Here is a 72089-nt window from a genome sequence, read left to right as displayed (position 1 = left end):
AAAAAATAAAATATCTTTCAAAATTCACATTGAGTTTTGACAGTGTTTTTCCGGGAAAAATCGAAAGTGCCTTTCGTAAAAGAGTTTTCTAAAATTAGTGCGAGTTTTAAGAGCCCTATAACATGTTCTTTGTAAAACGAATAGCGTTTACTTTTCTGGCTATAGTGTTACGCTGTTTGTACGCCGCGCAAGGGTTGTTGTTCTATTCTAAAAAATAGGCACCGCCTTAACGGGGTATTTCGTTCTTTTGTGACAATTGTTGCCTGCTCGCAACGCAAAAGCGTTACACTTTTACCCTGTATAAGATGGCGGTGTGGCAGTGTAACTCTGTGAAACTCTCAATTCGCTCTTGAGTTCTACATATACTCTGTTAATATGAGTGCACAGATCACATACCAGATTGCGCATTCACGAGTTCAAAATTGCTTAGTTCTGCGCAACTACGTCACAGTTGACTGTTTGAGCGAATGAAAGAAAGAGAGAAAAAACAAGAGCTAAAGAAAAATGACGTAAGAATTGCCCATAAAAAAGAGATGCGCAATGCGCAATCTTCTTGTGTGATTTGTAATATGAGTAATATGGTGAGATGAAACGTTCTTTGTATGCACTATAAATGTTGACAATTTTCTGTGGTAGGAGTAACAGTATTAAGGCTTTACCATTTACTTAGACAACAATTTATTTCAGAAAAGAAAACGCTATAAGTTTGATTGGGCTACAAAACTGATAGTTAAAAAAGTTCAGAGAACTCAAAGTAAAAAATTTCAAAAAAAAAAAAAAAAACGTGTTCTTATCAAACCGCCGCTAATTTCATTTTTAATACTCAGCTGAGCAGAGCTCACAGAGTATATTAATTTTGTTCGCATAACGGTACCCCGTAACGGCATAAGCTAATCGCTAAAGATATAGACTTCTATATATTAAAATGATCTGGCGAAAAAAGAAATTCATTTAGCCATGTCCGTCCGTCGTCTGTCCATGAACACAATGACTTGAGTAAATTTTGAGGTATCTTAATGAAATTTGGTATGTAAGTTCCTGGGCACTCATCTCAGCTCGCTATTTAAAATGAACGAAATAGTGCGATAATTCATTACCAAAGACGGATAAAGCGATGAAACTTGGCAGGTGGATTGACCTTATGGCGCAGAATAGAAAATTACTAAAATTTAAAATTTTGGACAATGGGCGTGACACCGCCCTCTTTTAAAAGAAGGTAATTTAAAAGTTTTACAAGCTGTAATTTAGCAGCTGAGTATGTAATGTTCGGCTACACGCGAACTTAGCCTTCCTTACTTGTTTTTTCATAAATCAAACATAACATTGTTAATAAACCATGAGCACTTGGGAATGTCAAACAAAGTAATTGACAATAAACAAAAATCCAGCATTATCCGTGATTTGCATCAGATGGCGCAACACTGAATAAATATAGTTGGTAAAAAGGAATAGAAGTAGCAAATTTGCCAGTCAAACAAACCACCGCTGTATAGCTAAATGGTTAGCACAGCATGCCTAAAGCGTACTGATGATGAAGGCTAGCACCCTTCGAAATGGATCTATCTGCGCAGCTATGGCAGGTTGTCTGAAAAATGTTCTACTTACTATTCCAAAAACAAAATATAATTTTTCAAATTTAGAAAAATTAAAAAATAACAATAAGTATCATTAGAAAAAAATTATTGTTCTGGCCTTGAGCTCGAATCGAACCTTGAATCATAATCAAACATAGAAAAAGTATGTTCTCTATGGAAATATAAATAAATGAAGCAGAAGGCAATTGAGAAAAAGTTGTGTCACAGTAATACGTTGTGATGGCCGGATGCGTATGTAAACAGTCCCATCATCAAAGGAGTGCGGCTAAATCCAACTCCCGAGAGAAAGGGTTTTGAAGAGATTGACATGGTAAAATCCAAATAGCGTCGCCTTGTCCGTCCTGATGTCGAGTTGTTGCGCACACTAAACTGGTAGCATTTAGGCAGATTAGTTTTGGTGATAAGCTACTTATGGCGCAAAATACCCGAAAGGTTCACCAAAGTAATGCTGAGGGGCGGTATCGTTCTAGATGATAGTTGCGCCTCACTTCAGCTAGTGACCTTCGCTTGGTAAGGCTAGCGTGCTATCACTATATCATGGCGGCCGCCCTTGATAAGAATGCAAAGTCTTTCCACATAAAATTAATAATTCCCTTATTTAGTATTTCTATTTTGTTGTCTTTTATTTACATAAATATTTAAACCTTAAAAGGTTATTTATGTCTCTCATCCTTTCACATTAAAAATGTCTCATGTACCGCTGTCATTGTAATTATTGCTTTTTTATTGCATTGCCTTGGTTAAGTTTTGTTTAACTTTTTTTGTGTTTGTTGTCAATTTTACATTGGTGTGACTGATTCAGCAAATACATTTCCGTCTCTTTGAAATTCCGGTCTAGACGTACAGGTCCTTGTGTAAGTGTAAATGTTAATTTGAACGTATTTATGTACCGCTCACAGTCACAATTTATGAGTGTCCGTATTTAATTTGAATGGAAAAAAGGCTGGTTTCCACTGAAATTGTGTGAGTCGCAAATTGAGGGCATTGAGTGTTTTGTTGTGTTTGTTAATTTGTCTGGCTGAGTAATCACATTCAAAAAATTACTGAAGTTATAATTGCGTTTGAAAGATTTGATTGCTTTTTAGTGTTCATGACAAGGACAATCATTTTGTAGCGCAATTGGGGAAATAGATAAAGATACTGTTAATTATTGGCATTGATGGACGTTGATGTCTTAGCGCACACTGATTGAAAGCATTTACACATTTAGGTTAGGTAAGGTTGAACTGGCCTATCTGCGAGGACCTCACATAGACTTAATGAGTCCATGGTGTTCCCAGAAGGTTGCTTAACAAGCAAACCGAGAATGCCTATCAATCTTTCTAGGCCGGGGTCATATTTACTCATCCGTTTGCTATATTCCACCGTCTTCTGATCTGTCAGGGTATATGCACCATATTTCACTGTTACAATCAGTCAATTCGATGATAAAGCCCACGGACTCAATGATTGTTTTAGGCGACTTTAACCTGCCACATATATCTTGGAATACCGTTGATCACAATATTGTCCCCGTATCATCCAAGATGCATAACAATGACTTTTTGGATGGAATTACTGATCTTTGCCTTAATCAGATCAACTTCTTTCCGAATAAGTATGGAAAATTCTTAGACTTAGCATTTGTTGACGACATATCTAAATTCTCTACAAATCGGTGTGAACCTCTTGTTTTGCCAGAAGACGTTTACCATCCTTCTCTTGAGATAACTTACGAAATGATAAGCAACAAAGTCGGCTGCACTAACAAAACACGTGTCTCTATCAGATGCTCTGATTTTTCCAAAACTAATTTCAACAATTTAAATAAAGAGCTTTCTGAGATAACGTGGCCTCGATATAAAGAGGATGTAGAGCAAAACGTTTTACATTTTAATAAAACCATTTATACTTTATTTGAAAACATGTGCCCAAACGCACATGCTCGTACATTGAACCAGTGCAAGCCTGGTTTGCTAAAGATTTAAAAGCTTTAAAAAATAAGAAATCACGTTTATTCAAATTATATAAGCATTTTATGCAAAGTACGCTATTTTCCGTCATAAGTATTTTGAACTTAATAAGAAGTTTTTCAGTTAGAAGAAAATTTTTCTATGCGGGGTCGCCCCCTCGGCAATGTTTGGAAAGCTTTCCGAATTTATTCCTGCCATGAAAAGCTTCTCAGTGAAAACTCATCTGCCTTGCACATGCCGTTCCGAGTCGGCATAAAACAAGTAGCTCCCCTCCCACCAATTTGTAGGAAAAACTAAAAGGAGCGCTAAGCAAATTGGAAGAGAAGCTCGGCCTAAAATCTCTTCGGAGGTTATCGCGCCTTAAATTTATTGAATTTTTCTTTTTATCTCCGGGATATATCAAGAAGGTTTTGGGGGACAATGCGGGACTATTTACAATCCGCTTTCTATGTTATTGTCTCTATATGATATTGGCATAATTTTGGGGCTCTGTCTGACAATTTTTATGCAGCACGAATCTGTGATAGGCAAAACTTCTATAACATATTCTATTTATTATGCCATTCGCTTCCTACGTAAAAATCATATCTTCATTTTTCGCACTAAATTATTGTTTAAATTAAAATTTACTCTAAGCAAAATCATACCAAATTCGCATTAAAGAGAACTTTAGCGTCTCTTCAGTATTATCCTCGTTACTGATCACACTTCAAAATACTAAATCAAGGCCAACCAAATAAACTATTTGCTATTGCTATTTCCAAGAAAAGTTTACTTACAGGAACACAGAACGAAAACAAATATACGTAAATAAACAAAAACCAGTTAGTGAACTAGTAAAAAGTTTTACTTTGATGCAAAAAAAAATGCACAAAAATATTTAAAGGATGCAAGCAGTAACTGGTTGGCTAGCATAGCTTTCTAGTTGGCCAGCAGTAGTTAGTCTTAGCATGTACAAGGAATACAATTTAGGACAATATAGAAAGCCAAGAGCTAATTGAAGGCAAAGTATGAATACAAAATTTCGAAAAAAGCAAGAAAAACAAAAAAGAAGATAGAAAAAAAAAAACGAAATTTGTGAAACTGATTTCGTTGAACTATGCAAACACATTAAAAATTGGTGTTGCTGCAAACGAGTGCAACAAAATACAAAACAAAAGTAAACAGATGGAGATGTGCAACCCTACAGTTTAAGGAACAAAGATGATTTTAGAATTAACTTGTATAAGTCTAATAAGGCAAAAAATATTTTAATGTATAAAGGCCTAAAACTATTTAATGAATTACCAAGTAATATCAAAAATGAAAGAAGAATTAATGGATTTAAAAGACTGCTAATAGATTACGTAAGAGCAGTATTTTAGCTCAGAATTCCTAATAAGCAAATTTCTATCTAATAAGTAAATTGTACCTGAAAATTTTTATATTTTTAAGTAGCAAAAAAAAGAAACTCTAACTAACTAAAGAAGTAAGGACGGGGCTGTCTGATGACCTTATACCTTTGGAATAGGTAGACATTAGCGATATTTGCGCTGAATATCAACTCTATAACAGATCGTGATTCCTCACTCAAATTAGCACTTTTCTTGTTGTCTCCGTGAGATAGTTATGACCATGAATCTCTTATTTGAACAATAGGTAGTGTGGAATACGTACTATATGTGCGACCCATCTCATCTTTTTTCAGATAACAATATGTGCCACATATGAAAGCATTTAGTAAAACTTGAAGCTTATATCTCCATAATTGAGGAAGATATGACAATAAACCCTTTTTCCGGTAAAATTGGTTGTATGGGGGGGGGGGGGGGGGGGGGGGGGGTTGTATCCGGAAAATGTCTGATCGGACACTTAAATATATCCGTTAATCAAGTTTTATCAATATATTCCTAAGTTTGGGGGATTTTTTTGTGTTCCGACAGACAAACGGACATAGCTCAATCAAACCAGATTGTCAATCTGATCAATTCGGTATACTTAATGGTGGGTCTCTCACATTCTTTAAGGACTTACAACTTTGACATTCGGGACAAACTTAGTATATCATTTCTTTTTCATAAAAGGTGTAATTAGAATTTTCAAAATCAACTCCAGGCCAAACGACATACGGCATAGAGCAAAAAGTTGGAAATTGGATATGCCAATGGAACGAAGAGTTTTACTTAAGATGGCAAAATATCGAACGCAATTTATCTCCAAACCAAATTTGTCAAATTTGGTAGCTGAAAATCGTTCCGATTTCAAGGTCCGTTTTCGAAGTGTCTTTAGAAAAATTTCCATAGTAGGTTTTTAAGATGTCGTAGAAGACAAAACTGTAGGTCCTTAAGATGTGCGGCAGTAAGAATCAGGTTCTGTTAAAATACATATTTACATTAATGCAGTAAGTTTTTACTTCACCTAGACTTACCTCTGTACTTTGACTTTGCTTTGGTATGACTTTGACGTGGCTTCGACTTACCTTTGGTTTAACTTTGACTTGACTTTTGCTTGACTTTGATTTGATTTGACTATGACTTGGAATGGACTCTGACTTGATATGGATATGACTTTGACTTGAGTATAACTTGACTATGGCTTAACTTTGGCTTGACTTTTACTTGGCATTGTCTTGAATTTGACTTAACTTTAACCTGACTTTGACTTGACTTTGACTTAGCATTGTCTTGGCTTTGACTAGACTTTGGCTTGACTTTGCCTCAATTTTAGCAGGAATTTTTTATGACTTTCACTTCACTTTGGCTTGCCTTTGGTTTGACTTTGACTTGACTTCGACTCTGGCTTGTCTTTGGTTTGACTTTGACTTGACCATTGCATGATTTTGACTTGACTTCGACTTGCTTTTGGCTCCATTTTGACTTTACTTTAACTTTGGCTTGACTTGGCTTTGTTTTTTAAGTTGATTTGACGTTGACTTAACCAAGGCTCGCCTCTGGCTTGACTTCGTCTTGAATTTGATTTGATTTTGGCTACAGTTTGGCTTAACTTTGTCTTGACTTTGAATTCACTTTGACTTTGGTTTGGCTCCGCTTTGAATTGAGTTGGCTGTGATTTGACTTGGCTTTGACTTGGGTTTCACTTTGGGTTGACTTTTATTAAGTATTAGTTTTATGTTATATTACGTCACCATTTGATGATATATAGCTTTTTCAACGAGCCATAAGGAAATATGCGCTTCGAAACAGCAGTCTTATATATTTATTCGAATGAATTCAGTTTTAACAGCACCACCAATCAACAAAGGACCTGCAGTACGCTTTTGGTTTCTAAGAGTCATCCGTTTTCCATACAAAAGAACGAGTTGATCCCTGATATTCGAAGTCCAAGCATCAAGTAATCCACAACAATCAAACATGTTTGTAGCAGTAAACAAATCAATGCTGTTTCTTTTTTGAAACCTTGTACTAGTTCATAATATTTATTGATTTTATTTTCACTTTTCTTTAGTCTTTTTCATTGCTTACACTAACGCTTTTGTTTCATAAAAAATTGTCTCGCCTCATACATCATTTCTTGTCATAGATTTTGTACAACATTGAGGCAATAAAATATTTCATGTAACTCTATTTTCATATTAAAAAAGAAGTAGTATATACTATATATATATGAAAATAAAACTTGTTTACGATCACAGTGTGCCGATATAAAAAAAAACCAACACAAAACTTTCTTTGCGTATTCATTGCAGTAAAATCATAAAATGTGCGCTTTTTCCCTTTTTTCTAACTCTTTTGCAGCCTTTTTTATTTATATTATATTGTAGCTTCAGGCAAATATCGTCATTTATGTTATATATTTCCCTCTCGATGCCAGCGCTATTCGTGTGTATCGCTAAAATTTCCTGTGTTTTGTGTTGGATGTCAAAGCGTAACAATCATAAATTATGATATCCTATTGGTGTGTGCCTGTAGGTCTGACACAGTTTGGAATTTTCAATATTTTATAAACAATTCTTCGGATATAAAATTGTCCACACAAATTTACAGCAAGCTCCTCTCAATAAGGTTCTATAATAAATAGTATACAAAAATTATGGATATCCCCCTTTATGGCCCCCCTGTATACAGGGTGTGCAAGATATTTCAAAAATATTTTAATTTAAGGCTGTCATTCAGCTTCCGGAAATTTTTTGCTGAGATCCCGGTATTTCTTCTTTTAAATGGAATTATAACGACTTCATAACTCCAACCCCAATAAACGAACGTCCGCCTAAAAGTATGTTACAAATATTGCTTTTGTGCGCAGCTACAAGGACGTATAATAAATAACCTAAGGGAAATGATTGTGTTTTCAAACGGCATATCAAATCTTCAATAAAAAAAAGTTCTCGTGGCAAAATTACGTATTGAATGCAGGAAAAAAACATGGTTTTCGAACCTTTATGTGAAAATACCAGAAAACAACAACCAAAAAAATCTGATTCAGTATTTACAATTAACGAACCAATCGTAAAGTAAGATCCACTAGAAGAATAAGTAATTTTCATACTTCCGACGTGGTTTTTTTAATTAAAGGAGATATCTATATACTTACTAGCTTAAAAAGGAAAGGCTAGAAAACGCGTCCACTCCAACCTCCTAGTCAGTTATAATAGAAATGTGGTGCTGATAAAAACTGGTTGATTCCAATAATACTGCTCGGAGCCTCATCATAGAATGGCTTAACCATTTTTTCTTCGATGTCCCTTGGGTATACTCAATAAGCAATTTGTCTTGAATCACGCTAGAGCTCAAGTTGAGAACCAACATATTTTTAAAATCACAACCGTCCATTTTTTGTTTGTTTTATTTCTCTTCTAAGGTATTATAAATTTTGCAAAGATTAAATAAATATTAGGACGATGTGTTTTGGGCTAATTTACCATATACTTAAGGCAAAAATTTCGTTCTACGAAAAGTCCCACAAATTCTACCCACAGCCATATGACTTTAAGCGTAAAATCGCTGTAAGGCAGTAGTTTTAGTATCTTCCCAATGCCCCCATTGAAGTTTGTCGTTTTTTCATCCTTTTCATACCGAATTTCGAGCTATTATCATACCGGCGCTTTTTTTAATCTTACTTTTTCATTAAGTTTATACGACAAATTCCTATGTTATATGATCCAAACACGCTTAGCCCATAACTCAAGAGTCTTCCGTCTGCTAGTAAATGAAATCGGCCCATTTTCAATATGATACCTTCACCGGCTTTTTTAGTACGTCTTGGGAAACTTTTAAATTTTTTACTTCAAGATGTGAGTCGTGCCACGCCCATCTTCCAAAACTTGACCAAATCTTCAGTTTTTGTCATACAGTCAATCCACGTCAAGTTCCATAAATTTATCGGTCTTCAATGATGAATTATCGCATTTTGTTCATTTTTCGAAATTTTCGGTATCGAAAAAGTGGGGGTGGTATACCGTTATATTTTTTATCCAGATAAGCAAGTATACAAAATTTTGTAAAAATATTTAATAAAATTGTTGGCCAAGTTATCGTGTCAGTGGATGGACGGACATGGTTCAATCAATATTTGTTCAGATCCTCATAATTATACTCAGTTGAGCAGAGTATATTAACTTTGATTGGATAACGGTTGGTTGTACAGGTATAAAGGAATCGAGATAGATATAGACTTCCATATATCAAAATCATCAGGATCGAAAAAAAATTTGATTGAGTCATGTCCGTCCGTCCGTCCGTCTGTCCGTTAACACGATAACTTGAGTAAATTTTGACGTATCTTGATGAAATTTGGTATGTAGGTTTCTGAGCACTCATCTCAGATCGCTACTTAAAATGAACAATATCGGACTATAACCACGCCCACTTTTTCGATATCGAAAATTTCGAAAAACCGAAAAGTACGATAATTCATTACCCAAGACGGATAAAGCGATGAAACTCGGTAAGTGAGTTGAACTGATGACGCTGAATAGAAAATTAGTAAAATTTAGGACAACGGGCGTGGCACCGCCCACTTTTAAAAGAAGGTAATTTATAACTTTTGCAAGCTGTAATTTGGCAGTCGTTGAAGATATCATGATGAAATTTGGCAGGAATATGTGCGCTTAATAAAAATTAGCAAAATCGGAGAACGACCACGCCCACTTTTAAAAAAAAATTTTTTAAGTAAAATTTTAACAAAAATTTTAATATCTTTACAGTATATAAGTAAATTATGTCAACATTCAACTCCAATAATGATATGGTGCAACAAAATACAAAAATAAAAGAAAATTTCAAAATGGGCGTGGCTCCGCCCTTTTTCATTTAATTTGTCTAGGATACTTTTAATGCCATAAGTCGAACAAACATTTACCAATCCTTGTGAAATTTGGTAGGGGCTTAGATTCTGGGACGATAACTTATTTCTGTGAAAAAGGGCGAAATCGGTTGAAGCCACGCCCAGTTTTTATACACAGTCGACCGTCTGTCCTTCCGCTCGGCCGTTAACACGATAACTTGAGCAAAAATCGATATATCTTTACTAAACTCAGTTCACATACTTATCTGAACTCACTTTGTATTGGTATAAAAAACGGCCGAAATCCGACTATGGGGTCATTTTTCGATATCGAAAATTACCAAAAACGAAAAAAATGCCATAATTCTATACCAAATACGAAAAAAGGGATGAAACATGGTAATTGGATTGGTTTATTGACGCAAAATATAACTTTAGAAAAAAACTTGCAAAATGGGTGTGACACCTACCATATTAAGTAGAATGAAATGAAAAAGTTCTGCACGGCGAAATAAAAACCTTTGAAATCTTGGCAGGAATACTGTTCGTAGTATTATATATATAAATAAATTAGCGGTATCCAACAGATGATGTTCTGGGTCACTCAGGTCCACATTTTGGTCGATATCTGGAAAACGCCTTCACATATACAAGTACCACCACTCCCTTTTAAAAGCCTAATTAATACCTTTAATTTGATACCCATATCGTACAAACCCATTCTAGAGTCACCCCTGGTCCACCTTTATGGCGATATATCGAAAAGGCGTCCACCTATAGAACTTAGGCCACCTCCCTTTTAAAACTATCATTAACACATTTCATTTGATACCCATATCGTACAAACAAATTCTAGAGTCAGGCCTGGTCCACCTTTATGGCGATATCTCGAAAAGGCGTCCACCTATAGAACTTAGGCCACCTCCCTTTTAAAACTATCATTAACACATTTCATTTGATACCCATATCGTACAAACAAATTCTAGAGTCAGGCCTGGTCCACCTTTATGGCGATATCTCTAAATGGCGTCCATCTATAGAACTATGGACCACTTCCTCTTAAAATACTCTTTAATGCCTTCCATTTGATACACATGTCATACAAACACATTCCAGGGTTACCCTAGGTTCTTTTTACAACATGGTGATTTTCCCTTACTTTGTCTCCACAGCTCTCAACTGAGTATGTAATGTTCGGTTACACCCGAACTTAGCCTTCCTTACTTGTTATATTGGAAATTGAGGGAGAAATGGCCAAAAATCTTTATATCTGAACGATCGGTTGTATGGGATATATACTATATATAGCTCCGCTCAAAGCGATTTTTTTAGAAAATCTTCTTTGGTATATTAGAATATATATCACCGAGTTTCACGTTTATACTTTCTAAATTGCGGCAGGAATGACCAAAATCGTCTTATCTGAACGATCGGTTGTATGGGAGATATATGTTATAGTGGTCCGATCCTACCGGATCCGACAAATGTCTAACATAATACAAAAATACATCCTTGTGCCAAATTTCATTGAGATATCTCAAAATTTGAGGGACTAGTTTCCGTTCAAACAGACCGACGGACGGACAGACGGACATGGCTATATCAACTCAGTTCGTCGCCCTGATCAATTCGGTATACTTAATGGTGAGTCTATCTTCTATATTTCTCAACGTTACAAATATCGGACCAAAGTTAATATACCATTTCATGTTGACGAAAGGTATAATAATTTTATTAAAAGTGGTCATTCATACAGAAATTGAAATAAATCGGCAAAATCTTAAAAGCTTTCTTACAACTGAGTTTTTCACACAAAACTTAAATGGCTTGCTGTTACTGTCATCTGAGTTAAAGGCGGATGTGGCTGTAACGCTGAGATGAGACAACCCATTTTTGATTAAGAAATACAGCAAATATTCTAAAGATTTACCATTTCAAGGCGTGCACCTGGAGTGTAGGTGTCTTTTCCAGGGTAGGCTTCACTATCTTGGCTCATATCGCCCGTCGATGTAATGTGTTCAATAAAGTCAACCAGAACTACCAACGCCTTTTGCAAAAACTACCAAGTAATACCGTACAATACTCTCGTCGAGAATGGGCGTTTTCACATTGACCGACACCGATACCGACACTTGCACATTATAAACGACACGATACGATTTAACAACACTGCACATAAAATAACAAACAATGTAACAAATAAGAATAGCTTATCGACGACGACACGAGTGGAATGCTTTTTTCATGCCGACATGTCGTTGCCGACAACGGCATAAAGCTGTCGTGTCGGTAAGTGTGAAAGGCCCATATAATTATATGAATTTATGTTCCCACTGTTGTTGTCGGTGTCGTGTCGGTGACGTGACGGCTAGTGTGAAAACGACCAATATTGTATAATCATATACAGCAGAAATAAAATCGCTTATAGAAAAAAAAAATATGTGCCCAGCTTATAGTTTTAAACAACTGCTTAGAAATAAGTAAGAATATCTTATGCACTCTTACACGTGCACATGAGCTTCTGTAGCCGCTGTTAATTTAATTCCCCCAAGAGCTGACAAATGCAATCAAACGCATTAATGTGTTCTGCAGTAGCTTCAAGGCTAGCCGCTGCATAGAAAAAACCTGCTAGTCACTAGGCAATCAGTGAAGCCTGACTACTGAACGTCGTGTGGCATGTCATAAAAGCGATTTGCGGTCCACTACTACATGCGCGACATGCTTCAGTTGAGCTAAGCTGTTTAGATGTTTGTTTTTGTTGCGAAATGCTGGACGCGTGCTCGACAGTTGTCCCACTTCGTTTGCATTAACTGACCGATTTTCTACGAATACGAAGCACATGTTTACTTATATTTATGTATGTAGATATGGATACGAAAATCCTTCCCAGTAGATAAATGAGAGAACAAAAAAAAAAAACTGTACGCACTGTATGAGAGTATGCAGAATGGAAGCGTACGTGTACCTTATAGCGTAATGTTGGCACAATGTTGAAACCAAAGCAAGGCTAATAAAGGAAAGGAAAAAGAAAAGACGGGAGAGGAAAGGAACAGAAGTCGAAACTGTAGCAAAAAATTGAAGTGTTAACGGTTTTTTATCGATGAGTTGTCCATTTTTTGTAAGTGTGTTATCGGCAAGGTGTAGACGAGTTATCGAATTTTTATAAACCTGTTATCGGTTTGTTGTCGAAAAGTTATCGATTTACTTTAGAAAAGAAGCTTTCGATTATTTATACAATTGTTAACAAAAGGTCATGGACAAGATATCGATATGTTATCGGAAAATATAGAGGTTTTGTCGAAAAAGTATCGATTTATTATCGAAAAGTTATCGATTATTTATCGATAAAATTTTAAAGAATAATAGATTCGCTATCGAAAAGTAGTCGATTTGAGTCCCACGACTCATCTGTTTGTTACGCAATATATATCGTTATAACTTCACTATAAAATCGATGACAAATCTGTAACTCGGCTATAACAAGCCGATAAGAAACCAATAGGATATAATCAGTGAAGACGAGCCTATAAGAAATAAATAAAAACGGACGATAATAATTCACTGTAGATTATAAGCCGACAGTAAAATAATAGCTTGTCGATATCCGTTGTTACAAATGCGAAGCTGACGAAGCTCTTCCCAAAAATTTTCTTCGCATTATTTAGTTGATGAAATAAGTTCTCCGACAAAAATGTAATTATTTTTTTTTTTGTGAATGTTTGTGTCGAACTTTAGCCGTATACGCAACCAATAAACAAAAAACAAACAAAAATTCACTTGCTTGCCCTCCAGTATATAGAGGAACAAAATAACCGGGTTTAAGTTTTGATGCCCAATGAGATATGGTCCGTATAAAATGAGTAACGCCTTGAAAGACCACCATTTCTTCGTCCACCACCTTGTCACATATTTCCTGAAGAAGTTCTGAAAGTTTTGAGTTGATGCAACATGCTGCTACATTTTTTTAAACATTCACACCTCTCTGATATGAAAATTTAAGAAAGATTTTTGGTGGTGAGCCAAAGTACCAGGCTTTCTAGCTTTTCAACGCCAACTTTTCTACTTCCACCACCTTTTCACATTTTTCCAGAAGAAATCGTAAAGTAGCCAAATGTTGATGTAACATTTTGCTAAATATGTCTTAAAATTTTTCCTACTCAGACAAAAAAGTTGTGAAGGAATTACAGGTGTCGAGCCAAATTTCAAGCTTTCACGCCTTCGGAATATCACTATTTTTCTTTCTACAATTTTTCACATTTTTTTGAAAAGCATGAAGTTTTGTAGAAGCAACACTTTTTTTAAATAATTTCAATTTTCAAAAAAATTGTTATAGGGGAATTACTAGTGGAGGGCCAAACATCAAGCTTTTTACTTTTTGAAATGGCAACATTTTTTTATCCAACATTTTTTAGAATTTTTGAGCAAGAAATCATAAAGTTTCTAACTGTTGATGCAACATGTTGCTAAAGATTTCTTTACATGTACCCAGAATCCTCGATATGGTAGGCGGAGTACGCTACCAACCTCTTCAAGAACAAATATGAAAAATTCAGTTATATTGGATTATGAGGATTCACATTGAAGGTATCCCCACTTCTTGAAAAATCCCGTGGGTTTGTTGTACTGCAGCATATTGTTATTAAATAGATTCATCACGTGGTCCTATTTTGCGGTTCTAAGGTAATGGATAATGGAGACATGTTTGAAAGGGTTCGCAACAAGCAACACAATAGTTAACATCAGCTTTGCGAGGCAAATCCTGTCAAAAAATATGCATGTCTCATACAAATATTAGCGTGGAACAAAGGGAGGGGGGGGGGGGGGAGGCGGTAGAGGGTTCAATGTGGTCACCTTAAATCGTTCCCGAGTTGGTCGGACTAGTACCTTAATAGTGCGGACCGTATCGGATATATATCCGGCAAAGGACCATCAACAGTGACAGTACTCTACAAAACATTCTGCGAGTATCTTTATCGCTACAAGAACAACACCATCGATGCAAGTTATGACCTCGCTTTCCAAGAATAGTCGTCTTCACCTAACACCTTGCTAACTAACTTCCATAGAAGGGACACAAGAAGCATTCTTAGTAGAGCGCTTCGTAGATGTGTTTAGAAGCTTTTTTGTGATACCAAGAAAAGGAATTTTTTTCGGGGTTTAGATGAAAATGCTCATGTGTATGTGCACATTATGAGGACTATGTGCACACACAAGTTTTTTTCTAGTTTTCCTACGGCCATTCTCAGTTGTCCTTGCTAGATGAAAGCGCATTCCATAACTAAATTTACTTCAGTTTTTTGTTTTATTTTTCATACATAACTTTTTCGATGCATGACAGCTCACTCAATATGTGGCTAGCGAGATGAAGTATATATGTACATAATTATATACAGCTACTAGACACTTTATTATAACCACTTACAATTTTTTAAATCATTGACTTTAAGCGTTAAGTATAGCAAAACTTTTAAACATCATATGAATATAAAGGTTTCTGAATTGAATACTGTATAAATATGAGTAAGTCAGAACCAGTTAAAATACCGAGCCCTAAGATCAGGCTTAGAGATACCAACCTGACTTATTCATGAAGTTATTACTTATCTTTCCTTACAAACACTAGCGCATATATATTTCAAATCTTTTATATACTTAACCATATATTTCCATAAAAAGTTTGAATGTCTTATTTCGAAACGAATATTTTGTAAGTTTCTCATAACTTAGTTTTGACTTTTTTCATTTGATAAAGTAACTTGCTTTAACAAAAGCGTTTGGACTAGCATTTATTTTTAATTTTATTGAAATTACTCATGTTCGACGCTCCCAAATCAAAACACCAGCGACAAATTGTATTCTCAACTTTATTCTAAAGCTCTACCATTCTTAATGAAATTTTCTTCCAGCACTGTATGCAACATCATTGTGATAACTGTTGCCAATTGATAGCACCAAAAGCATCACTGTTAACATAAAAGCAAACAAGGGAGGTCAAGTCTTCCTCCACCTGCCTTTCCCAACTCAGTCGAGGCCTCCCCTTTACTCTACTTTCAAATTGCGATATTAACTGAAATAGTTTCTTGGCCCAAGGATCTTCATCCACTCGTGTAACATGACCAAGCCAGCGAAGCCTTTGGGCATTTATTCCCTACGCAATCCTCATATATATATAAACCTCATGCAACTCTGCTCAATATCTCCTTCGATACTCGCTGTCGGCATCATGGACAAGATATTAGATCTTCAGGAGAACTTTTCCTTCGCTCACTTGCAGTGTCCATTACATCCTCTCCCGACACCATCCCTGATTCCGAACCATTCACCATAACCGGTATGATCTCCGTTTGATTTGTAATCATTTGTTCCGCTGTTAATGCCGGTACCCAGATATACGAAGTCCTTCACAGGCCCCGAATTTATACCCGTCAACAGAGACATAACTGCCTAGGTATGAATGCGTTGATTGTTTCTTGGAAGACAGAAAATACTTTGTCTTTGTATCATTTACCGCATGACCCACAACGGTGCGTTTTTAGGCATATTATATCTACTAGGTCGCAATTGTAATTCCTGCAGGAATCTACCAATTTGCATCACATTGCCGCGCCCGTACTCAGCGTAGCCCTGTAGGTAGCGTTCCTTTTTTTGCAAGCCAGCGCGACATTTCTTATATTACCACTTATTTTTTGGGGTCACTGAAAACCTATTGTATTAGTGCGGTATGTAATTAGAGTGAAGGGCTGTGCCGTAGACTTCATACCTTTCATGAATGGGGCTGAAAAATAATTTTATCCCATTCGTAATATCTTAATAATTGGCTGTATAAGATAAGAAATATACAAATAGTGAACAGATGGACATACCTAAGCGATTTTTAAGATAAATATAAAATAAAACAAGTAAAGGTGTCTAAGTTCAGGTGTAACCGATTATTATATACTCAGCGTGAGCTTCAGTTATACATTTCACTTCAGGTAAATTACTTTCCTACATAACATGTGGCAACGCCCGTTTAAAAAAATGTCTCCCCATTTCCTCTTACAATAAAACTTGATAAGTGAAATATCATTGATTCAAAACTATTTTTTGCTATGTTATAGGTTATTATTCTAGTCTAGGACCCTTTTGAACTTCTTTTATATCTAAGTTGCCGTGATCTTTAACCGATCCCGTCGATTTTTACCAGAAATATTTCTGCTATTTCCTAGAAATATTTCCTGCTATAGGGAGAATTTGTGTACCCTATTTTATTACGATCCGTTAATCTTTTTTCGAGTTATGGCTCCCGGAACATAGAAAATTGCTTAGTCATAAAAGGGGCGGTGCCATGCCCATTTTTTTAAATTTGTAGATTTTTCTATTTACTGTTATATATCCACTTGGGAAATGAAATATCATTGATATAAAGCTCTTTTTTGCAAAGATATAGCGTATTTTATTCGTCCACGACCCTTCTAAAAATCTTTTAAAAAAAAGTGGGCGTGGTCCTTAAATGATTTCGTTAATTTTTCTTCAAAGCATTCCTTAAAGTAAAGGCAACCTCTCTGAAGCGGCCACCGTGGTGTGATGGTTGGTAGCGTGCTCCGCCTACCACACCTAATGCCCTGGGTTCACACCCCGTGCAAAGGAACATCAAAATTTTAGACATAAGGTTTTTCAATTAGAAGAAAATTTGTCTAAGCGGGGTCGCCTCTCGGCAGTGTTTAGCAAACACTCCGAGTGTATTTCTGCCATGAAAAGCTCTCAGTGAAAACTTAAGTAGGTCCCGTCCCGCCAATTTGTAGGAAAAATTAAAAAAAAGGAGCACGACGTAAATTGGAAGAGAACCTCGGCCTAAAATCTCTTCGGAGGTTATCGCGCCTTACATTTACTTATTTCTAACCTCTCTGCCGAATTTTTTTACGATAGGTTTAACGATTTTTGATTTATGATTAATAATATTTGAAAATTGGGCGGTGCCACGCCCATTTTAAAAATATTTTCCACATTTTTATCAACAGTCTCAGTATCAGTCCACATGTCAAATTCCAACGTTATAGGTGTATTATTACTAAATTATCAGGTTTTTTGTGTTTTCCAAAATTGTATATATATAAAAATTGGGCGTGGTTATCTTCCGATTTCGCTCATTTTCAATACCAATCCATTATGGGTCCAGATAAGATAGTGTACCAAATTTGGTGAATGTATCTCAATATTTACTCAAGTCATCGTGCTAAAGGACGGACGGACATGGCTCAATCAAATTTTTTTTTTCGATACTGATGATTTTGATATATGGAAGTCTATATCTATCTCGATTCCTTTACACCTGTACAACCAACCGTTATCCAATCAAAGTTAATATACTCTGTGTGCAAAGCATGCTGAGTATAAAAATAGGTAGGTACTCTGTGTGAGGATACAAAGTTTCACGTTTTTTGTGGTTTGTATGTAAAAACTGTGACCACGAATCACTTATTTTAACAATATATGACGTAAGCGTAAATATTTGATGAAATTTGAAGCTTTTAGCCGAAAAAAGGGGGCGCAAAAATGACAGTTTATATGGGGTATATAAAATATATACCACCGATCTCTCTGAGTTTTTCAGACAACAATACGTGCAATATACGAAAGCATATGGTGAAATTTGAAGCTTCAATCTGACAAATTGAGGAAGATATGCCCACAAACCTCTTTTCTGTAAAATCGGTTATATGGGGGAGGTATGCTACTGTGGTCAGATCTGGCCGGTTACCACAAACGTTTAATCGGACACCTAAATATATCCGCTCACCAAATTTTATCAAGATATTTCAAAAATTAAGGGACTAGTTTGCATACAAACAGACAGATGGACAGAAGGACTTCGCTAAATCCACTCACCTCTTCATCCTAATCATTTCGGTATACTTATTTGTGGGGCTACATATCTATTTTCTTTTAAGTACTTATAATTTTGAGAATCGAAGTTAATATATAATTTTCATGAAAGATATAAAAATGGACACATTAAAGTATATACAAATTAAAACAACCTTACTGCAAAAAACGCTCTCTTTTACCGCACATGAAATGAATACATACATACAAATATTATGTTGATACTTCCACAAAACAATTTGTAAATAAGTTAATGAATATGTCATGCTTCAAAAACAAGCAAATATATTTTTGGGAATGGCCCTTAACAGAAGGGGAAGACAGTTACATGACGGCACAATCACTAATTTTTTTATTTTGTCACATTAAGAAAGACGTGCTTCGAAGTTATTACACGTAAGGAAGAACTTTACTGCAATGAACTCGGTTAGAATAAGTTAAAGAAATTATTTTATGTTTCAAAATTTAAAAAAATATTTGAAGCACAAAATGAATTCCACACATGGCGTTAATGTTCTTGGAAGGCTTGAAAAGCAGGCATATCGAAATAATGCAAATTTATAGATACATATGTATATCAACAAATGTGCTGCGATGTTTATGTTATATGTTGTTATGTTTTAAGTCCATGCGTAATTGGTTTGGTTATTCTACACGCAATCCTTTTTTGTAGCTTGTTCACAAACGTAACGAAGCATTCAATAAAATTTAAGCATCTCATGTTAAGAAGAGATATGACAGAGATACAAATACATTGGCATATGTGTGCGTGTGTCACACAAAAGTAATAAAATATCAAAGGGTTTATGGAAAAAGTTACAAACGGAGGAGATATTTCAATATTCGCATGAGATGAAGGTTGTAGTAATGATTAAGATAAAAAACAGAAGTGAAGAAGAGGACGAAAATAAAAGAAAGAAAGGTAGAAGGGAGGGTGAGATGGAGAGAAAAGAAAACGAAACGAAACGAAAGGGTGGGCGATGATAGGAAGGGGAGGAAAGGAGTTAAAGAAATTACAGCAGACACAAACTGCAGCCTGCAACAAAAAAGTAGAATAAAACAAAACAGGAGCCACAATAGCAGCTTAAGTCGAAACTGGACTCGAGGCCAGAACCGAAACTGAACCGAAAACCAAAACCAAATCCAGTCTCGTAATCTAACCTGAGCTGAAACCTTAACCAACACTAAAACCCAAAACGAACATAACCGAAATTAAAACTGGATCCGGTTCCGAGTCCAACTAGAATGGAGCCCAAAATCGGAACACGAATGAAAATCGGAACAGAAGTCGAAACCGGTATCGATATCAAATATACACACAACCAAAATCGAGCCTAACCGAACCCAAAAGGAGTGCTAAAACGGGTCGAAAGTGAACCAACACCGAATGCGAATTAAACTTAAATCCGGAAACGAAACTAAATCCGGATTAAGAACGGATATCGAAACTGAAATAAAAACAAAAATGGAGCAGAAACCAAAACAAATTCAAAGTCTGTACCGGATCTCAAAGTCGAATCTCTAACAGGAACCGAACTTTAATCCGTAATTGTGTGAAACGTGTGAAAATTTAACCAGAGCGGCAAAGTAAACCAGCATTGAAACCGAAACCCTTGTGGGAAACGGGACCGGAAAAGAAATTGAACTCCAGACTGGAACCGAAATAAACGTAAACGCTGAAATGAAACTGAAATCGAATTCTGAACTGAAATCGAATCTGAAACAAAAAATGGAAACCGAAGCAGAAACAGAAATCGGTGTCGAAACCGAATACGAAACCAGAACTGACCTGCGTTCCGAGCTAAAAATGAACAAAAACTGGAATTGGAACCGGACCCACAACTGTGATGAGCTCCTCCCAATCTTGACAGCTCGTAGTATTTTCTACGATCATGTTCTGGTGTTAATGTCCATCACGGAATATATTCCGGCGGATACTGACTTACAAATACTGAACATAAGAAAGTTGTAGGGACTTAACAGTCTACACAGACTCCGCAGGCGTCAGTTAGTCGTACTCACTTCCAGATTATAGAATCTTCCAGGCAGAGGTATATTGCAAAGTGTGAGCAGCCAGACTGCTCCAGGACAGCATAGTCTCACTAAAGTCTAACGTGACTTGAAATCGAAAAACATGGGGAGGTATCGAGCTAAGCTGGCGTCCAGAGAGTATCTCAATATTTCCTGATTTAAGTTCGCTGTGAACAACAATGTTAAATGTATGTGCTTCTCAGAAGGCCAGGAAAGTTTTCGAAGCGGATACGAGCGGGATAGCTTCGAACGATCTCCTAAACAACACACTACTAGGTCGATAAACTTTCTGTGAACCGACTGGGTTAAATGCGATTTCTCAAGGTTTTTTAGGCTGTTTTTGATTAGAAAGGGAACGATCTTTTTTCTTAAATTAAATAAAATTTGCAAGGAGAGTACTTACAGACGTCATCAAAGGTTATTTTTCATTTGCAGCGATGCTTTACCGATGACGCATAGCAACAAGCTCGCACTTGAGAAAGAAAAGAAATTGGTTTATTACTTTCTTTGTCGATATTCAGGATTGCAGGCAATATGACGCCCATTTCTGTTTGCACGAGTTTTTTTAAGTCACGCAGAGATAAGATAGATGGGTAATTTGCACCTTACTAAGTTTATGTGGGAAAGAAAGAAAGTGGTTTGTGCAACGAAGAATCATCTGTTTGAAAAAATTGTTCAGTCATCCGGCACTTACCGAGGGCATTGAGAATGGACAAAAATTTTTCTGAGTAGAAATAATAAAATTTCCCATACACGCCCACTCAGCCTACCCTAGCGTAACAAGGACATTTTCGCTTTAGAAAGCAACCTGATGTCAAAATCGATGTTGATGGTCCTTATACGGATGCAGATCCGGATCGTTCCGGTAGCAAGCACCATTAAGGTACTAGCACGACCATCTCGGGAGCGATTCGGTATGACCACATGAAATTTTCTAGGCCCTCCCGCCTTCGCACCGCCTGGATCCAAAAGGAACTTGGGTTCACCAGAACCTACGCTGTTAAAGAAACAGGATTCGCCATGGGTAGGTGAGGTTGACAATTGGGTGGGAGAAGATATATATTTCACTGGAAACCCCTTGAGAGGGTTGCGCTACACAACCCTTGAACCAATTTCGAATTTTAGTCGCCTTTGACGACAGGCATACCTATCGCGGGTATATTCTAAGCCCCCTAACCTGCTAAGCCATCGTTGCGCTCTTTGTTAGCAGGAATTTACCTCTGGTAAAAGGCGCCTAAAGAGCATGCAAGTAAAGGTCCGCATGTTTGTATATTCGGAAATGCTACTGAGTGATGCCATTTGTGTCCATTTAAACTTTTTAGTCCCACTTGACATTTGCTAATTCGATCAAATGAATTTCGTTTTCCGCGCTTTCCCTCACAAAATATAAAATGAACATGAAAAGGCATACATGCATATTATCACAAGATACCAGTAGCACTGAGATGGCTCTATAAAGAAAAAGTTCCAACTTCATACTCAACCCCAACCTTCGTTCTACCACAAGTACGACCAATAAGACAAACGCTGCAAAAATGTTGAAATAAGTTGGCCGTCAGCGATTTCTTCTTGTGCGAGTTAAAGAAGACATCGCCGATGACGGCGCCCAAGCTGGGTTAAGGCAGTCAAATCCGTTTAATTAAAAGCGCTAAAGCGTATAAACCGTGAGATTCTCAAAGCTGCTATTTTAAATTTCAGATGTTGATGTGGTGGTTGAAGGTAAAAACGACAAGGCAAAAACGACAAGGTAAAAAGTGCAAAAAAGTTTTTCGAGCGTTAAGACATGGCAAATGTAAAAGATATATGTATGTGTTAGTGTTTGTGTATGTGTGAGTGTGTTATATGCAATATTCGACATAATTGCAAAGTTTGTATGCAAATTGAGAGCACTTTGCGGTTTTGAGGTTTAAAACAGGTGCAGGTGTTGTTAGCAGCGGAATCAAAGGCACGTGGTGTTTTCATTATTTCATTTTTATGTGTTTTGCTTTTGTTTTTGCATTCTTGTTATGTTGTCGTTTAAGTGCAGCAATAATTTAGCATTTAACTTTGACATAACTATCGTTCAACTTGATACCGCAGCTAATTTAACTTTCTTCAAGAGAGAGAACAAAACTTAGACGCATACAAAAATAGATACACATACATACACACAAGTATATGTACATGTATTCGGGGGATAAGTAATAGCAGATCGCTTGGTAGGTTATCATTTTTTGTTTGTTTTTTTGGTTGAGACGAACTTTAAGCAGCAACTTAAACAGAAATTCGATTTCGATTTTCGAGGTATACATTAGCTATTTTAGGTGAATGAAAAATGACATATAATGCCATCATTCCCACTGAAATTACCGGGTGGTAGTGCCGAAACGAGTCCGTTAGGCAATACTTAAATGATTAAGATATTCCCGAAAACAATCCTTAAGTAATTCACAATAGACCCACATATTTTTTTTTAATAGTTTCAGGTACAGTCCCGAAATGATTCCTAAACCGTCCCAAATTTACCCAAATATAGTCCCGAAACAGTCCCATAGGTATTCCAAAAACGATGGTGAAATTATATGAGATCAATCCCGAAATTGTTCCGAACCTTGATACGATCTTGAAACAATTTTGATTTAATCCTAACATAAATCTAAACTAATCCCGACTGCAGTCATGAAAATGCCCACGAACAATCTTTTCCTTATGCCAAAAACGACCTCATAATTATCTCGCCGGAATTATCCGTCGACAGCCCTGAAACTATCCCGAAACACTTCCGAAGTTATTCCGAAACTGTTCCAGAGCTAGCCGAAACAGTTTCAAAATGATCGAAAAACAATCTCAAATTGACAATATTCCCGAAATGATCATGAAAATAGTCCTGGAATCGTTATAGTGTAAAAGCTCTTGTTCGGTGACACGATGAAGTGAAAAAATTGCATACATTTTGTCTCGAAATTATACTGAGATAGCCCCAAAACGATCTTGAAAACAATCCCGATATCATCCGGAAATAAACCAGAATCCATCCCTAAAATATTCCAAAATTATCCCGAAAAATATGAAATCGTTGCAAAATAGTCTCAAGGTGCCTCCGAAATGGCCTTAAAATAATACTTAAATGATGCTCAACAAAATCTTGAAATGGTACCAAAATAATCCGAAAACAGTAGCGCAATAATCGCGACGTAATTGTAAAAATAGTCCCGATAAGATCAGGAATAGAATCAATGCCTAACTTATTCCGAGATCGTTCTGAAGTACGCCTGTAATAATTCTTACAAATTAATACCGAAAACAATTCCGAAATAGTATCGAATCGGTTCCGAAATAATACCGAAACTATCATGACACGGTCCCGAAGAAATAGGTAATTAGTCTGCAATTAATCCCAATATGATACCGAAGCGTAACGGAATAATCCCACACGATTTAAAATTTTCCCCAAAAATGTATTGATATACACCCTGAATGACATCAAAACGATAACGAAGTGGTCACGAAACAGTCCCAAAATTATCCTGAAATTTATCCTAGAGACAATACCGATATGTTCCACAGACAGTCCGAAACCCATCCTTTAAAATTCTCAAAATTATTCGGATTTGATGATAACGAAAACTTTCATTCCGAAATACGCAAACAACTTTTCCGGAGTGAAATCAAAGAGATACTGTCCAGAAATTATCTCAAAATCGTCGTAAAGAAGTTTTGATACGATATTCAAAACAATCCAGAAATAATCTCAAAGCAATCCTAAAGTGCCCCCGAAATAGCCCCTAAGTGGGAGGCCCGTGGCTCATCTCACTTTTGCGAATTTATTAAATTTCATTCACATTGGTTAAACCTTTCCGAATGCGCTGAACTACAAAGAAAAACGTCATGCTTTTTATTAAATGTTCACTAACAGCAAATAAATGCAAATAATCCAAGAATTGTACCTTTACCCAATTAAGCGAACTTTTGTCAGTCCTCGCGCTCATTTAGTGAGTATAACTTAAACACACTCAAAACGAAGTCAGTGATGACGTCTTTGATGATTGGCCTTGACCAAATAAAAAAAGCGAGTAAATAGTAAATAAAAATGTTTCAAGTTTCTTAAGTGTGGCAAGCGCGCAGCCTAGGGGTAATTAAGAAAGTACGGGTAGTTGAGAGAAATTCGAGGACGTTTTTATGTACTAATTTAAAAGCATTTGTATGCAAGGCAACGCTAAGGTAAAAAGTGTGTCGTAAAACAGAATGACGGTACATTGTTGTATGAATAAATAGTGCTTCCGCTTCTTTGTATGTAGTATATGCATGTGCTTGTATGGCTGTTTATGTATGTCACTCAGCAAAGTGATTAAGTTTAATTGAATTAAATTGTGTGGAATTACAGCCATACGAATTGATCTGCTATTGAGTATTGCTGGATTAAGTCAATTAATTCTTTATAGCTCTATACATTGGCAACTGTTCAATCAGTTGTAGCACTAAATGAAAGCACGTGCTATGTTTTACCCATATCGCAAGAAAATCGATTTTTGGTAGAGCCACATTAAGTTATAAAATTTTCGTAGATTTTTCGTTTTAAGATGTCAGAGTCGTTCTAGTTTGAGGAAAACAATCCCGATCCGGAATTAGTCCCAAAATGATCCCGAATTAGTGCCGAAAAGAAACTAGAAAATATCCTGACAAGATCCCCAAATGATCTAAAACAAGGAAACCGAAATAGTCTCGAAAAAATCGTGAAACAATACCGAAATGCAGAGATAATTATAATGCAATTCAACCACTTGTTTATATGTTAATGAAATTAAGCTAAGTACTGTACACAGTTGAGAATATTTTCAAAGCCTTGGTTGTGAGTAGTAGGCTGGTTGAAAAAATAAAATGTGCTTTGTTTCGGGATTTCAAGAAATAAAGATAATTTTGAAAACGTCACGCAGTTGTAATGTGGATGTAAAAGAGATAGATGACGAACGAGTAGTGCAGTGCTGCTTACAAATTTTAATTTGAAATACCCAGCACAACAACTTACTACCGGTTAATGTTTCAATTGTTATTGTCATTGATACGTTATTCAGATGATCTCTATTAATTTTTTTTACGATACGTGAATAATTATCGAAGTTGCAGCTTCGGAATCGTGGTCAAAAACTGAGTCGAAAAAGGGCGGAGCCACGCCAATTTGTTAAAATTTTAAATCGATGTTGCTAGCGACCCAAATGTTAGTCTAAATACAATATTTAAACGAGTTCGCTTCATCAATATTTTATCTAGGTCCATGCATAGTTTCAGCAACTGCTTGAGCCTTAACGCAGAACTGGTTGAGACAACGAAATAGTACTTCAGGCTGAATCGGTGGAGAATTTCATGATGTACAACTTTGAACTGAGCGCGAAACTCCAAGAAGACATTGGAAGTGAGATATTTGCGAAGTGCTAAATTTTGCGACCACGGGTTTCGAACAACTCAAGATGCGCACATGCGACTTATGACATTTAATACGATTGACAGAATGTCAAAATAAAGGCGTATGCAAGTTTTCAAGTCTTATCTCAAATTCCGAGGTCAAACCCTTAAATGGCTGGAATAATTTTAATTTTCGTAATGAATCTAAAAACAAATTTTTTTTCAGTGCCATAATATTTTTAAATTATTTTTAGTTGTCAATTTATAAGTGCAAATTTTTTTATGCCGAAGTGCTCGTTCTAAAGTGCCATTGCTTTGCACTATCATATGAAAACAAACAACTTTCATATGAATTTTATTTATAAGTGAGAGCATGCTTTGAATTTTTTTTGTGTATTTTAATTATAAATTTGTATCTGTGCCTATGATTCAGGGCAGGACAAAACCGAAAGTGCTATAAGTGTATAGGGTATGAGGAGCTCTGTAGTAGTGGTTCTGAATGCACTAGATGTGCAGTAGTTTTGAACTAGAGATTTTCCGTACAGAGTAGGGGTGCTACCTAACTTCAAACTCATACGATGTAGAGGGAGCTAAAAGCATACTATTTCCATTCAGGCCTAATGGAAGCCTTTGCTTTATTTTCAAACTGCCATATTCTTCAATTTGAACTAAAAACACCGCATTCCGGATATTTTTACACTCATTATTACTTAATGATTCTAACTTTTACGCTCTCACTGAATCAAATGCAATTCATATTTTTTCCTATATAAATACCATACACATACATACGCACAAAATGTGTTGTGTTTGTGCTTCATTGGTCACTTTCTGTGTTAACTCGATTGACTTTGACATTCGCATTTAAAAAAGAGAAAATCATAAACACACAAACACGCTTACGTTTACAACCTCTCTACTAATTTTGCTACTTTTACTCATTTTGTGTGACGGAAATGAGATTTTACACTATTACCCCCTAATGTGGCTGCTGATATGCATGGGTAAGTGTATGGCAAGTAGCATATGAGTCGAGTTTTTTGTTTGTATTTGAACGTGGTATATGCTTTAAGACGCACACACACACACTCACATTTACGTTGAAATTAATGCTACAAAACAATTTCGATTAAAATGCGCATTTCCTTTTCTGTTGTCAGCGCTCACGCCGCCATAGTCAATGCGTTACATTTCATTTAGTTCACATAACATTACAACTGCGGCAGATAGCAGCCGGTGATAAAGCCGAACCACAACTAAGCATTGAAACATCCGTTGTGAGCGCTTCAAACCATCAATTTGCAATCATTCAACTCTAACTCGGTATTTGTAGCAATTTCTATGTTCACGTGAATGAATTAGAATGCATGCACTAATGTGTGTATTTGTGTGTAGAACTTTGTCTCCGTTTCCGGTTGTCAGATATTTCAGAATTTCATTTGAAATTCAATTGATCGCTGTTGTATAAATGTAAGCAAGTAAAAGCATTCGTATGAGTAATGGGAAAGTCAGCACTGAATGAACTTGAAAACTGAAGCTGTGTGTGTGTGTGTGTGTGTGTGTAAGTGTATTTGCATGCATTGGTATTTCTTTGATGAACGCGGTATGTTGTACGCATTGTCTATGTTGAGGATTGGCATGGATATCTGCTGCTACAGTTTATGTTTTGAATTATCAGTAAAATTCAATTCCATTTCGAGATATATTTGTTTCACAAATGTTAAAATGAAAAACTCCAATAGAAAAATAAAAGAAGAGAGAAAGGAAAACAGTTGCAGAGATGAAATGTTATTATTTTTATAGAATAAAATGAAAGAAAAATAAAAGCTGAAATAAACCTGAATCTTAATGCGCCCGCAAATTGTTTTTAAAAATGGTTATCGGAATTCTTTGTGTGTAGCTAAAATTTTGTGAAAGTGTTAAGGATAAAGGGCTTTGTTTATGAGACCCGTATTTATGTATGTATTGATAATGGAAAGTACGACAGTCTTCTTCGATGACATGGACATGCCTTGCAGATGACGTGGCAGCTGTGATAACAACACGAAGCTGTGAACTGGCACAGCTTAAGCTAACCTAGGTCATGGGCAGTGTAAGTGGATGGATGCATGATGACTGTCTCCATCTGGCAACAGCAAAAACGGAGATCGTCATCATCACATAGGACTCCCACTATCAGAAATATGACCGTCGAAGACCAGCAAATAAAAACAAGGACCTAAAGGAAATATCTGGGGCCGAAGGTAGCACGTGGAAGGCCGTCATGGCCTAGGAGGTTTCATTTGGTCATACCAAATCGTTCCCGAGATGGTCAGGCTAGTACCTTAATGGTGCCTGTTACCAGAACGTGCCGGATCTGTATCCGACAAAGGACCATCAATATCGATAACACTCCCCAAGGCCTTCGGGGCATACAATAGTGAATCTGAGTAGACTACTAGCAAGCAAGCGCCTCAGAGCAATGTCGAAGGAGACTTCCCCACGGTCTCGGTAGGATTGTTGAAGGTGTTGCCGCAATCATACCGATATATCTTTCCCGGGTCTACCACGTTATCCCCAAAATCAAAATCCCCAAAACAAAATCCCCAAAACAAAATCCCCAAATCAAAATCCCCAAAATCAAAATCCCCAAAATAAAAATCCCCAAACTCATAATTCTCCACACAAAATTCCCATTTTATGCGTGAAATAAATTCAAATTAGGTTTAAAATGGCCGCGACCAAAAAAGGCTAATAATCCATACCAACTTTCTGCAAAGACGGCCTTCGGCCAGGGCTACGCCATGCCAAGTCCGGGTGTGTGGTCGTAGCCACCGCCACGGTGATGTCCTTCCGCGTAGTAGACGCTTCTGTTAGCTTGTTCGAATTAGAGCGACTAGCAGTCCTATATATGGATAAGTAAAAGTATTGCCAAAACGTGAATATATAGTTATACATACATAAATATGAATGAAAGAGGAAAGAGATATTGCTATTTTTTACACGGTCATGATGTTTATCATAGCACTGGGACTTTGTGTTTGGTGATTTCGATTTTGGGGATTTTGATTTTGGTGATTTTGATTTTGACGATTTTGAATTTGGGGATTATGTGTTTGAGATTTTTTTTTTTTTGGGGATTTTGTGTTTGTGTATTTTTTTTTTTGGGGATTTCCTGGCACTCCCATCTTTCCCCTGAGGAAAGAAACGCAATTTACGACTGCGGATTGAAAGCGAGTTGAGCTGCTGTTGCCATTTAGACGCGAGAAGATTTGATTCGTCGCTGGCAATGATAGTGGAGCAACAACACCGCAAAAAAGTGGACGAGGTAACTAATTTCCGAAATACACCCATCGTTGAGGCGACCAAACGGAGAAGGCCACTTTTACCTGACTCAATTTCTGGCCGGACACGATTACTTCCGTAAATATCCGCACAGAATGTGCAAGGTTGACAACCCGAACTGCTTGTACTGTGGAAAATTTGAGGCCACTCCTTCTTCGAGTGCGAACACTTCGCCGAACAGCGAAGTAGGGTGGAGGAGATACTTGGTGACCTATCCCCGTGTAATGTCACCAATAACATGACCCGCCGAAGCTACATATGGGATACAGTCTGCATATTTGTGAGGCATATACTTCTTAGCAAACGAAAAAATTGATGTTAGCTTGAGAGTAGCCACGGAGCTGAGATAGCGCACAACCGTACCTGAAGCAATGCTAAATTCGGTCCCATGTAGGGGAATTGCAACTGCCGTGGGTGGTTAGGTTTAAGTGGGTAGCCCCTCAAGGCAAAAGGGAGTCCTACACTCGAGAGTATCTCGCATAGAGGCTTAAATATGCCGATCATTTCCTCTTTCGGCACAACTCAAACACAAAAAAAAGTTAAGTTCTGTTAAGTTAGGTTAGATTATTAGGAATGTTCCTTAATGTCTTTATTTTGGGTCTACAGGATGAAGAGAGGGTGGCTTCTGGGATGGGTGGGATCAATGTTTAGGATTTCTATACCCTACTCCGGACGAATATGAAAGTTTTTGGTACTACGTATTTTTTCTTGTTTGCTTCTGAATCTCCAATCTGGGAATCAGAACTCGTTTGGGTCCTCTTATTTAATCGCCGCGAATCGCTCCTCTACACTGAGCCATTAAAGAAGTTATGTAGCTTAACGCTCCTTCGAGTAGAGCCACGCCGATCTGTATGTTTTCACATACGATATTCAGTTTTCCCGCGGTTTGTCTGCACCTCGCAGATCTGGTCTGACACAACCTATTGAAATTGCTAAAATTTCGTGGCACCAAAGCAGTCAATATTGTTTTTCTGACTTCAAGCTATGAAACGTTGACCGAAATTATATTTGCGGTTTTGGGTATATGCAACATTTAAGTTTGTCGATGAAGAAATAACAACAATAAACAATGCTATATTTGTTGGGATTGAAGGGGTTGATAAGCGCGTTTCATAGCTCCTGCAATCCAATTGTCAACCTCACCTACTCGTGGCGAATCCTTTTACATACATACATTTATCATACATATACATATTTAGAGGGCGAGGCTCTGGCAATCCTAAGTTCAGCAGTGAACTAGGAAGTAGGGACCGAGATAGCCAAGAAGGTTCAATGTGGTCATATTAAATCATTTCCGAGATGGTCGGGCTAGTGCGTCAGTGGTGATTTTTACTGGAACCTGCCGGATATATATCCAGTAGAGAACCATCAACATCGTTAACACTTCCCAAAATCTACGGCGAAGGTCCGTATCACTACAAAAACAACTACAACAATACTGTATTTTTGAACTGAAAGTTTATTTTTGTGTTTTATTTTCTACTTCCTTTTCTGCTTTTGCCAAAAGTTGTGCAACTTTTTGATGTGTATGGCATAGATGAAGCCTCATTCTTAGAGAATAAGACAGCGCCTAACTGAATCTCTGTGTTTTACTGCAATTAGAATGCTAGTTTAATTGCATGCTACGCTTTTGTTTATATTGTAACGCATTTTGGGAAATTCCGCTTATTTGAAACCTTCTGCTAACGTTGGTATCGCTGAACTGTCGAATAAATAACTCCAATATTCAGTATTGCAATATGGTCTTATTTAGTCTGCTTTGGGAGTAGCACAATTATACTTCAATATCACGTTCTTCACAACTAATGGCGGAAACCGTGGTGTAATGGTAGCGTGCTCCGCCTACAAGTGGGTCCCGTCCGGCCACTTTGTAGGAAAAATGAAAAAGGAGCACGACGCAAATTGGAAGAGAAGGTCGGCCTAAAATCTATTCGGAGGTTATCGCGCCTTACATTTATTTTTTATTACTAGACGTTTCACCTTCTAGGACTGCTGTATCTCCTGCTTGGCTGATGACTGCATCTGTGTATGTGAGATATCTCTTCGTTGCCTTGTACATAAGTGTTGCTAGCTTTAATGTGTCCTTTAAGAGCGACTGCTTCATGTTTTTGTTCTTGCGTGGTTATTTACTAACAGCCTAGTGATGTCAGCATTCGCCACAATATTGACAGTGTTGCTGCTTCCGCTGAGCGGCGGACGTGGTGTGATGGAAGCGTGTTCCGCTTACCACACTAAAGATCCTGGGTTGAAGTTCCACTACTAGTACCAAAAATTAGGGAAAAGGTTTTTTTCATTTACAAAAGAGTTTTTCCCCGCGTAGTCGCCTCTCGGCAGAGATTTTGTAAAACATGTGGGTCCCGTCCCGTTAATTTGCAGGGAAAATTAAAAGGAGCACGACGTAAATTGGAAGAGAAGTTTGGTCTAGATCTACTTCGGCTGTTATTCTTTTTTTATGTTTTCTAATTACTCGTGCAAACCCAGAACTTTTTAAAAACTTTAATGGTCAACACTATAGCACAAAACTTGAAAAATACTAATTGTTCGCAATAAATTTGTATGCAAGTTTACTAATTGTTTTCTCTTTGTCTCTTTTTTGTAGTGCATGAAAGCGTATGTGGATTTTGAGATAACTGAAGGCGCTTATGAGATTTCATGCCTCGATGTTCAATGTACAGCACAAGGCATTATGGCTCTAGCAGAAATTGCAAATCTTACAACAACCAATTTGACGAGGAAACATCATCGATATCGACTCAATAAAGGTAAGCTCAACTGATTTGCTCTTAGTAACGAAACCAATAATGAAAAGTCAATTACGTAGTAACTCAACTCTCGACGAGCCAAGTATCATATTATAGTAGTAAAATATGGGATTGGGTGTACGAAAGAAAGGCTCTCCGCAAGGTTAATATAGTATACATTTTTCAAAATTTTTGAATTAAGGATATAGATATATCCGGCAATTACCACGCGGACCTCCTAGCGCAGTTGGGTACAACTGAATCGAGTGTAGATTGCTGTAGGAAATATGGAATACCACTAGCCACATGTGATCTAATCCTCTGTAGGCCTCAAGTTAGCTCAGCAAACCGCTGGGTGAACACAACCTCATACAGGGTGGTGAAACCCTTTTGGTTGAAAGTGGATAGCAAGTGGTCTGCTGAAATTATTGGGTTCAACAAGGCTCATGTATCAATGGTGGTAAGGGTTTTGAGGGTGATTATCCAATAATGCCTTCCTGTTTTCCACCAAATACCTTCTCCACTATTTCCCATGAGGAGGAGAAGAAGGATTTGGGAACTCTTCTGGATCGATGACAATTAAACCTATACACGGATGGCTCCATAATGTAAAATATGCCCAAGCACTTCAGGATCAGTTATCACAATGGGACTGCCGGCCTACCCCTCTGCATCTGGCAACCACCATCATATAACCTTACTGTAAGCAGAAAAGTGTACCCTTAAAAGTAGATCCTGTATTTTGATTGGACTAATTGCTTACATCGTCTTTCCTTTCAGCGGAACAATTTTGCCATACATCTTTTTATGGGTTCATAAAAGGTCTTTTCAGAACTCCGTCTTCCGAATTTAAGTATTTTCCCCGCGATATCGATATTTTTGATGAAGCTAATCTAACGATTTAGGGCTGGTACTGACTAAAGTTTCAGGAAACACGGATTTAAAGGGAACTGAAGCACAACGCCAAAACCGATTTTTCTGTAAAAAAAATATGCGAAGGTGTGACGGAAAATTGTTCCCATATACACATCAACTCATGATTTTTATCAATTTAGTTTTTGAAATTTGCTGTCTCTTTGAGTTCGTATTTTTCCCGCCTGCCTTAAAGAATGACTCTTTTTAAAGTCTTTTAAAATATAAATAACTAAAATAATAACAATAACTTTAATTTCACCCATCTTGCCATTCTCCTTACAGAAATCGAAATGGACAAGACTCGCACCTGGTGTCCATTTGCCGGCTGCCGGAAATTGTTTGTCTCATCGGTGTTGGTCAACATTCTGATGCTATACCATCCACCTCGACTGGTGCTGCTGGTGTTGGCTGCCCCAAAGTCGCTTTCGCCGATAGCCACGGCAATGCACAGCAGAATCTTTGTGCCGTACAATGCCCATCGCGTAAAGATGAATTTTGTTCAGCTTGCAAAAAAGCGGTAATTATGCGCTACTCTCAACGGCATCGACCACACCAAATGTGGCGGTTAGCTAATGACTTTTTGTTGCGCTCATTTGTAATTCATTACTATTCTATTTTTTTTTTTTTTTTGCGCTCGTTTTAACAATTTTATTGCTTTTCCGTGACGACGTGCGGTGGCATCAAAATATGACTTGTGAGGAGAATAGCCGACGTTTGGTGGCGGATGGTCAAGATGACATTGGTATACCCTTTGATAATGGCCTTATCAAGTGTTGTCCCATGTGTGCGGTTCCCATTGAGAAGGATAAATTGTAAACGTTGTAAGCACGTCTTCTGTTGGTATTGTCTGGCCAGTTTAGATGTGAGTATATTTTAAATTTAATGAGTAATTTATAAGCTTTATATACAAAACAAATATTTATAAACGCTATTTTGTTCATATTGACGAGAAGACCTAGGTGTGGTTAGGTTGAGAGGTTGCCATACTGGCGAGGAAGGCTCACTTGACAACATCAAAGACCGTTGTGCTACCACATAAGATAACAATGACGGAAGCTATAGCTATAGAACAACACCCATCACTACCCAAAGTACATTTTCCGCACAACTAAGTGATCCAAAATCGAATTACTTTCAACTAGTTCTGGCAACAGCTGCACAGTTCATCATATAAAGCCTCGAAGATTCCACCTTATTATACCCTATTTAGCTGCAGCACTAAGGGATATTGCTTTTGCCATCTTTGCACAATGGCGCCTCTGTCCGAAAAGCCTGGCAAAAATCAAAAATTTCATGAAAGCGTTCGATAAACCTAATGCATGTATTTTATAGAGAATTTTCCAGGGATTACGAATATATAACTCTTATTAAAGAAAAAATGATATTTTAGGAGGTAGAGCCGCTCAAAGTTGATTAATTTTTTTATCACTTAGAAAAATTTGTGGTTTTTGTTCTTTTTTGTTGTATTAAACAATGTTTTGTCACTAAATAAAACGATTTGCTACTGCTTACTTATATTATAATGAAAGGATATTTAATTCTATATTGAAGCAAAACATAAAATTTGTTTTTTTTTTTATAAAATTTGTCAGATCTACCTGTTTTTCGAAAAGCCTATTTTTAGAACCTTTTTCGAACTTTGATGGAAAATAAGAAAGGGAAAAAAGTTCTCCGTGAAATTTAAAGTAGATATTTGCTAAATATTAAGTTAACTGAATTCATGAGGTCTACCTGCGTCCAGCTGCGATTTCAATTTTTACATCAAATAAAGTGAAGCAACCTTGGGTATAAATACGCGCCTGAGCAAGTATAGGTAAGAAGGAGGCGAATTTAGTACGGTCACTTTTGTTGTTGGAATTTTTTAATAAAACCAAATTTTTCGGTTACAAGCAATGTTTAATACAACGCCCAAAATCAGTCGTTTTTTGAAGTTTATAGAATAAAGTATTATGTTTATTTAAATAAACATAAATATAGCTCACATATTTTTTTAGCAAGATATACTCGATGGCAAATTTTAACATGTCTCTAGAATACTCCAAACTATTTGAGGTGTTCAAAGCTTCAAAGACAAACGCGGAGTTCGTTGAGGCTATTACGACAGAATTCCCAAATGAAGCATGCAACAAAGAAGACGAAGACTTGAAAGAAAAAATTGGCTTCTTCTACATTCCAATACAAAGAAGAATGGCAAGCAGCCGGTCGTTCTACTTCAAGGTTTATTAGTAAGCATGAAAGCTGGCTAGCTGGTAAAAGTTTTTTGGACGAAGAAATGCCTAGCACATCAACCAATCGAACTAGAGGAAGACCAACAAAACCCATAGAAGAATGTTCGACCTACACAAGTAAAAGGAAGCTTTCAGATTATACTATAACTATCGCCACGGCTCATCTTTCAGAAGCATTGGCTATTAAATATAAAAAGGACGAAGAAAACACCAAGTCCCATATCATAAGAACAGTTGCGTTAGCGAGTCCAGTGCGACTGAGAAGGATCAAAAACAGCATTCCCTCATGCCCAAATTCGCTACCTAGGAGATACACTCCTGAAGAGTCTTTAGCGCTGTTTATAGATATCGGGTTATCGAAGGAAAAAAATATAATACATTGCGAGTGTCGTTATTGCAACATAATGCCGTTTTTCCCTGGATAAAAACAAATCACTCAAGCCAAGAAAGAAACAGTTCCTCCAAGAGTCAAAATAACCGAAGTTCAGCTGAAGTTGAGCTCCAAAACTTAATCGATCATACGTCTATGTGACTCGTGAAAAGTTTTTCTGAAGAAAAGTTGAAATCACTGCCAAAAAGCCTAACATTGACAAATAAATGAGGCTGTGATGGATCATCAGGACAAAGCGCACATGAACAAAGAATAAATGTAGACGATGGAACAATTACAGATGGTAATATGTTTATGGCTTCTATTGTTCCCCTCGGTTCAAAAGATGAAGGTTCAGAATATTGGAAAAATCCACGCCTGTCATCAGTTAAATTGTGCCGGTCGATATTATTTAAATATGAGAAGGAGTCATCGGAACTCATAAAAGCTACAGTGAGTGATATAAAAAATCAAATCGCAAAATTAGAACCAACAATAATTGAAATCGAAGGCGGGAATGTTATTACCATAAAGCATGATTTTCTTCTAACAATGGTCGATGGAAAAGTTTTAAACTTACTAACAAAAACATCATCTACAGTGAAATGTCCAATCTGTTAGAAGAGTCAAAAAGACTTTGAAAATCTTGATGACTCAATTATTGACGAATTAAATTATGAGTATGGAATATCTCCTTTGCATGCGAAGATAAGGTGCATAGAATTCGTTTTTAAACTGGCTTATACACTACCACAACAAGGAGAAATTTCTGACGACAATGCAACATCTAAGAAAAACAAAACATTAGAAAAAAAATAAAATAATTCAAGATGCGTTCTAAAAAGAGCTTGGCCTGATGGAGACTCCTCAAGAATATTTTTTGGATACAATGAAATGACTGCTCGCATTACTGGAGTCGATAGATAGAGATATTGTCAAACGATTGAAAGTAATTTTAAATATTTTAAATTGCCATGAAAAAGTGAATGGACCTAAATTTGGAGAATATGCATCGAAAACTGCAGAGCTGCTGCTTCAAAAGTATCCTGAGAAAAAGCTCACACGAAAGGTACATAAAAATTTGGCCCATGGAAAGATTTAATAGAATACCAATGTTTAACATTAGGAGAATTGTCTGAAGAAGCTCAAGAATCTAAAAACAAGGACTACAAAAGATATAGAAGTACTAACGCTTGCAAAATCTCACGAGTTAGACAAAACGAGGACCTTTTCAACATGTTGGCCATCTCTTCTGATCCAGTCATATCATCCATGAGGCATGTAAGATCACAAAAATATCTTATAGACACCTATAGCTCAGAAATGGTTTCCTTGTTAGATATATTTTCAAGAGACGAAGACTACGTTAAGATTAAATAAATTATCTACCTTTTTCTATCGCAGCAAAAAAAATTATTTAGTGCATAGTTTTGTTATTTTATTGAAAAGAACAACAAATCAATAAATACTAGTTTGTTATCTTAATATTTGTTTGTTCCCGATGGGTTCCTAAGCTACTGAACCGATTTTGAATTTGTTTTGCAGCCCGTGTGTAGTTCGATCTAACTTGAAATACAGGATAGGTTATATCTCAGTTTATAGTCGCAATATTATTTTATTGCAAATTTTTTCATTTGTTTATACGTAATAATAAAACGGGGTTTCTGAAGGGGCCCGCGATTTAGAGGTACTATGACATTTTTTTAATTCAGGAGAGTCTTTAATTGTTCCATGTGCAATTTTTAAGCCGAATTTCAAAAGCAACAAAAGTCTGCATTTCATTTTAATATTATAGTGAAGTGTGAAAAATAAAAATCTATATATCTAAAAAGAAAGGCTAAAATGTGTGTTAGTTGGTCGCCGGAGTTTACAGAGATGCGTCGGTCGATTCTGTTCAAGCTTTCACACAAGTTGCGTAAACCTCACGCGGTGGTTACTACATAGCTTTGGTTGCGATCGACGTACAGGGTCTCGAGATATAGGCCGAAACGTGGACCTGAACAAATGAATGCTTTTGATGAGTGCTTTAGTAGAGGGTAATTTTCATACCCCTGGGTGACTATGGTCTCGAGATATAGGTCAAAACGTGGGCCAGTGAATGCCTAGACAGTGTTTATACAATATGGATATTAAACGAAAGCTGTTGATGAGTGCTTTAGTACAGAGCAATATATTATCCAGAGACGGACTGGGACTGGGATTAGGACTAGGACTGGGACTGAGACTACTCGGAGTGGGACTGGGACTGAGACTGGGAGTGGAACTGGTAGTGGGACTGGAATAAAATACATACCGCCCTCTGGGACAGGCAATAAGGGATGCAGAAGAATGAGAAGGAATTGAAAGAAGAGAAAAGAGAGGAGATAGAGAAAGAGATAGAATGAGACGAAGATGGAGATAGATGAAGCGAAAAAGACGGAGGGAGGAGTTAATAAAAGGATTAGGAAAAATTGAAGAAGGGGGGGGGGGGGGGGGGGGGGCAGAGTCAAACGGAAAAAGCTTATTAAAATATATGCAGATAGGCCAAATTTAGGGCAGAACAACGCCGGGTCTTCTAGCTTATTATAAATAATGCAGTTGCTTCATTTAGCAATTATAATCATATTTTAAAGCTTAGTCTTTGGCTATCAGAAGAGTAATAAATTTTTACAGAAATCAACAAAATTGGTTAAGCGGTTATTAAGATAAACTGTTTATCATAAGTGGGCAGTGCACAAAAATTTATAAGTTTTGACGAATTATTATTAAGCACCCTGCTACTCTGGCACCCTGTGGTTTAAACTGTCCAAAGTTTAAGTAATTAGCTTTCAGGTGCAGTATAAATCTTTAAGATATCTTCATTAGTTCAAAAGTTATAATTTTTGCAAAGAAAAAACACAAAAGGCGCCATAGTGGAACGTCTCGCCGCTATTCGAATAAAAGCAATTTTTTTAATATATCATTCATCTGCGCCCATGCGAAGACAGAGGAGAAAGATGATGAAGTGGAAGACGCTTTTTATGAACAATTAGAACGCACATACGAGCGCTGCCCCCGCCATGATATAAAATTCGTGCTTGGCGACTTTAACGCCAGGGTGGGCAAAGAAGGTGTTTTTAGCCCTACAGTTGGAAAGTTCAGCCTACACAATGAAACTTCTCCTAATGGACTGAGGCTGATTGATTTTGCCGGTGCTCGAAACGTGATCATATCCAGCACGAGGTTCATGCATAAAAAGATACATCATGCTCTCTGAGAGCACAATTCAGCCTGAAGGAATACAAGAGCAGTGAGAACATATCTCCAAAGCACTTCGTACTGCCGCCGAGGAAAAAATTGGTTACCGGGGGCCACGAAAAAACAACTGGTACGATGAAGAATGCCGCGTTGCAACCGAACGAAAATATGCTGCCTGCGGGCTACGTTAAAAGCGAGCGCAACAAGGGGATTGTGTGAACGCTACCGAGAGTTAAAAAGGGAAGCGAGACGCCTTTTCAGGAAGAAAAAAGCAGAGGCAGAAAGGCGTGAGTGCGAGGAGCTTGAGCTGCTAGCAACTAGGAATAACGCCCGAAAATTTTACCATAAAATTCGCCGACAGTGGGAAGGTTTTAAGACCGGGGCAAACTCATTTAAAAACGAAAACGGCGACCTTGTAACTGATGCCCATAGAGTACTTAGATTATGGAGGGAACACTTATCTGCTCTCCTAAATGGAGACAACGATTTGCCGCGCAAAGATGATGATGGAATAAATTTCACCCCACCTGATTATGACGAAGTCAGAAAAGCAATAACCAGATTGAAAAACAACAAGGCCGCGGGCGCTGATGGATGGCTTGCGGAGCTATTCAAATACCGCGGCGAGGAGTTGGTAAGGCGCATGTATCAGATTCTTCACAAAATATGGGTGGACGAGTACATGCCCGACGACTGAAATCTTAAGTGTTCTTTGCTCAGTCCACAAGGAGCGGGATACTACAAACTGCAACAACTATCGCGGAATCAGCCTTCTTAGTATCGTATATAAGGTCCTGTCAAGTGTATTGTGCGAAAGATTGAAGCCCACCGTGAATCAACTGATTGGACCTTACCAGTGCGGCTTCAGACCTGGTAAATCTACCATCGGCCAGATTTTACAATGCGCCAAATCTTGGAAAAACCCCGAGAAAAAAGAATCGACACAAATCACCTCTTCGTCGAGTTGAAAGCCGCCTTCGACAGCACGAAAAGGAGCTGCGTATATGCCGCTATGTCTGAATTTGGTTTCCCCGCAAAACTTGTAACTACGGCTGTGCAAAATGACGTTGAGCAACACCATCAGCTCAGTCAAATTGGGAAGGACCTCTCCGAGCCGTTCGAAACTAAACGAGGTTTCATACAGGATGACCCCCTATCGTGCGATTTCTTTAATTTGATGTTGGAGAAAATTATACTAGCTGCAGAACTTAACCGCTCTGGAAGAATATTCTATAAAAGCATGCAATCACTGGCGTATGCTGATGACATTGATATCATCGTTCTAAACACCCGCGCCGTTAGATCTCCTTACTCCACACTGTAAAAAAAAGAAGCGGTAAAGATGGGTTTGATGGTGAATGAGGATAAAACGAAGTACCTGTTCTCATCGTGCAAAAACTCAGCGCATATGCGCCTTGGCAACCACGCTACTGTTGGCAGCCATAATTTGGAAATAGTAAAAGACTTCTTTTATTTGGGAACCAGCATCAACACTGGCAACAACATCAGCTCTGAAATCCAGCCAAGAGTCACTCTTGCCAATAAATGCTACTTTGGACTAGGTAGGCAATTGAAAAGTAAAGTCCTCTCTCTCGTCCAGCTATATGGTTGAAACGGTTAAGCGCCAATTAAGTATGTAAGTACCATACCATAGTCAACCTTAATGGAGTGTGATTTTTGTTCGTCGAGAGAGAACTAAACTTTTCATTTGATACGTCGAAACTTCGACGATTCCGATTCTAACAAATTTATATGTTCCGGTTGCGGTTTACTTTCTTCCGTTATTTTCATAGTCCAAAGTATATTTTCTTCACATTAGTGATTTTTCGTTGGATTTTTCGAGAGCATAGGTCAATGTCAGGAGGCCCGTTCTGATACCACAAGAACACCTTTTGTCTTCAAACCATTTCTAGGAATAGGATAACTTCATGTCGCAATCCACGAACTGGCGTAGATTATCCAGAAAGTAAGCTCCAACGCACCACTAAGCGCCAGAGGGTTGCATTTTAGATGACCCACCTTTTCATACTCTTCGTCATTTTTACAATTCCTATCCCTACTCAGGGCAAACATACCGGGATCTACTAAGATACCGGTCTTGCCAAATTTGATTAGAAGTCCGACACTGGGTTTGTAGTCATCTATCGTTGGCTTGACGTTTAGTATTGGCGGTTAGCGTTCTTTGTAAGGAAGAATCTACTTTATCGTGACCTGCACAGAAAGTTCGTCTAGGATCTCTTAAGATTCCATTTTTGCCAAATTTGCTTAGAAGTCGGACACTTTGGAGCTTTTAGCCATGTATCTTTGGCTTGACTTTTTTACCATTAGCGTTCTTCGTCCGGAAGAACAAACTTCGTCCTGGCCTGCACAGAAAGTTCTTCTGCAATACTTTCCCTGTGTCCCGGGACCCAAGTGAAGTGTACACGGTTCTGTTAGGTCACCTCTTGAAGGGATCGGCGAAAGTTTAGTGTTTGTTCATAATTGAATGAGTAAGAGCTAAGCGATTTGAAACCGATTGGCTGTCGCAATAAATAAAGAAACCAAACCGATCCATACCTGCGGGGATGATCACTATAAAGTTGCTGTCCGCAACTGCTGTGGCATAAAATAAAAAATAAACAATTATACATAAAAAGGTTAAAAAAAATTATATAAAAAATATGTATATTAAAAAAATATTAAAAAGATATAAAAATTAAAAAATAATAAAAACAATATCAAAAAAGTACAAAAAAAAAGATTAAATAAATATAAAAAAAAAAATAATTAATAGAAAAGTTTCCTTTTGTTTTTTTTTTAATTTATTATAATTTTTGTTTTATTTGAAGGTTTTTTATTTTATTTGTATTTATTATTTTTTAACAAAGATTTTTTTTCAAATTTTTTTCCTTATATTATATATATTTTATTATTATTTACTATACTTATTAATCTGGGTCGATTTATTTACCTATATCGCGCCATCGACTTTTCCATAGGTTTTGGGCTCAGGAAAAAAAGTTCCACTAAACGTACCCAAAAAAATAATTTTCTAGGCTGCAAAATTTGAGTTTTTTGACTTTTTCATGACCTACTTAAAAAATTTTCTGGTTTGCTGGGTTGAGCTTATTGGTCGTCTAAATAAGCAAAATTTGTTTTTGTTTGATTTGCTTCAACGCGTTTCAACGCTTCATGCGTCATCCTCAGGAAGCTATTTATTGAAATATTTTAACAGTTTAAAATTTTTTAACAACAAACATGAAATTATTACTTACATTGATTAATTTACATAAATAGTATCACATTTTTTTACACTGTGTACAGAATACATATATATAGGTACCTTAATGTTGACATTTACTTGCTTTATTTTCTTTTTGCACAACCGCAGTATAGACATTACTTATGTTGTTTATATCTTCTTTGAAGTTCATTACATTAATTAAATAGCTTCCTGAGGATGACGCAACTCATGACAAACTCTTTAAAAAATTTTCATTTGATTTTAAAATTTTCATGTATACCCTGTCCGACTCAAAATTGTTCGCTAAAAACTTTGGCGATAACACTTTTTTGAATAAAAACGATTTTTTGAGACAACCATCTATGCCCAATATGCAAGCTTGTGGTAAAATTTGATGTTGCTAGCTATTAAAATGAGGCAGAAATGGGACAGAAGTGGCGAAAAAATCTTATTGAACAATCGATTGTACGGGAGGTATATACTATAGTGGTCCGATCCGGTCGATTCCGACAAATGTCAAATCCCCCATCAAAATATGACGGCTTACCAATCAAGATATCTCAAAAATTGAGGGACTAGTTTGCGTTCAAACAAACGGACAGACGGACAGACGGACGGGCGGACAGACGGACATGGCTAAATCAACTAAGCTCGTTTCCTGATCATTTTGGTATACTTATTGGTAGGTCTAACGGAAAGATATACATAAAAAATGATTTGGAGCCTTGAAAATGAAAAAAATCGATTTCAACCAAACAAGTCCCAAAAAACAAAAAAAATTTATTTTTTAACTGTAAACGCCAACGTTTTTATCGCATAATTTTAAGTGGGATAGGAACTATGAGACAAATTCGTTTTCATCGGCAAAACTTTTGCACGTTTCCGAAGAAACCCTTAAAAAAAATGGCGAAAAAATACATTTTTTCACCAAAACACTCCTCAAAACCCAAAAAATATTTTTTTTTTTTTTTAAACTGTTATCGCCAAAGTTTTTAGCGGTCAATTTTGAGTCGGACGGGATATACATAAAAATTTTAAAATCAAATGAAAATTTTTTAAGCAGGTCATGAAAAAAAACCTTAAAAATCAAAGAAAACAAGTCAAAAAACTGAAATTTTGCATGCTCGAAAATTATTTTTTGTTGGCATGCTTAGTGGAACTTTTTTTTCCTGAGCCCAAAACCTATCAAAAAATCGATGGCGCGATATGGGTTAACTTTAATCCATGCAGATCAGCCCAGCTTATTGTATATACTTATATACTTGCATATGAAACCGCTGAAATGCTGACGGTTCTGGGTCCTTTTATTTAAATAAATTTTTATATATAATTGTTAGAATTGGTTTAAATGTGCTGTAAGAAATGTGAATGTGTGTTAAAATTGGCAAAAATGTGACAAAAGAGAATATGTGATATGAAGTAAAAATGATGTATAAATGTATATATGCAATTTATAAAATGCCGACGCCTTTTGTGCATTCAAATGATCCAAAGGTAAAGTGTTAAGATAGCTTACGTTTGTTTCTAAAATCTAATTAAAATTAGCAAATTCATTGTACATATTATGTATAGATAGTATGTGCTTAAAGAAATCCATACATATATATATAAGTGTGCAATACTTTGTGTTCATCTAAATCATTATAAATAGACTTTTTTCAATTGGACTGATTGTATTTTCTAAGTTAGCTTTCCACCACTGCTCCCACTCAAAATGACAAGTGAAAAGTGCGCCAGAATATCAAAAACTTATAACGAATTGTCCAATTATCTGGAAATTGATTATTCCAAAGTGAATGTATATTGCGCGCGCACGCGAAATTTTTAAAAGTGTTTCTTTAAAAAAAGAAAAATGCAGATCGACAAAAAAGGGATTCATCTGCGATCTCCACTTTGAGGAGAAAGCAATAGGGAAAAGGAAGCTGCTTAGCAATGCAATACCTACGTTGCATTTAGGTAAGTAAATTTTCTTTAAAATATGAATAAATAAAGACAAGTGCATTTGTATGAATGCTTGAGCCTCACAGCGTAGCTTTATCAGGGTACTCCCATATTTTTTCTTTGCGATATTCGTAGTGCCAAGTGAAATGCACAAATAAATAGGCATATAAATGGTTTCAATTAATTAGCAAATATTGAAATTTAGTGCTTACATTTTTTATATAAAGTTTTAATCTTTTTATGTATTTAAATTCTCAAATTAAATTTTCCTCAGTGTATAGATTAGTAAGTTTCTTATTAAATACTAGAAGACCCGGCAGACGTTGTCCTGGCCTAAGTTTGGCCTATCTGCATACATTTTAATAAGCTTTTTCCGTCTTACTCTGCCCTCCCCACCCTCTTCACTTTTTCCTGATCCTTTTATTCACTCCTCCCTCCGTCTTTTTCGCTGGAGATAGATCCATCTTCGTCTCATTCTATCTGTTTCTCAATCTCCTTCTCTCTTTTCTCTCCTCTCAATTTCTTCTCATTCTTCTGCATCCCAGACGGTGGTATGTATTTTATTCGTCTCCCAGTCCCAGTTCCACTCTCAGTCTCAGTCCCAGTCCCACTCCGAGTCTCAGTCCCAGTCCTAGTCCTAATCCCACTCCCAGTCCGTCTCTGGATAATATATTACTCTGTACCAAAGCACTCATCATCAGCTTTCATTTGATATGCATATTGTAGAAACACTGTCTAGGCATTCACTGGCCCACGTTCTGGCTTATATCTCGAGACCCTGTAACTGTAGTAACCACCGCGTGATGTTTACGCAACTTGTGTGAAAGTTTGAACAAAATCGACCGACGCATCTCTTCAAACACCGGCGACCAACTAACACACATTTTAGCCTTTATTTTTATATATATAGATTTTTATTTTTCACACTTCATTATAATATTAAAACGAAATGCAGATTTTCCTTGCTTTTGAAATTCGGCTTTCTCCTGAAATAAAAAAAATGTCTTAGTATCTGTAAATCACGGCCCCCCTCAGAACCCCCCCCCCCCCCCCCTCCCCCACCAACTCGACGGGCCTGATGATATGATATAATTGATATCATTCGCTATAATATTTTTTATTGATTAGCACGTTGTTTAATTAAACACGAACCAATTACACGGAAGTATATCGGCACCCCTGAAAATGTGAGTGCCGGTGCGTATACGTAACATTTTATTATTACGTATAAACAAATAAAAAAATTGCAATAAAATAATATTGCGACTATGAACTGAGATATAACCTATCCTATATTTCAAGCTAGATCAAACGACACACGGGGTGCAAAGCAAATTCAAAATCGGTTCAGAAGTTTAGGAGTCCATCGCGGTTAAACATAGTGACACGTGATTTTTATATATTAAGAAAATATGTAAGTACATACATGTGTAGAAATAAACTATAAGATTCGCGTGTTGTTGGACTGCCATAACCGTTTAAAAGGTTAAGCGTCAACTAAGTAAGTAAGTAAAGTACCTACCCAACAGGCATCTTTTAACAATAACAGCAGACCACATACATATCTACAATTTTTTTTATAATTTTTAAAATTGAAAAATACACTTTTCATTGCCAATAAAAATAACCAGTGCTGCTCAAAATTATTTATATGGAAGTGCGAATCACAATACATGTACAAAATTGTATGTGCACTGAAACTTTTTTTTGTATTTAAAAAAATATATCTAAAAATTGTTTAATTGTTTGAGGTCGGAAAAAGTTGAATATTTGGTTTCATGTTACAAAATATTTGCTTAAAGTATTACGTCAATAGTTATATCACCAACATACAAGAGCCAATAAATTAAATTCTGAAAGTAGCGAAAAATTACATTGACCTCTAGCCTCAAGTTTTTTTTTTTTTTTCATAGGACACGAGGAGGCACGCCCGCACAGTTTTACAAAAGTGTTGAAGCGGGCGTGCTGTATTCAAAGTTGTCAGCGTAAGGAGGGAGTAAAGATTTTTGAGTTCCCAAAATCCGAGACTGAACGCAATACCTGGGCTTTGGCATGCAACTTAAATTTGTCAGAAATTGCAAATAAAACACTTTACATTTGCGAGCGTCATTTTAGGCGTAGGCATGTGTCAACCAAACGGCTTTTGAACGGTGCTTTTCCGACATTCCATCTAAAGGTAGAAAATGATGAGGCGATTATTGCGAGCCATTCTAGCCATCACTTGTCGCCTAATGATTTAACCCTAGAGGAGTTTCAGCGTTTTTCTGATTTAGAATATAACCGGCAACGCAACGACATACCCTACAGTGATGAAGGTCTCGACGAAAGACTTGAATTGGTTTGTGACCATGAGAAGTTTTGAAAAGCAGGCTCAGGGTTATCGTAACATTATTCGAGAAAAAGACAATATAATTACAAATCTTAATAAAGACATTCTAGAAATAAAAGTAAAATTTTAAAAATGGAAATTGCCTATATAGTTCCTTCAATAAATGCCAGTTCTGATGCTGTGACATTTGCCAAAATGATCGTCAAGTCGAAGCATACTCGGTATTCACCTGAGGAGAAATCATTGGCACAAAACGTCCAATACATGTCTTTTAAAGCATATGGGCTCTTGACTGACGATTTGGACTTTCGACTGCCTCGTCTGATACCATATGTACGCCCGGGAATTGATAATAATATTATAAGTAATTTAAAAGAAATGACAAAGACAATGTCAAAAAAAGAAAGAATATGTGAGATTTTGTCTGATAATGTTGCCATTAAAAAAGATCTCATATTTAATAATAAAGAAGATATTTTTGAAGGCTAAGTTGATAGCGGCAATGGTAATCGTAAAAATTTACGAGCGAGTTAAGGTGTCAATTGCCACCCAACAGCTAACGATGTGCAGTACATTGTCGCAAGACTGATTTCAATGCAAATTTTACGACACCGGTTCAAGCACAAGGGCAGTAACTGCGAGGAGGCCCGACGAGAGGGGAGGGGGAATGGGGGGGGGGGATTCCCCCGGGCCCGGGGCTTCTGAGGGGGCCCGCGATTTAGAGGTAATAAGACAGTTTTTTAATTCAGGAGAGTCTTTAGTTGTTCCATGTGCAAATTTTAAGCCGAATTTCTAAAGCAACGAATATCTGGATTTCGTTTTAATATTATAGTGAAATGTGAAAAACATTTTGAAAAGTCCTTTCCTTAAAATTTAAGAATAAATATTTCATTTGGCAGCCGGCTCAAAACGCTGTTTAAAAATTTGTGCAAAAAACGTGAGGGAAACTGTATTAGATCAACGCAAGAAAGCCAAGTAGTTTGCTATTTTTGTTATTGTTGATGCTACGCCCGATGCTAGTCACGTTGAACATACTATGTTCATTTTGGGTTACCTCCATTTCAATTCGAAAGCAACAAATTTTGCAATTCAAGAACGATTTTTGGCTTTCGTGGATTGTAACTAGAGCTTACGATTTCTTCTCGAAATTGAGAACTCGCCTTCTCGCGAGATTCTCATGTCTCGAAATACTCGTAAATCTCGCGAATTTCTCGACATAAACATAATCGCTGTATGGACAGTATTTATACACTTGTTTTTTTTTTTACTTGTGACTTCTTACTTGATTTTATTGCTTTCCAATGACACTTAACTCAAAACATATTTATTATACATATAATCATTGTATAAAAAACAAGTTAGCTCCACGGGGATTTTTGAAGTTTCATAATCTTTATTGTTTTGCTAGAAGTGTTGCCATACCGCTACTGTTTAAGCCGAAATTGTGCGTTCAGGATGAAAACGCAATTATCAACTGAGACAATATTAATATGCTTTAGCACGATTTATGTGCATAGGTACATATCGATTGAGAATACATTAAAACATGTAATTTATTGAAAAATAGTGGATAATGACTCATACATTGGTAAATGACTCATATCTTTATTGCAGCTTGATCCCTAGACAGAAAAAAATACACGAAAAATCCTGCTGTTCTAGCATGGCGCTATTATAATGTCTCTACAGTGGATATTTCTCAAGGCATGTTAAGACAAAGTGTACCTCGAAAGTCTGCAGTGAGTGGTAGGTGTTTAATTTGTTACGTTTGTGGGACGTCAATGTTAAAGGGGTACAGAATGTGTGTAGGCGGGGCTTTCCCCAAGGTGAGCCCGGTACAATGGGCAAAGTAACTCTTATAACTACTGTTAACCTGCAGAGCTACAGGGCAATGTTCTTCCTAAACAACTATTTTACAATTCCCTCACCAAGCGCTACGCTTGAATTATACAATAAATAAAAAATGAGGACTTGCAGCCAATTTATCACCATTAAATTTCATAAAAATTGCGTTCAAGTATGCTAAACTCTTTAGAAATTTCGGTGTTGATTTATAGGGACTTCCTCTGGGCACGTACGAACACTTAAGAAGGCTATATTCCTTTACTTTGTGTACTACGATCCATGTTTCTACCACCAAAGCAATTTTCGCGAGCTCCAAAAACGTATTAAAAACATTCTTTTCTAGGCTGATATTTCGTATTAAAATATTTCCAACGCATGCGGCTCATTTTTTCTTTATACCTTTCATGAATATGAAATGGTATATTAATTTCGTCACGAAACCCAAAATTGTAAGTCCTTAAAGGAAAATAGATAGACCCACCATTACGTATACCGAAAAAATCAGGATGAAGAGCTGAGTTGATTTAGCCATGTCCGTCTGTGCGCCTGTCCGTCTGTCTGTTTGTATGCAAACTAGTCCCTCAATTTTTGAGATATCTTGATAAAATTTTGTGAGCCGGTGTATTTGGGTGTCCGATTAGACATTTGTCGGAACCGGCCGGATCGGACCACTATAGCATATATCCTCCATACAACCGATTTTTCAGAAAAAGACGATTTTTGTCATATCTTCCTCAATTTAACAGATTGAAGCTTCAAGCTTCACCATATACTTTCGTATGTTGCACATATTGTTGTCTGAAAAAATTGATGAGAGCGGTACTATATATAGTATATATCCCCCACAACCGATTGTTCAGATAAGAAACTTTTCGTAATTTCTGCCCTATTTTAAGAGCTAGAGGCTTCAAATTTCAACGAATGCTTAAGTATATAGCATATATTGATGTCTGAAAAAATCATAAAGATCGGTGGTAAATATAGTATATATATGGTGGTATATATAGTATATATATATATAGTATATAGTATATATAGTATATATATATATTGTATATATATATACTATATATATATACTATATATATATATATAGTATATATATATACAATTTTTGTTGTTATATCGGCCTACTGATTTGTAGGATCGCGGGTTCGAATCGAGCTCAAGGCCTAACAATAATTTTTTATCATTATTATTGTTATGATAAACAACAGATGTCGCAGTGTTGTGAATAGCAATTGGCACGAACCAGAATAGAGGTAGGATTAATGAAGACAAACAAAAAACCGCTGTGATGGCTGAATGGTTATAGCAGCGACGCCTAAACGTTGCCGATGAAGGAATTTAGCAGTTCCCGAAATGGATCTATACAACGAGCTTTGGCAGCTGTCTAAATTTTTTCTTTCTTCTATTCTAATTTAAAAATTTTTTCAATTAATAAAAAATGTATCATAACAATAATAATGATAAAAAATTATTGTTAGGCCTTGAGCTCGATTTGAACCCGCGATGGTATATCTATATATATAAAAAGAAGTGTACATTTGGGTTGTCACTTCATATCTCGAGAACGGCTCGACAGATTGGCATGAAATTTTTAGGAAAGATACAGGAAGGAGAGATGATGGTTAGTTGATTTTGAAATCCCAAATCGGTTTAGCCATATATATTTAAAAATCAAATTCTGTGTGTGTGTGTGTTCGCCATGGAAACGTATTTCCCACACATCAATCATCACCAAATTTTGTTTATGGGTTCCTTCGATCAACGGGAAGGTTTTAGGTTAAAAATAATTTCGATATATAAAAGGGGCGTGGCACCTCCCATACAAATGGAATCTTTGGTACTGCATACCTTTGAAGGTATACATGCCAGAACATTGAAATTCAATGAGGAGTTATATGAGGTCAATCCCTAACACCACCAAGAAAATGCGGAATTTGGAGAATGGGGGCGTGGCACCTCCCATACAAATGGAATCTTTAGTAATGCATACCTTTGAAAGTATACATGCCAGAACATTGAAATTCAGTAAGGAGTTATATGAGATCAATCTCTAACACCATCAAGAAAATTGGGAATTGGGAAAAAGGTGGCGTGGAACCTCCCATTTAAATGGAATCTTTGGTACTGCATAACTTTGAAGGTATACATGCCAGAACATTGAAATTCAGTAAGGAGTTATTTGAGGTCAATCCTTAACACCACCAAGAAAATATGGAATTGGGAAAAATGGGGCGTGGCACCTCCCATACAAATGGAATATATTATACTGCATATATCTGGATGTCGTAATGGTAGGATAATTACAATTGGTAATGAGCTATGTGGCGTTAAGTCTTAAAACCTCCAGTAAAATGTGGAATGGGGAAAAACTATGGCTGCCGTACAAACTTAAGTTATTTTAATACCTAAAGTTTGACTGCATTGCTGAGTTTAGCTGTTTTGCCTTTTGGACGTTCAGTAATCTGCCGCTGTTAAAAAAATTGTTAAGCTTCAGTCTATCTACATCTTCTATAAAAATCAAATTCTGTGTGTGTGTTCCCTATGAAAACGTGTTTGCTATACTTCGCTCATCACCAAATTTGGCTCGAGTTTGCTTCGATCAAGACGATAGGTTTCATATTTCAGAATTAAGAATTTTAAATTTAAATGTTTTTGTTTTTTGGCTATGCGAAAGTACTATCTTAGCTCCCAAAAATGATCATGTTAACAAAATCAATGATTGCTTTCAAAATCAATTTCCTGGTGAAGTGACGAAATATAAATCGACTGTCACAGTTACAGATGAAGATAAAATTGTGTATTATCCAAATGAATTTCTATACTCCTTAGAACCAAAAGGAATGCCTGCGCATATATCAACTTTGAAAATTGATTCACCAGTCATGCTTCTTCGGAATGTAATCAAAGCAACAATCATCAGCGGTAAAAGGAATACAATAATATAAAATAAGATACAAGAATAAAATGTTTTAACAGCAAATTTCACCAAATATGCGTACAAAGATCAGTTCAATTTACAGAACAATAAATTAAATTATCAACAAATAAAACAGAAAAAATAACGCAACATCCATTCGATCTCGGGCGTTACAACGTGCGCCTGGTAAAGCAAGTATGTATATATTTTCACAATTTCAGCCCCATTTCAACAGCTATAAGCTTCAAATGTAACCGATTGCTTACGTATATAGTATATATGTGTAAGAAAATCATAGAGATCGATGATAAATATAATATATATATGATGGTATATATAGTATATATATATCTTTTTTTTTTTTGCAATTTAAGCCCCATTTTACCAGCTATAAGCATCAAATTTCACCGATTACTTACTTATATAGCATATATTGTTGTCTGAAAAAATCATAGAGATCTGTGGTATATATATTGTATACCCCGTTTAACTGTGTTTTTGCCCCTTTTTTACGGCTAGGAGCTTCAAAATTCATCAAATTTCATTAAATAGTTACGTCTATGTCATATATCGTTGAAATACGTGATTCGTAGTCATAGTTTTTACACGCAGACAACAAAAAACCTGAAACTTTGTATCCTCACACATAACACCTACCTATTTTTATACTCAGTTGAGCAGAGCTCACAGAGTATATTAAGTTTGATTGGATAACGGTTGGTTGTACATATATAAAGGAATCGAGATAGATATAGACTTCCATATATCAAAATAATCAGGATCGAAAAAAAATTTGATTGAACCATGTCCGTCCGTCCGTCCGTTAACACGATAACTTGAGTAAATTTTGAGGTATCTTGATGAAATTTGGTATGTAGGTTCCTGAGCACTCATCTCAGATCGCTATTTAAAATGAACGATATCGGATTATAACCACGCCCACTTTTTCGATATCGAAAATTTCGAAAAACCGAAAAAGTGCGATAATTCATTACAAAAGACAACTAAAGCGACGAAACTTGGTAGATGAGTTGAACTTATGAGGCAGAATAGAAAATTAGTAAAATTTTGGACAATGGGCGTGGCACCGCCCACTTTTAAAAGAAGGTAATTTAAAAGTTTTGCAAGCTGTAATTTCGCAGTCGTTGAAGATATCATGATGAAATTTGGCAGGAACGTTACTCCTATACTATACGTACGCTTAATAAAAATTAGCAAAATCGGAGAAGGACCACGCCCACTTTTAAAAAAAATTTGTTTGAAAGTCAAATTTTAACAAAAAATTTAATATCTTTACAGTATATAAGTAAATTATGTCAAAATTCAACTCCAGTAATGATATGGTGCAACAAAATACAAAAATAAAAGAAATTTTCAAAATGGGCGTGGCTCCGCCCTTTTTCATTTAATTTGTCTAGGATACTTTTAACGCCATAAGTCGAACAAAAATTAACCAATCCTTTTGAAATTTGGTAGGGGCATAGATTTTATGACGTTAACTGTTTTGTGTGAAAATGGGCGAAATCGGTTGATGCCACGCCCAGTTTTTATACACAGTCGTCTGTCTGTCCTTCCGCATGGCCGTTAACACGATAACTTGAGCAAAAATCGACATATCTGTAATGAACTTAGTTCACGTGCTTACTTGAACTCACTTTATCTTGGTATGAAAGACGAACGAAATCCGACTATGACCACGCCCACTTTTTCGATATCGAAAATTACGAAAAATGAAAAATATTCCATAATTCTATACCAAATACGAAAAAAGGGATGAAACATGGTAAGGTAATTGGATTGTTTTATTGACGCGAAATATAACTTTAGAAAAAACTCTATAAAATTGTTGTAACACCTACCATATTAAGTGGAATAAAATGAAAAAGTTCTATAGGGCGAAATCAAAAGCCCTTGGAATCTTGGCAGGAATACTGTTCGTGGTAGTGCATATCTAAATAAATTAGCGGTACCCGACAGACGATGTTCTGGGTCACCCTGGACCACATTTTGTTCGATATCTCGAAAACGCCTTCACATGTACAACTAAAGGTCACTCCCTTTTAAAACCCCCATTAATACCTTTCATTTGATACCCATATTGTATAAACAAATTCTAGAGTCACCCCTGGTCCACCTTTATGGCGATATCTCGAAAAGGCGTCGACCTATAGAACTAAGGCCCCTTACCTTTTAAAATACTCATTAACGCCTTTCATTTGATTCTCATATCGTACAAACATATTCTAAAGTCACCCCTGGTCCACCTTTATGGCGATATCTCGAAAAGGCGGACACCTATAGAACGAAGGCTCACTCCCTTTTAAAATACTCATTAACACCTCTCGTTTGATGCCCATATTGTACAAACAAATTCTAGAGCCACCCCTGCTCCACCTTTATGGCGATATCTCGAAACGGCCTCCACCTATGGAACTAAGGATTACTCCCTTTTAAAATACTCATTAACACCTTTCTTTTGATACCCATATTATACAAACAAATTCTAGAGCCACCCCTGGTCCACCTTTATGGCGATATCTCGAAACGGCCTCCACCTATGGAACTAAGGATTACTCCCTTTTAAAATACTCATTAACACCTTTCGTTTGATGCCCATATTGTACAAACAAATTCTAGAGCCACCCCTGCTCCACCTTTATGGCGATATCTCGAAACGGCCTCCACCTATGGAACTAAGGATTACTCCCTTTTAAAATACTCATTAACACCTTTCTTTTGATACCCATATTATACAAACAAATTCTAGAGCCACCCCTGGTCCACCTTTATGGCGATATCTCGAAACGGCCTCCACCTATGGAACTAAGGATTACTCCCTTTTAAAATACTCATTAACACCCTTCGTTTGATGCCCATATTGTACAAACAAATTCTAGAGCCACCCCTGCTCCACCTTTATGGCGATATCTCGAAACGGCCTCCACCTATGGAACTAAGGATTACTCCCTTTTAAAATACTCATTAACACCTTTCTTTTGATACCCATATTGTACAAACAAATTCTAGAGCCACCCCTGGTCCACCTTTATGGCGATATCTCGAAAATGCGACCACCTATACAACAACCACCATTCCTTTTAAAACCCTCATTAATACCTTTAATTTGATACCCATATCGTACAAACACATTCTAGAGTCACCCCTGGTCCACCTTTATGGCGATATTTCGAAAAGGCGGACACCTATAGAACGAAGGCCCACTCCCTTTTAAAATACTCATTAACACCTTTCATTTGATACCCATAACGTACAAACGCATTCTAGAGTCAACCCTGATCCACCTTTATGGCTATATTCCTAAATGGCGTCCACCTATAGAACTATGGCCCACTCCCTCATAAAATACTCTTTAATGCCTTTCATTTGATACACTGTCATACAAACACATTCCAGGGTTTCCCTCGGTTCATTTTCCTACATGGTTATTTTCCCTTATGTTGTCACCATAGCTCTCAACTGAGTATGTAATGTTCGGTTACACCCGAACTTAACCTTCCTTACTTGTTTATTTTATATTTATCTTAAAAATCGTTTAGGTATGTACATCTGTTCACTATATATTTCTTATCTTATACATCCAATTATTTGGAGATTACGAACGGGATAAGATTATTGTTCAGCCCCACTCATGAAAGAGGTATGATCCCTTCCTTACTTGTTTTTATTTGAAATAACCATGGAAGTAATTTAGTCGTATCCATTAATATGAAATCCATCAAAATTAGAAACATTCGTAACATTTTCCAATCTGTTGGCTTGTTTTTGGTGAAATTGTGATTTTCGCCCCAAAAGTCTAGTGATTACCGGGCAAAAATCGCGAGTACTCCATGCATGCATGTATGGAGTACTCGCTATGGACCAAGCGAGTGCTCCAAAATTAACCACAATTCATACAAAAAATATGGTCCAATTAACATTGCGATGTCCTAGAACTGGACCATATACTCCAGCTTCGCATTACATCAGAGTAATCCATGGAGTACCCACAGCCAATAAACATCGTGTAGTGATTACAATCGTTAAAAACGAGCAATGATCGGCTTACAATTTGTTCGTGTAGAAACATGAGTTGGTCCATTGCTGCATTACAGTGGAGTATAATGGTAAGTACTCCAGTGAGACATTAGGTAGTAATACTATTTAGTTTTCAACTCGACCCAAATAAAACTTTGATATAAAAAATGTAGTAGGAGGTAAGAGCGGAGCAAAATACTCCGATTGGAATAAAGTCTGAATACGGCGTCAGTAATAAAACATGTTGTCAAAAGCGTGACGTCACGCCGAGAAAATTTGTTTCGCGGCTAACTGTGATTTTTTGCTCTCTCATTTTTAATGCGGGATCTGTTTATTTGTTCATGGTTCAGATCTGGGAGACATTACAATGCATGTGAAAAAAATCCGCTAGGTAGCCCCCGGATCGATATATACAGAAAATTAATTTTAAAATGGAAATTTTGCGATCGACTTTTAACTAACTCTTCGGTGATCCAGAGACTTGAAACTTAGCACATAGTTTGCGAGTCGATGGCACTATAATTCGTGGAAAAAAGTGCCACCAGGTGGCAGACGAGTCGAGATAAAAGAAAATCCCTGAAAATCCCTGAAAAAACTGCAGAAAATCTTGCGATCGATTTTTAAGTAACTTCCCGGTGAGCTAGAGACTTGAAACTTGGGCCGTGAGTCAGAACCCGGTGACAATGCAATATTTGATCAAAAAAATTCCGCTAGGTGGCGCGCTAAGTGAGATAACTACAAATCTTTGAAAAACGAGGGGAATCTTGCAATCCATTTTTGAGTAACTTCCCGGTGAGTTGGAGATATGAAAATTGAGCCGTAAGTCAGAACCCAATGACAATGCAATATTTTATCAAAAAAAATTCTGGTAGGTGGCGCATGGATCGAGATATTACGAAAATTTATTTTAATATGGGAATCATTCAATCCATTTTTAACTAATTCCCGGTTTCCTAGAGACTTGTAACTTAGTACATAGTTCGAGACCCGGTGACAATACAATTTATAGAAAACAAAGTTCCGCTAGGTGGCGTACTAATTGAGATAACTACAATAAATAAAGATACGAATTTTCACTTAGGAATTTCTTAAATTACTAATCAAAGTTGCAATTGCCTTTTCATAGGCAGTACTAAAGTACTACCTTTATATAAATGGACCAAAAAATAGAAGGACATTTTTCCTTTAATACAGGCATAGTCTTGTTGAATTTTGACTTTAACAATAGCTCTTGTAAAAGAATTTTGGGATTTATAATTATAAAGGTAGAACGCGTGTTTAAAGTTTAAATAATCAATTTGTTAATCCCAAATAAAGTGAAAGAGAGTATGATAAGCACATTACATATGCAACGAATGCAGCGTATGTAGAGTCAGCTCTTTTGGTAGTAGAAATAGTTGACCAAAAAACTTCTGGGGGAACCTTAGAAATTTCTTCAAAATATGTCATAAATTTTAAAAACTTCAATTACCTGTACTCGCTATCAATATCCTGAACAATTTTCTGATCTATTGTATGATGCCGTTGGTTTCTAATACAACCTTAATTTAATTTCGTTTCCTCGTCAAATAACAATGGAGTCCAGGTACGGTAATTTGTCTTCGTCTTCCAATTCTGTTATAAATTTAATGTTTCTAATGAGTTAAGCGCATTTAATGTGTTTTGTACTTCATCTTCTCGTATAATGACAAAAGTATCATCAACATATTTTGTGATTACGCGTGGTTTGCTTCTTAGAGTTTCCATTGCTTTATTCAATAATTCTTCCACAACAATGTCCGCTATTACTGGAGACGCTGTAGATCCCATCGGCATTCGCTTCAATTGGATATATATGTATATTGTTGTTAAATTTAAAATATCGACTTTATTTCAATACAAAAACAAAATATTTCCATAAATAATTTCTGAGGTATGTTTGTGAATTCTTTTGTAATCGTCCATTTTCTTTGTATAATGTCAATTGCTAGCTTTGTTGGTATGCTGGAAAATAGTGAGATCACGTCAAAGGAGATAAGTTTCTCATCATCACTAATAAAAGTATTGTTGATCTTTTCTTTAAACTCTAATGTGTTTTTGCATTGTAATCGGAGTTCACTGTTACGTTTTTTAAAATATTTACTATATATTTGCACAGACTGTATGATGGTTAACCAATCGCTGAGCATATATGTAGGTCTGAGCTGGGTTTCCCCTTTATGCGTTTTTGGGGGTCCATAAATTCTGGGTGGAAGCGCGGTTCTTTTTAAATGGTTATTGGGCTCCAAGGCTGTTTTTATACCTCATGATTTGGCCGTATAGTTCCATTTCTCTATTCGTTCAAGGGGCGCCTTCCGTCCGAATAAAGGTCTTACCCTTGCACTTTTGATATTTATCCGCATTCAATACTTGGTAACACTTCATGCAACAACTTGAATTACTTCATCACAACGTTTAAATTTACGGCGGCCGCCGTGGCGTGGTGGTACCGTGCACCGCCTATTACGCCGAAGACCCTGGATTCAAGCCTCGGACAAAATATTATCGAAAATTTAGAAACAAGTTTTTTCAATTATTTTCTCAGTGAAAATTCATCTGCCTTCAGATGCCGTTCGGAGTCGACATACAACATATGGGTTCCATTACGCCAATTTATATAAAAATGAAAAAGAGCACGACGCAAATTGGAAGAGAAGCTCGGCCTAAAATCTCTTCGGAGGTTATCGCGTCTGGCATTTATTTATTTTAAGTGGTAGCAATTGTAACCTATTGAATTTGGTTCAAAATAGTTCGCTTTCTCCAAATAGCTTGCAAAAGGAAAAGTTAAAAGCACATTTTATTGTACTTGAAATCGTGCCAAAATTAGTTGATAGAAGTATTCAAGTTTCACTCACGTCTCCTATCCTCACCAGCTCTTTTTTTCATCCCACTTATTTAGATGAAAATATTTATTTTTGCAGTTAGTAGTCGAACTTGTTCGTTTTATTTTGTGTTTTATATCTCCTTGAAGCAATGTGATATAACAGATCAATGCCTTTGCTAGAAAATATTAATAGAAAGTGAATTGTTTTTATGTCTTTGGAAACCTTTTTAAAAACATGGTATAAACCTAATTTTTACACAGCCACTTTATAAAACATTTTAGTTTATATTGCCGTTGAATGGTCAGCGGGTGATTACTTAACACACCTAATCCGATGCTCGGGCAAGAGACATGCCGGCTGTGCAGATTACTGACCAACTCTTTCCACAGTGATTCTAAAAAAATCCAAGAAGGGAAATACAAATCACAAAATATATAAAGGAAAACGAGGAGGCAGGCCGAGACATACAAGCCACTCTTCGGTTGAGAATTTACTATCTTCCGCTCTGGATACAGGAGTAGGAAGCGACGAAGTCAGTACTTTGGGCAACAGTACTCCGCCACGAAATCCGCAATTTGGAGTTGGCTTCGTAATTGTCCTTTGCTTAATATCACAGTGACATTCTATTGGACGAGATTCGGGACTTATGTGGAATTGTTGAGATGCTAATTCCAGACAATTCCATTGGGAAAGTGCCGTGAGTTTTTGTTCAGATTTTATTTTTAATAAGTATGAAGAGGTGTGTAGCACGGAGGCACCCCACTATTGTTTTCCCTGTCACGGACACGAACACTAAGCGGCAACGGCAGTTTTCGGGTATATAACTGAAGGGTATCAGACTAGCATCCTTTTTGTGACCATAGATGGTTTAGCGGATAGAGTCACGCAAGTACTTTTCTAAAAGCAGAATGAACATGCTGAAAGATATTTTTGTGCTCTATCTAATTAACCAAAGAATTTTTGAGAATTGAGAAAATTCTCTTTAAAGATAAATCTTGCCTTTATGTTTTAGGGGAAGAGATGAACCACGGGCAGGAAAATGTGCAGAAACATAAAAAACATATTTCACTGTAGACCGAGTTATTACCCTTCCTTCATATAATAAATAAACTGATCACTTCAAATATGTCCAGACTCTTGCGAGAAAAGGTACAGATGGCCAGTTGATTGATGTTGTCGTGAAGGCAAGGGCTGTGTTTACCGTGATTCGTAAAGCGACGTCTACCACATTGTCATGAGGAGGGAAGCGCGATGTGGAGCGCCGGTGTTGGGGTTTTGACGGGAAAGAGACTTGGCCATCATATACTCTCGTTTTCGGCTATGAACGAGCATCTCGCCGCGATCAGTATCAAAAGATGATACTGCCGACCTATATAAGGACTCCTGTTATAAGAAAACATCGACAGACATGCACTTCGTGCAGCAAAGAAAATGTGCGCAGTGGTCCAAGGAAAGTTAGCCGTCGAGAAGTTGGCACCATGGCTTTTCCGCGGGCTCAAAAAACAACGATGAGGAATGTTGTTCCGCCATTCGACTTTGTCAAAGTAATAAAGTACGATGTCCAATCACGGAGGCGAGGAGCTGGTAAATGCACTACTAGGCAAAGTATGTTCGAATAGGCGTATGTCACCAGATTGCAATTTAAAAGTGCTCTGCCCAATATACAACCAAGGCAATCACGCAAACCAGGTCGAGGGGTTCTATTTAGTTAATTGTCCGTTAGGCTGAGGATAAAATTCGATTAATCGATTGTGCCTTCAAGCCTGCTAAATATACCATCGACCAAATCTTCACAATACGCTAAAGTATATTTCTACGCCGCCAAAAGTGCGACAGACTTCGTATTTATGGGAGACAACATTTACAGTGAAGACCATATCACCCTAGAAACTAAGCAGAGAGTCACTCTTGACAGCAAAATAAACTTTTGACTGAGTAGCCAGTTGAAAATACAAAGTCCTCTCTGAGGAACAAAAATTATGTTTATAAAAGTCTCCTATCAATCATGTTCTAAACAATGGCTCGGGATCACGGCAAGTGCCTAGAGAAAATATAATTGTTCTAAGCATTCGAGACAAAAGTCTTCGGAATGATTTATAGTCCATACCGTCATGCTATTTGAGCGCATCGAGAGACGTTTGATGATCAGCTGGATGGGTCTTACGCATACTAACATACTGTAGCAAAAGGTTATGTAAATTTACGAAGCCGCTCCAGCCCAGAAAGTACTCCTACAGTCCTAACAATTGGTAGCAGAGGAAGAGTGAGGACGGTACTGTGTTGGGCGAGACAAGTGGTTGTCCTGCAATGATCTACATGTAGAGGCCTTAGTCTAGTCTAACCAATGCTCAGCGGAAGGTTTTCCTTACGGCTATTTTCGTTCGTAATTCATATACAATTCTTACATGGCATTCATCGATTTAAAATTGCACCAAATATCCTTTAATTTTGCCAAGTCATGACTCATTTAATGTTTTCATTACCAAAGCAAAATAAAGAATGAAATAAATTATTTCACATATCCTTGAAAATGTAAACGACAGCGATAGCAGACACTTCCACACACACACTCACATACATAAGAAACTAGTCATTTTTTAATTGCAAATATAGCAGGACTTGATAGATATCCAATTTTAGAGGAATGGGATTTTTGACTATGACTTTTCAGTTGAAACGATTTTTATACGCGACGGTGACTAACTGGTGCAAAAGATCTAAATCGTAGTTTAAAATCAGGCTTACCAACAATCGCAATCACTACTCGCGTCACAGCAGAACAATTATCTACGATATTATAATTTAATTGATCCGTGATTTTTGCAGCGACAATGTACTAATAGATGACGAAGCCGAGGTTTATGGCTACTTACCGGTTTTTACTACCGGATTTTCAATGCAAGTTCAATTTGACAAGAGTTTAATCTTGCCACTTTGTTCGATTACAAAAAATTTTACTGCCCATCTCAGCCTAAGCTACTAAAGTGGCAGGGTTAATCTCTAGCCAACTTAAACAGTAGTTTAAACTCACACTGAAAAACCTGGACTTAAACATCTATCCACCAAATGCCATTGTTTCCAATGACTGTGCCAATTACTGCTACTTTATTACAGCAAAAATCACTGACTCATTAATTCATATTGTAGTGATTATAAATAGCCATGTGTGTAAAGGGCGGTTTAGATCAGATTGATGTTTTGACATTGGAAAATCACAGTAAAAATTTAATACACAAATCACGTTGTTCACTTTGCAGCTTTGTTTTACAGGTCAATGAAAATCTCTCATAAACCGTAAAAGTTCAAAGAGTTATCAGCTGCTACTCAGTTGCAGCACAAATCACAGGTTCATGGTACTGCATTATCACTACTAACTGTTCATGTTACAAGATCTATAGGTTTAACAATTGCGATATAGTGACAGTTGCTGTCATAACCAGTCAGTCAAGGCGATACTGTCAACTTTCAATCTCTGTGACAAATCACAGCTCCGCGTATATATGCCAACTCTACTCATAGTAAACACGAATAGCTGCGCTGCTGCACTCAAACGTTGGTTTATACGCCAAGTTTAGCAAAAAAAAAACAAGTATGGAAGGCTAAGTTCGGGTGTAACCGAACATTACATAAGGGAAAATCACCATGTAGGAAAATGAACCTTGGGTAACCCTGGAATGTGTTTGTACAACATTGGTATCAAATGGAAGGTATTAAAGAGTATTTTAAAAGTGAGTGGGCCATAGTTCTATAGGTGGACGCCATTTCGAGATATCGCCATAAAGGTGGAACAGAGGTGACTCTATAATGTGCTTTTACGATATGAGAATCAAATGAAAGGCGTTAATGAGTATTTTAAAAGGTAATGGGCCTTAGTTCTATAGGTCGACGCCTTTTCGAGATATCGCCATAAAGGTGGACCAGGGGTGACTCTAGAATTTGTTTATACAATATGGGTATCAAATGAAAGGTATTAATGGGGGTTTTAAAAGGGAGTGACCTTTAGTTGTACATGTGAAGGCGTTTTCGAGATATCGAACAAAATGTGGTCCAGGGTGACCCAGAACATCGTCTGTCGGGTACCGCTAATTTATTTAGATATGCACTACCACGAACAGTATTCCTGCCAAGATTCCAAGGGCTTTTGATTTCGCCCTATAGAACTTTTTCATTTTATTCCACTTAATATGGGAGGTGTCACACACATTTTACAAAGTTTTTTTCTAAAGTTACATTTTGCGTCAATAGACCAATCCAATTACCATGTTTCATCCCTTTTTTCGTATTTGGTATAGAATTATGGCATTTTTTTCATTTTTCGTAATTTTCGATATCGAAAAAGTGGGCGTGGTCATAGTCGGATTTCCGCCATTTTTATACCAATACAAATGATAAGCACGTGAACTAAGTTTAGTTAAGATATATCATTTTTTGCGCAAGTTATCGTGTTAAGGGCCGAGCGGAAGGACAGACGGTCGACTGTGTATAAAAACTGGGCGTGGCTTCAACCATTTTTACAGGAAACAATTATCGTTATAGAGTCTATGCTCCTACCAAATTTCACAAGTATTAATTAATTTTTGTTCTACTTATGACACTAAACGTTGAATGTTGACATAATTGACTTATATACTGTAAAGATAATCAAGTTTTTGTAAAAATTTTACTTTTGAAAAATTTTTGTTTAAAAAGTGGGCGTATTCTTTATCCGATTTTACTAATTTTTATTTAGCACACATATAATAATAGTAGTAACGTTCCTGCCAAATTACGGCTTGCTAAACTTTCAAAATACCTCCTTTTAAAAATGGACGGTGCCACGCCCATTGTCCAAAACTTTACTAGTTTTCTATTCTACGTCATAAGGCCAACCCACCTACCAAGTTTCATCGCCCTATCCATCTTTGGTAATGAATTATTGCATTTTTGGATTTTTCGAAATTTTCGATATCGAAAAAGTGGGCGTGGTTATAGTCCGATTTCATTCATTTTAAATAGCGATCTGAGATGAGCACCCAGGAACACACAAACCAAATTTCATCAAGGTACCTCAAAATTTACTCAAGTTATCGTGTTTACGGACGGACGGACATGGCTAAATAAATTTCTTTTTTCGCCCAGATCATTTTGATATATAGAAGTCTATATCTGTCTCGATTAGTTTATGCCGTTACGGATTGCCGTTATGCGAACAAAGTTAATATACTCTGTGAGCTCTGCTCAGCTGAGTATAAAAACAAAAAGGAAACGCACACATCTACATACCAGTGCATTTAATAAAATCAATACAAATGCATGTGAACAAGAATATGAGAAAGTCATGCGCTGTTTCGCGGCGACTTTTCAAATTCAAGGCACATTACAAGGGCGTATGCTGGGGGCCGGTGTGAGGGGGGCCGTTGCCCCACCCTTCGCGAGCTAAGAACGCAAAACTGAAAGTTAAACATCAACATTAGTTCCTCACCTTTTTTTTTAAATTATGAGCTTAATAATATTTATTTACATAAATATATTAATAACTACATACATATACATAATACTTACCTCTTCTTACTAATAAAGTAACTAAAATGATAAATAACTTTGAACAACAATAAAAGGCCCATTACCGATACTTAGCATAGACTTGACTTGACTTGGCGTAAACTTGGCAACATAGCCACGATTATTCTCCACTTAGCGCATGCAATCTGGCATCATAGTCAGCTTTGAAATTTATTTTTAAATAAATGTCAATTTGTATGAAAAAATGAAATGGAAACAGACAAATGTCATCTCAAAATGTAAACGTCACTCAGAACTTGCATAGAAAATCAAAATTCAACAGACTTCTAAGTCAAGTTAAATATTGCAAAGTTTTGAGTAATCAGTAACATACACAGTTCATTTAACATAACTGTAAGTGACAGTTCTCAAGTCAAGTCAAGCCTATGCTAAGTATCGGTAATGGGCATTTAATGGGCCCTTAAGACTGATAAGGTGCATAAACGCACCAGATACAACGCATCTCTGAAAATATCGATAAGCATCGATTACGCGTGAAAAATTAAAACAGCTGCTTTCTAATACTCAGAGGATGAGTAATGCAATTTAAAATACATCTCTATAACTAAATAAATTATGTGGAAAAATATAATTTTGTTGAATCTGAAACTCACTAGGGGGATCACATTTCTAAAGTAATTACACATTGTACTGAGTATTAAATTAGTTTATCTAATTCAACAAAATTTTGAATTACCAAATCTTAGACATGGAAGATATTTTAGGGAGCTCTTGATAAATAAATAAAATTTATGCATTTGTGAAAGGCATGATACGCACTTGGCAAATTATGAAATTTATACTCATCATCGTCATCATCATCACTGAACGCCTTTTATTTCGCCTGCAAGTGTTCATACCTACATAACCTCTACGTCAGACGCCTAGAAAACAGCCTTGACATTCCCAACCACCACTCAGCAAACACATATTCTATATGTAACGGTCGATTCAGCACATTCTACCAGCAAACCTTCCAATCCAACCTTACCATCCATCGCCAGTCGCGAGCAAAACCACCATGCTTTGTCTCTTGCTATTTTCTGCTGAGTGCAACAATAATGGGACCAACCGGCCGCTTGAACAATAGTGGCGCGCCACCAAACCAGCAAAAAGGAAATTGAAATCATGGTTTTAAATCTTTGCTTGTACTGTGAGATGTATTCTACTTGAATAAGGGATGGGGGATAGTTCTTGTAAATTTTTTGTGTGAACGGGAGGCGAGCATAGTGAAATACTTTAGAAGAAACGGAATGGTGAGGAGATTTCAACGTAATTCATGGCAGCGCAATGTATCAGCAAAATAGCTTCGAGAGCAACTGGGGAGTGTCGGTGTTTATTATCCATGGTATGTACAACATAGTCATTCAACCTATATAAAAGTATGGGGCTCTGGTCTGACGAAAGGCGCTAGAAGAAAATAGCAAAAGAGTAATAAACTCAAAGCTGCGATGGTCAAAGGCTAGAATGCCTGGATATATCATGTTCAGTGCGCTTCTGAAGGGTTAAACATCATCCTTCACTTGGTGCCTCTGCATGTGTTTGTCAGGATAAGGACGAAAAATAAATTATCCAAGGATCTCTGTGCCGATGTCCAGGACTGCAGACAAGACGACTAAGATTTTCGGGCGTTTAGATTTCCGGGCGTTTAGTTTTTAGGCACTTCTCCTCAAGTTTATATGGATAACCAAGCGGTTTATTAAAGACTTATTACGTTGTACTTGGTTGCACGAAAATTCCTCCACTGAGGATATTCATATTGAGCAAAAATTCCTCTGAGTGGAAGTGTGAATACTTCTCCCAAACCTATCTAACCTAACCTAAAAGGAGGCACTATTGATCAGAAAGTGAATAAGATTTAGCTTCTTTTGGTGGGGTGGACATACCACATGTAGGTATCGTTCCGTTAGTTTGTAGGAAAAATTAAAAAGTAGCACAAATTGGAATAGAAGCTCGGACTGAGTCTTCTTTGGGTTATATAGAGCAGGCTACTTTTAATAATCGGTGTGATGGAGGAGGTTCCCAGATGTTGAAGCAATACTTTATTATAGGCCGTAAGGACATGAGAAAACGCACATTTGCAGTTGGCGATAGTCCATTGTAAATGCCTGATGATTGGTTTAACACTTGCCCTGCCCGAGTTTCGTTGGACTTCATACGATGCACTGGTGAAATCGTTGTAATTGAACCACATCACAACATATTATGACTGAAGTCAGGTTAGGTAAGCTTAGGTTGAAGTGCCTGCCCTGTAGGCCTGTGTTAGTAAGCCCGTTGTGACACGACCAAAATACACCATTACCTTTGCTTTTCGAACCATTTCGTACTCCACGAGCTGGAGTCGATTATCAAGAAAGGGGGTTCCTAGACAGTGCTGCCTTGACCCACCGGAGAATACGGTCATCTTTACAACTCCTACAGCATGAACGATAGGTCACTCCTAGCCCTTCTGCATGCCTATACAAAAGGCAGTGCCCAGTTAGTACACCTACAGGTGTGGAAGTTGTGATCTTTCTTAAGAACATCACGCTAAGATGTTCCTCTTAAGACATAGTGTATTATATCAGACTTCCCCAATGATGAAAGTGTTTTCCTTCCCTTGATTAGTTGATCAACCAGCCCCACTAGGGACCTATTTACACCCAGTTTTGTCACCTATTAACACCTGTTACGATTACGCTATGTTTGGCGCGAAAGGGCTAATAGCTTCTGATTAAATATATAGAATTTGCAAACCTTTCCGATTCTTGGTCCACTGTGCAGTGATTTGCTATGGCTTAAAATGGCTTTATCTACGACCTTTTTTTCTCGCTTTTAATAGGTTTGCGATATTAATTTTTAAACATTTTCTTGCTTCTACTTCACTATTTACATTCGTATTCCTTTTTTTCTTTGCCGCATAAACCTTGAACGCGACCACAATGTCGTGAAAATGAAAAAGGCAAACTGAAAAAATTAAACAGAACTATGATATGGATAGTTTGTATATTTTGAATTATGTGATGTTAAAACGACATATCCTTCCGTGTGATACGGAATGGTTCAGAAGAGAGGGAGTCTTTTCCCAAATGTCTCTCCCAACTCAATGGAAGCCTCCACCTTCCTTTGCTTTCACATACGGGTGTCGATGCGAATTCTTTATGAATCGGAGCGTCTTCTTTCATTCGCATAAAATAATATACCCAGCAAAGTCTTTGGGATATTACTCGCTTACCATGTCCATGCCTACGTGAAACAAATGAGGTATAGTATTGAACAATTTGTTATACACACCGTTGGTATCACGTATAACTTTTATCTGGAATATTCAAAGGGCCATCAAATCTTCTCTCGACAGTGTGCAGGGTTTCGCGGCGTGGTGTGGTGGGAGATTTGGCATTTCCTGCGCGATTTGTGTCTAGGATAGATTTAACTTACTTAGCTGATATCGTAGACGATAGTGACTCACATATTACCCAGTAAGAGTTCATAGATATTCTCTGCTTAAGATGGATCAGTTTAGCTTATACTCTCGTTGCTGGGAGTATAAAAAAACAGATCTCGACGCTTGACAAACCACTGACCATCAAAGGCTCGGCAAAAAAAATTATCTTTGGCTACCATTTACTTATGGTTGCCCTAGTGTGTGCCTTTGTGAGTCCGGAGGAAGGCTCTGGACCATAGAATGCTGCTATAGCACTCAGCTTGGCTAGGTATTCTGCCTGGTTATTACCTCCATGTCCTTATCGCCCGTCAACCTATCAACCTATCCTATCAAAATATTGATTTTGTCTCCCAGTTCATTAAGTACTCCACTGCAAGGAGCGGAAGGCTGCTTAGATGTATGACATAATGAGGTTACTGGGGAGTGTTATCGATGTGATGGTCCTTTGCCGGATACAGATCCGGTACGCTCCGGTACCATAGCACCATTAAGGTGCTAGCCCGACTATCTCGGGAACGATTTATGTGGCCACATTAAACCTTCAGGCCATCCCCTCCCTCCCCACCCCCAAGTTCCATGAGCAGCTTGGGGTCGCCAGAGCCTCGTCTGTTAGTGAAACAGGATTCGCCGCGGATAGGTGAGATTGACAATTAGGTTTGGAGAAGCTATATGTTGCGCTGGCAACTTGTAGGGTTGCGCTACACACCCCTTGAATCTGGTATTTTAGTCGCCTCTTACGACTGGCATACCTACCGCGGGTATATTCTTACCCCCTTACCCGCTGGGGTATAATTTAGTGGGGTAGCATCCCATTGTATCGATTTATTGAATTTCGACCCACAGATAGAAACTACCTTTCTTACGTCATCAAGTTACAATTCATCCGTGAACCAAACCTGCTAGTTTGGGTGAGGGTCAAAGTTCCCTGAGATTTTTGGCGCATGTCATCCTGTAGTTGCAATATGGAATTTTCTATGCATTTTCTGATTACTTTCATACGCCCCGTCATGTTTTCAATTTTAGCTCAGAATTATTTTAAAGTCTTAGTGAAGTAAGTGTTGCCTCTTTCTCTTTCAGAATAGGGAAGTACATCACATGAAAGTTTTGTCCAGTGTAACACCTATATATTTTGCTTCAATTAAAATCGGATTTTGGTGCCACCCAGTGTTGGTTATGGCATGGATAGTTTTCTTCTACCGGTAAAAGGCACTAGGACAGTTTTGTTAGGATTCACTAACAGTATTTTGGTATCTCACCACCTTTAAATTATGCATAGGGTTTGTTGCATGCGATTGGATATTGTTTGCCTGTTCATTCCCGTAATGCGTGTATCAAATTCATTAGTTTGTAGTAACTAAAGAGGCCATCTATGACTACGATCCACAAGAGAGGAGAGAGTACACATCCCTTTAGGGCATTCCGAGTTTGATAGGTCGTTTTATCGAAAGCCCCTGAGATATCAATAAAAGTATAGAGGGCTATATTTTTGGACACCAAAGCCTTTTAAATTTTTGAATTAGCGCCTCTGTGGATTTTTCTTACTGATAGGAAAATTGGTTCCTACACAGAGGGAGTTTTTTTTTATATTTACACACAAATAATTTTTGGTGCCAAAACCGCTCTTTGTGGTGCTGTTCGATACAAAAAAAAAAAAAAATATGAATTTCATTCCCAATGGGTGCTGGACAAATGTATTCTTAAAATAGAATTTAAATTTTAATAGACTGAATGAGAACGTAGTTTTACCAGAATTTTATTCAACGATCAAACTTAAAAACCATATCAAAAACCAGGACCTAAGTATATCATGAATTAACTCCGTTCTCTTGGCAATTTCTAGAAGCTTTCTAGGACCTATGTCACTTGCTGCTTCTAAATCTGACAGCTGTATCACTCTTTATTGTTGGAGTCTTAGCCTGGCAAGCAAAAGGCAGGAGCACAAAACATGCTCCTTCGTTTCCTCCTACCGCACTTCATACATATAGTATGCAAGCTTCAAGGGTTGCGTCATTTTTAATTAGTTTATCCGCTTTTTCATTCCCATCTATTCCCATATTCCCTGAGATCCAATATAGATGTACGCTTCTCCAAATCCCGATTCTTTCCAGGGATTACTTCCACTCCAGCACACTTTTAGGTGCTGTACTATGCGAGATTATTGCTTTAATTGCTGCTTAGCTGTCCATATAAAACTTTACGCTGCAGTTTAAGCTATTTTATTTCAGTGTTTCCACTGCTTTCGTCCGCCTGAAAAACACTACAGTGATCTGGAAACTTGAAGGATGTGTTTATTTCCGGACCAGCACCGTACAGGTATCGACCAAAGAAGGACTCCATAATAAAGGATAGCTTTAACAATCGTTGGGAATACCCAATGGGAAAGAGAGAGAGCGATAAACTCCACGTACATCCCAGCATTCTTTTACATGCATAAAATGCCGCCGAGGCCTTCTTCACTATCTCTTCCACGTTGAGCTTCCACTACAACTTATTGTTTTGATGATGATTCCTAGATATTTTGTGCAATCTATAATAATAAATAAAAAGCCGACGCTTTTATTAATTGTCTGATCAACTCCCTAGATTGATGAAGATTGTGATGACTGGTACCTAGTACCTAATTATTTTCTAGCTTTTAGTATTATTGTTACTTAATGTAAGTATTGTTTTCAATAAAACTATTTAACTTGAAATTTTTTTTTTTAATTATTTTATTTTTACTGTAATTTCATTAACAAAATTTGAACTTATGTGCCCCAGAGTATTTTGACGTCATTTCTACCGGACTGTAGACTCATGTGTTCTAACTATGAGCCAAAATACGATCTTTTTAAATATCTCGATCCTTCCGCCACCTGACGGCGATTTTTTCATATGTGTCCTTATATTCATGTATATAATATATGTTCCAAATATGAACCAAATCAGACCACAAATACGATTTTTTTAAATATTTTGAACTATGCGCCACCTATTGGAGTTTTTTCTTATTATTGTATTGTGATCGGATTCTGAACTATATTCCAAGTTTCGAGCTTGCAGCTTATCGGGAAGTTACTTAAATTTCAATTACAAAATTCTGTTCGCCGGCCGCTCAAGCCCAGCTAAATAAACTCGTTTAAAAATGGATGTTGCCGGCTGGGACTTAAAACCCAGGATGTTCGGTGTAAAAGGCAGTTCACGCAACCACGACACCACATTTGCTTGTTGCTTACATCTGCAATTACTCAATACCCCAGTAAGGATAGTACGGGTTAATTGATTAGTACCAAAACTGAGACACGTGACTATAACCTTGGTTACGAGCCATACGGCAGACTTAGTTAATTTTGTAGGAAAGTTGGGCAAAATGACATCACTTCCACATAAAGAGCGCACTCTCTCAATACTCATTCCACTTATAAGAATTTAAGTATGCGTCGCTTTCACAGCTTGAAATTGACTTGAAAAAAGAAAACCACTTCGGTTTCGCCCGCTTAATTTTTAGTCAAGATTTGGGTCTAACAAGGACAATGAGCGACAGCGTTGACCATACAATTAGTTTCGATATCACTTCGAAAAGTGCAATACTGTACAATTATACCAAACTTTTTGACATTGCACTATTTTGGTGGTAATTTTAAAGTAAAACAAAATTAGTTCTTATATATTGTAACGAATTTACTACAATTCCGCTTATTTCAAATTGTTTAAGCGACTTAAACTATGAGTTTTTTCTTTCATTTGTTTCATAAGCGCTGAAATTCTCATCCGGTTTATGAAATATTCTAAAGACATAGTTTTAGTTTTTAATTTAAAATTGAGGGTTTTCTAGTAGAAAATGGGGTGCCAATACTTCAGAGCCCCGTGCTCGCCTCCACATCGCATTTTCAAAGGGGTCTTCAAATAGAAGATGAGGTGGCTCATTAGAGCGAAACCTTAGAGTTCCCTATGCTCGCCACAAATTAAATAAATAAAGGTGTACCGATGCTTTGCATTGTCCCGTCTTTTAAATACACCATAAATTAAATGAAAATAAAATAAAGTCCATTAAAATAATAATTTATAAAATTATAAATTTAAAAAATGCTTGGTTGCAGTGGGCTTTGAACCCGCAACCCCAAGCGTTTGAGTCGGGTACGTCGTCCACTGTGCAAGCAATCAAATTACTTCCTTATAACTCACATTAAACTGCTCGCACTCAACTGCCCCACGCTTACCTACAAATCTTCTACTAAGGTTCGAATCACTAAACTGTTGAATAAATAACTCCAACTTTTAATAATGGAAAATGGCCTTTATTAAAGTACTTCACAATAAATAACTCTACTATTGCCCGACAGATAGCGTACTTAATCGAAACTGATTCCAGCGTCTCTACATTTGCTGCCTTTTATACTCTCTGATTTCTTCGTTCGCATCTTCTACGCGCTTCCATTTCCAGAATCTACTAGTTGGCCATCAGCTATCAAATTTCTCAGCTGTAAATAATTGCACGATTTTATAGCCTCTCTCATTGCATACTTTCGGGAGTATCTCAGATATATGCATGTGGTTGTGCGTTGCTCTCAGCTGCGCGTACCTACATATGTGTAGATATAATGATTGATTCGTTTATGTAGATACATAATGATTGATTTATGGATGTGCATACAAGGCGCTGCTTAGCATCGGTTTAGAGATGGCAGTACCCCTTAGTGTTGCTAATATTCGGAACAATATGTAGCTCCTAACCGTGTTAATACTGCACTTAATTTTTTTTGTGTGTACATAACTACTTTATATATATTTCTCAAGTACTGCATAATTTCACTGCCAGTCGATAATGAATTATTTATTTGAAATTAGTCTACATAAGTACTTGGAAATAAAGTGACTATATTGACAAATAGACTTGCATACAAATATCAACGTAACAGATATCCTTTCGTTCACTCTTCAACTCTCTCATAAATTTATTTGCTTTCGTTTTGTTTATCATTCTGTAAATGTGTTAGTTGAAAGCGAACGGCATAAATTGCTTTGATGGAAAGTCTCAGGCCAAAGTCTCTATCCTCGACTCATACGGCACGTGCGCCGTCATATAGCATGACATTTGTGCAACAAAAATATATTAATACCGGTGATTTATGTGAGTCCTTGACAACATTCTGCTTTTTGAAATA

This window comes from Eurosta solidaginis, chromosome 3, assembly GCF_040869045.1.
Source record: "Eurosta solidaginis isolate ZX-2024a chromosome 3, ASM4086904v1, whole genome shotgun sequence".
Taxonomy (NCBI): domain Eukaryota; kingdom Metazoa; phylum Arthropoda; class Insecta; order Diptera; family Tephritidae; genus Eurosta; species Eurosta solidaginis.
The sequence above is the reverse complement of the archived record's forward strand: the minus strand, read 5'-3'. Positions refer to the sequence as shown.